Source organism: Corvus kubaryi, unplaced genomic scaffold (assembly GCF_017639235.1).
Source record: "Corvus kubaryi isolate FWS band 111438036 unplaced genomic scaffold, C.kubaryi_AGA036_p1.0 68, whole genome shotgun sequence".
Classification (NCBI taxonomy): Eukaryota; Metazoa; Chordata; class Aves; order Passeriformes; family Corvidae; genus Corvus; species Corvus kubaryi.
The window spans coordinates 10,077,769-10,149,857 of record NW_024582056.1 but is presented as its reverse complement, the minus strand read 5'-3'; positions in this window follow the sequence as shown (position 1 = coordinate 10,149,857).

Here is a 72,089-nt window from a genome sequence, read left to right as displayed (position 1 = left end):
TATTTTTTAAAATTCAGCTAGAAGTTGAAGTAGTTCTGGTTGAACAAAATTGTATTTCTAGAAAAAAATTACTAATATAAATAAAAATACTTTTCCAGAGACACATAAAATAACCTGCTTCTGGCCTAAAGAATTCAGGGTGTAAGAATTTAAAAGCAGTAATTTCATTACATCATAGTATGTTTTCTTCTTGTTGGGGGTCAGTTGACCCCAAATATCTTAACAAAAACATTTATTCTTAAGCTTAAACCACAATATTATCTGTTGTTTCTCAAACAAAGAAGTGCTGAAAATCTACCAGTAAAGTAACGTTCAGAAATATAAATTATGAACTCCTATATAACTTATGGAGAATCTTAAGGAATTTTATCCAACCCCACAAGCTTGTTTCTTCTGAGAGACTATTTAGGTATGCCTCTGACTTCCTAGATACTGACTTACTAAATACCATTTCAAAAGCAGTGAGGATTAGTGCAAGACATCTCCTTCCTTTACAGAGGGTATTTTTTTCCTATTTTTATTGCCACTTACAGAAAGCCAATACAACATGTCACAGCATTACAGTGACAAGGGATCCATAATACTCCTTCCAACTTTATGTGCTTCATTAATCAGCCCCTAAAACAGGATCCATTGAATGCATCTCATAGTTAGATAAATGGACTACCTATTTTATATGCAACCCTAGAAATATGTGATCATCTTTCCTGGATTTTATCTCTTAGCTTTCATTTTGGTCATGCCTACTGTCAATACCCTTCCCTTCCTGAAGCTCCATTTTGTGATACAGTAAGTGGGCTGCTTGCTGCTCGGCACTCAGTTCACAGCATCTTGAAAATTCTCCTGTTGGCTGAGCAAAGACTGGAGAAAGAGGAGGTGAAGTAACACATACATCAGTCCCCAATGTGGACAACACAGACCAGAGTCCTTTCCCTAACACTTTCCCCGATGGCTACAGCTGAACGGTGATGGCAGCAGAATTCATGGTTTTCTTTCCCTATCGCTTGACAGGGAAGAAAACAGGGAAGGTACCTGCAGCACACTGGATCAGGGTTATTGCTTGTCTGTTCTGTGCATTCTCTATTTGATTTTTCTCCCTAGTAGTTTCATCCACAGAAAAATCATACTGCTCATGCCCGCCTTTCTGTATATTACATTCCACGCTCTCATCAAATTTTAAGACTGAAATACATGCTGATTATACCTTGAAACTTAAAGTTCAAGCCCCAAAAGAATAACATAGGTAAAGAGCATTTCAGCAGTCAGTATTAACTTGGACATGTACATCATGTTTCACCTTCCCATCCTTTTCTGTTTCTCCTCCTCTCCTCCAATCCTGAACTGCTTACATGAGCAAAGAGAGCTCAGATATAATTTCTCTCAAACCTCCAATGCACTAGACATTTTTCAAACTTTTAGAGTCTGAATAACAGCTGTGATTTCATCATTTTTAGTGTTCTACATTTGAATTTCACCCAAAAGTGGAAGCAAAAATTACGATTTTTCCAGATACATCTTTGATAACTATCAGCAATGTGTTTGTGCTACATGGGACACAATGATAGACACTGTCCGTATCAGTTGCTTAAAGACTCACATGGGAATATGTTCTGGCAACAGTTCTGTTTCACTCGCCTGCCTAAAATCTATCACTGATCTTTGGAACAAAAAACTCATCTGTATGCATTTTCATGTACATAAAACCTTCATCTCATTACAATGCCGAGATAACTGCATAAGTGAACAGACACACTTCAGACGTGCCAGAGTTCTGCAAAATGCAGATTCATACTACACAAAACGTCAGGACTCAGGTTGGATTCACAACCTTAGAAACTGATGCCACAAAAATAATAATTCATTAACTTGGATCAATTTTGGTAGTAGCAATTAAACCAATCCAAACAAAAAATGATAAAATTTTTGCATATCTGCCTCACAACATGCATAAAGCCAATGCAATGTCTGAGCAAAGCAACTGTAGGACTGACATTCAGCAGAAAATTTTTCATGAAGAGGAACGATCTTAAAACTCTATCTTTCCAGTTTATATAAAGCCAACTGTATTCAATAGGATTCAGGAGCCTGTAGATTGTATGGGGTTTGGATTATAACTTTAGTTCTTCTGGATGCCTGGATACACTGATTCACAGAGAAATTGATTCTATCTGTGAAACGGGTAGAGAAATAAATAATTTTGCCTTTTAACTTTATCTGTACAAGTAAATAAATAAATCCACTGGTTTACGTTACATGTAAACCCCCTGCACAACAGTACTGCGCATGTCATAATTTCTATTGCTTCTGTGATAAAATCCTTTCTTACCTAGAGATACTATGCCCTCATGGGAAACTACAAAGTCACACTTAGCATGCCTGAAATTTCCCTTTTGACAGGAACATGGGAACATAGAGAGACAGGACTATTCTCTGTAACAATCCATGTGGCATCTTGCACCTTCAAAGCATGAAGGACACATCTGATCAGACGTTTTAAGGCTTTTAGGACTGAAGAGAGAAGACAAACAGCAATCAAAGGAGAAACACAAAAATCACTTCCAGACACAGAGTGTCTTGCTTTTTCTGACACTTGTGCTACATTAATGGTGCAGTAAATACAAACTAAATACTTACAGAAAATACCATGGATAGGAAAAGAAATTGTTAATGCTATGGGAAGTTTGAATTAGAAGCTTTACTTACTGAACAAGGCTTACTGAACACTGCTAATTCTAATCCAGTTCATATGTTCAATCTGCTTTTTAGCATCAAGCTACTAAATTATTGTACTTGTCTTCTCACTCTCACTGTTACTGTCTCATCCTCTACCAATTCTTTTACTTTACTCAGTTTGGGAACATGCTCTACTCTTCTTAATTTAGCCCCTATTAACCCTACATCTACCCATGTGTCTGTGTCTCTGCTTCCTTTCATGACTAGGCAGAGCTTTTACATTCTCAAAATCTGTTTCTCTGCTTCTTATTAGTTATCAGCTGAGCAATCTAAACTGTAGTATAGTCAAGCCACTCAACCAAAATTGTTTTTCATGTTTTTAAACTTCCTTATCTGTGTTCAGTCCTCATCTATTTCACATCTTTTTGTGGTTACTGACTGTATGTATTTTCCTGCTATTTTCCATAAACTGCTAGAGCAATGTCCTGGCATGGCTCTTCATTTACTTTGCTGCCTGCCATTTTTGTGGTTGCTTTCCCTACTTGCCACTCATCACATCCTAAGGGACCCAAAAGAAAGTTCTGCTTTCTGCCTGCCAGCAGTAGTTTCAGTGAGATGATTAAAAAGTCATCTATAGGCAGAGAACATGATTTTCTTTCCCTGCTACAATCCCTCTTCATCCAGATCTATCCTGTCCTCTGTGTAGCAGAGCTTGCCAGCATGGCAAAAGCAGAGCACATTCGTGAATATCTTGTCAAGGGGAGGAAACCCTTGGGACTTGGTGTCCCATAGAGCACCCTTCCCAGGCCCTCACTAGACAGCACAATAGCCCCATGTAACCAGTCTGGAGCACGCACTCTTCTCATTGAAGTCACCACCATCAACACTGCTGGGCCTGGCCACAGCTTCCCCCGCCCTCAGCACAAGGACAGACTTCTGAAGACCTCAGGCCACATTTAAGATGGACCATTCAGGTCCCCTGCTGTGCTTGCCCATCCACACTGCTGTACCCGCAACAGGAGAGGGACAGAGGGACAGCCCCTACATTAGTCACACAAGGACTCAGTAGAGACGATTGATTCTCACTGCTGATGTAAATGCAGGGAGCAAAAGAAGTTTGACCTTGACAGTAAACATGTTTCTCTTGGTAGAAACAAAGTGGTATTGAACTAATCCTTTTTCCCAGACTTGCTGCCCTGGGGAGGCAACTCAACCTATGAACACTGCTAGCAAGCCAGCCCAGCCTCTGCCACCACACTAATCATCTCTGCACACTTTCGACCAGATCTACAGACTATATCTGAGGTAAAGCACATTCAGGGAAATCATGAAGACAACAGGCATGCCAGGATCCAGTATGACCCTGGTATCTCAAGGAAAGTGAGGAACTCGCTGTTCTTTGCAGACTTTCAGGATGGTCTAGCAGTAGGAGCAAGTGCTTGATACTGTTCCTTCCATAGCTGAAGTCCTCTCAGATCTCAGTCCTCAGTTTTCTTTGCCCTCTGCCTTAGTGATCTCTTCATCCTATTTTGTTTTGTGCCATCTCAGAGGCAATGTTAACCATTTTACTCCTCATGATACCACTAGATCTGCAGGTTCTTTCAACAGAAATGTTTAAAAATCCCTTGTAATAATTAAATTATTTCTTTCCCCTTCCCCGCTTCCAGATATTTTCTGAAACATCCTTTATACAGGTTTTCCTCATATTTCCATGTCTCAGTCTCTCTTTCTTTGTTCATATTCTTTACTTCTTCCAGGAAACACATACATTAAGAAAATGAAAATAAAGCAATAACCGCATGCTCCCTTTCGGATCTCTGTCCTTATTTACCTTAGCAACATCCCATTATAATGAATGATTCATAGCTTTAAGAACCAGTCAGTGTAAAGCCAGCTTAATTTGGCCCTAAAATGGACAGATAGATAGTGAAGAATAGTTGGAGGACTAACATTTGCAGAGAGAACAGCTGTTTCTGAAAGAACATGTTTCTCCAAGACTTAATTTACTCATGTGAAGTTTCACTGAGTAGGACAAAAAATGCTCAACATGTGTAAAGTACCTGGTTATGTAAGAAGATGAAAGACTTTCTTGAGCCCAAAGAATGTTCAAAGTATCAGCCACTAAATACTTACAGACTTGTACCCACTGAAGTTTCCAAAGTATTTTAGTCTTTCATGTTACTTTAAATGCAGCTTACTGTGGCCATTGAAGATGATGAAAAACTCATTTTGATAAAGAAAACATGAAGTAATTAGCATGATGTAAGACAGTCAAAGCAACACCTTGTAATGTACAACATATACAAAGAAGGTTTTCTCTGTCTTTGAGAAAATAAAACCACCTTGAGAATCTTAATGTAAGAACACAGATTTTTTTTAAATTTATTATTTTATTTCAGCACTTGTCTTAGAAATTAATTCTCATTTTGTTGCTGCATCTTGTAATACCACTTAGGAAATACTTCAATGATTGCTTCAGAAATAGTTGCCACCCCCAGACCATCAAGGATTTTTACTTTGATGTTAGAGTGTTATGATCACACATACAAAATTCATTGTGTTAATTTTGCTTATCAGCGTATGAATACAATGATCTCCTCTCTTGCAAATCAGTAACTTTATTCTACATACATCATTGTTCAATTAAACAATCTTATAGCACAGTGATGAAAAAGGGGGCGTTTTACTTGTCAAAAGAAGAAAATCCAGTTAACAGTGTATGCTTAAGGAAACTCACAGGTGCCACTGTAAAAGAAAATTGTCACCAACATTTGTCTTCTGCATTTAGTTCCCTCATTAATCACAGTTCAACATGCTCTGAAAAATATGCAAAGGCAGACTGAGAAAAGTCTTTAATCTATTCTTTAAGCAATAATTCTAATACAGTTCCAAGTGTTGCCTCTTGGCTTTATGATCGTGCCAGACTGACATTTAGGGTCAACAGATTATTGCCTTTGACACGGACCAGATAAAACTACAGTGTTCAACCGTGGTTTCACACACCATCACCTACAATCTACGGTCTAGTTTTTGCCTTACATGTGAGCTCAGGACACCACAAAACTTAAGGAATGTCCTAACAGTTCAGAACAATGGTTCATCAAGCCCAGTGTTGCCTCTGCAACAGAGCAGTAAGAGATGCTCTTTCTACAATCTATTCCCTCCTCCAGCGTCTAAACTTAATGGATTAGAAATGGTGGACAGTACTAACCTCCCCTGTGATCTTACTGTCCATTTATGAAGCTGCTGCTCATAAATTCAAGCAACTTTCTTAAATCTGCTGATACTATCCATCTCCACTGTTTCCTGTACTAGTAAATGCCAAAAGTTTGTAACCTTCAGCGAAAAATACTTTCTTTTGAGTGCTTGAAATTTATCTACTGCTATTTTTGTCTAGTGTCCTTCAATTCTTGCAATTTGAAATTGATGAGCAACAATTCCAATAACCCTTATGTGTTGCCTTTGTGACAGTTTATTGTTTGGTGACTTCACACCTCAACCTTTGCTCCAAACTGAAGAAGCCTGGATCTTTGTAAGTCCCTCCTCAGTCTGTTTCATTCACTTTATCATTTTAGTTGCCCTGCCCTCTGTTCCTTCTGAAGTGATAGTTTATCCTCCCTCAAGTAAGAAGGCCAAAACTGCACGGTACTCAAGATGAGAGTGCATGAAGATCTTACACAACAGCAAAATGATGCAGTTCCTTTTGTCTTTAAAATCCTTCTTGATGATGGCCAAGATTTTTATATTTTTAAAAACCTCTTTTTTGGCTTCTGCTTCAAAATAAGCTAATGGATTTCAGAGAACTGTGGAGGCAGTCATGACAACTCCAAGTGCTCCTTCCTGAGCTGCAACTGCCAGTTATGAGTATATTAAATATTATGTTCCGAGTGTCCCGACTTCATCAGTAAAGCTTTATTAATAAGCCCCTGCCTTTCCAAATGTGCTCTGTCAATGAAATCTTGGGCTGTGAAGAGTTAAAGCATACTTGTATATTTGAGCTTAGCTTCTATTTATAAACAGCCTCGTACAGCCCTCTGATCCCCGCAGTCCAGGCAATCTTTATGCAGGAAACCTCTCTCACGTCTTTCTAACCTGGCTCCTTGAAGAAGCAAATCTCAGTTACACTATATCTGCACGTGAGAATTTGCCATTCCATTCCCCAGTTACCTTTGAACCTACTAACCAATTTCAAATACATTAAACAGGAGGATAAAAATCTCCAATGCCATTACATCCTTAAGTTCAATGGAACTAGAAAACTGGAAAGAAAAAAGGCCTCCACTAAAGGACAAGTTATAACATGCAGTGATCCTTAGCAAAAATTTTTCACAGGAAGAGATTTTCAGGACCTCAATTGCATAAGAAGTTTCATTTGGTGTTCTTACTCCAGCAGACATCAGAAGATGTAGTCATAAGATACAAATCCTTCAGAGACCAGTCTTCATTAATTCTAACACTCACAGAAGCACATATCAATTCACCTCGGGTAATGACTCACAGGAAGCCACTTAAATTGCTTCATGGCAGGAGAGAAGCCTGGACCAGATGCAGCCTCAGCTGGAGTTGCCAACAGCCCCACTGCTCTAGTCTGAAGATGCTCTAGGATAAAATTTTCTTGTTAATAGTGGAACTAGTGCCCCACAGACCAGGACAGCAGAAGAAAACAAAGAAAAGCATAAGATAACAACTTCTATTTACTTCACCAAATCTATGCTTGTCCACCACAATTGCATCAATTTAGTGGTGGGCAGTCACCTTTGGAAAACAGGATTAGGAGTAGGAAGAAAGAGGTGTATTGTCCCATGTTTTCCACTGAGCAGCCTTGCATTGGGAACTTCATCAGCAAATTGGTCAGAGCTCATCTCCAGCATCAGCAAAACCCTGCCAATGGCTGAGGCAGCAGCCCTCAGCCCATGGTGAGTGATTTGGCTGTGCTGGAAGACCTTCAGGAGAGACAGCATCCTCCCCTTCCCACTCTGTCCCAATCTCAGCAGGGATTGAATATCCAGGTGTTAGAAAGATAAACAACATGTCAGTAGAATTGCCTTGTTAAGGTTTAGGGCTTGACATGCTTCAGTGATCTCAGACCTAGGGGGAGGTTAACAAACCTTGGGAAGAAGGATGTCCACCACTGATAGGGGACACACAGAATGCAGAATTTAAGGGCCACAAAGACATCTGGCGGAACTCCCAAGACAGTGAAGAAACTACCAAAGCCAACTCAGCATCTGTGCTGAAATCAGCTCTGTTTGGGTAAAAGGTAATTCTGGCAGGGCCAGATTGCAACCACCAACTCACAGACCACCAACCCAAGAAACCCAGCGACTCAAAAGAAGAGAAACACTGAGCATGCATATTGACTAGCACAAGAAGCGAGGTAATCATTTAGCCAACAGAAGACAGAATACTAATTAATAAGAGAATTATCTTCAGCGTTAAAGTCAAATACACCTCTAAAAGGACACCCGCTCATACGCACATTTTGATAGGCTGACAACAAGTGTCATAACTTTTCCTTGAGGAGAGCAATTCTTTGCTATTGGTTGTAAGTATAAAAGGTTTGTTGTAAGGATAAAGGGGTTTTTTGGTTTGGGTTTATTGGGGGGGGTTTTTTTGGATTTTTTTTTTTTACTTTTTTTTAATTGCTGTTGATATCCTTGTTTCCTTTTTGTTGATACCTTTGTTTTCCCCCTCTGTCTGATCAAAACACGTTGTTTCTAAACACCTGATATACCATAATGTACAGTAACCTTCTACAGTATCAACGAAAATCAAGTATTTCTGTCACTGAAGGAACTCGTTTTCTTGTACAGTTACTATCAAAAGATTTAGTTGACTTAGACTTATATTTTCAAATTCTTATTACGCCCTTGATAATTTCAATAAGGTTATTAAATTAGCTCTTTATGTACGTACGTAGGCATGTGAGGAGAGGTGACTGGCACCAGATGATGCAATGCAAGTGGGAAAAGAGAGAAGTTATCAAACAGCAATAGTTTTCCTCTTCTTTTTGGCAAACCAATAACTGGGATGATCTGTGTTAGTGACACTATACTAACACTGCACCAACATCATCTGATATTTCAAGCTAAATGAAAAATAGGTATTTAATTTCTGCCTTTAGAAAAATTAACTAGAACACCACAGAATCAATAATTATAATTTTCATTAATTTTATACATTAATCCCTGATGGAGAACAGCATGAACGTTGACTGCATGTGTGTCCTATGACAAGACAGTTGTTGCACATAACAGAACAAGTTACATTTTATTATCCAGATCTGCATCATGTCCTAGCAAGACACTTTTACATTCAAAAACACAGAAAAGGAAGGAACTGCTATTATGGCTTCAGAAAAAAAGCAGTGCAGAACGCATAATCTGTCCCAAAAAGGCAGAGTGATTGATTGCTTATTTTTAAAACAGATAATTTTCATGCAACAATTCAGACAGGTGTCACCAAAAAAAACCCCAAACCACTACATAATTGAAAGAGCAACAGTATTCCCTTGTGGTGGCAGTGGTCTAGGTAGCAGTAGGAATGGGAAGAGAAAGAGACTTGAAAGTGAAAGGCTAAAGATTAAATTAGATTTGTATAACAGCAGCTGAAAATCAACTCAGGACATCATTCACTTGCACAGAGTCTGAAACAGCAGAGGCAAAAAAGATAAATATGGCTCCTGTCAGCTTTAATGGCCTGTTAACAATACGGGGTTTGTGAATTCGGCCTCTTTATTGCTGATGATTTTAGCAGTAGCATTCTACCAGTGAGCTCATTATACAGTCCAAAGTTAACTCCCTCTAACACTTCTCTGGGAGGAAAGATCCAACAGAAACACAAACAGCAGCCAATGTTTTCAGCTACCCTTCACCTAGTATTTTTATGGTGCAGTCAAAAGTTTCAAGACATAGTGGAATCACACCAAAAAGTAAAACTGAATTCCACAGCAGATACACTGATTATGCTTTGCTAAAGACCATAATGTGAACACACAAAGTTGCTGCAGAAATCTCTCAGAGTTGAAGAGCCCAAGGATATTTGCTGTACAGCACAGCCGGGGCCCTCAGCAGAGAGGAATTAACCAAAGCTGAGAATAAAGCTGTGACCCACACAGTTGGTAAATCCCTAATCATAAAGGATGCACAGCAAGACATTATGAATCAATGAGGCAGCACAGGAAAACATTTGCAGTTGGATTTTATAGATGCACTTTGCCTCTTTTTCTCTAAAATAACAAGACAATTATTCTGCACCCAGAATTTAAAATCAGACTTTATCAGGAACAATATTTTACTAGTAATTAGTGCTAGTGGAAATGTGTGACTCTTTTACTTCTGTTCAAAACATCTTTCCTGTTAATAATCTCCAGATTTTTACATCCTTCACTTTTTCAAATTGCTAATACTTTGTTAGGAGGAACCAGGCTAAAGTGGATCTTAGAAATGGCACAAATTTAAAGTCCTGGAAATGCAATCCTTACTCATGCTGTTGACTGTTCATTAAAAGCAACTCTATTAAAATTTGTCACGATCCTTGGGTGAATTCACCAAACACAGAAGAGCAGCTCAGGGACACAGAGGGTATGTTCCACAGTAAAGAGATTACATAAAGCTATCAGTATACTTAGGAACAACCCTGGTACTGAAAAAACTTTCCCTGCAGTCATGTCAACTTAATTCTGCCTTGGAAACACCTGAGGACAAGAAACACACAAGGAATAACACAGGCAGGGTATTGCAGGCTCCCGACTCCGTACTATAATTGCTACAGCCTTTCACAGGATATAATAATGTAAGTTATTTTGAAGTACAAACCATAAGAATTGGAGGAAGCCAGAAAATCTGGTCGTCTTGTCCTGATACCTCCCAAGATCCCACATCTGTATCTCAGCTCAAAAGGCTGTTATCCTGTGAGCCTATTCCAGAATTGTAAGTTAACATGAATCCAAACCATGGATCTAAACATGGATTAATATTTTTGTTCTCTAGTGGTAAACTGAAAATAGAATAGTTCTTCTTGGCTTAGACCAAGTTAAAAAGCAATATAAATGTAAGATTTTACTCATTTTGTTTACAGCAAGATTCTCATGGGAAATAGCATTTCTGATGCTTGTGATATTTTTGTGTGTTTTTATATCATTTCTCAAAGCTCTCTGCATTTCAGCCCAATCTACCTTTATTTTCCCATTTCCTACAAGATCATCAGAAATTGGCTTTATTCTGTTACAGAATGTCTCTTTGACAAGAGATAAGCTGCAAGTGACAAATCAAGAAAAAAAACCCAGAAAGTTTTGCAGAAAGGAAATATGTCGTAAGGCAGCAGGGACAACCTGATGACAACACATCTGTGAGATCATGAAGAGATACCTTTTTGTCTGGTTACATAAAATAGCATTACAGTAAGTTACAACGATTGTAAGAACAGCAACTGTATCAGAGTTAAAAATAAGAGCATGATTGCTTGTGATTCCCCAGCCACAGCAGACAGAAGAGAATTTAAACTTTTAAGTTTACTGTATGTTCTTACTGCTTTTGTGAAATTCTAGGATATTCTTTGAAAAAAAAGGTAGACTTTTGGCAAGTATGCCTCAAGCAGTATCTTCCCCCTGATGGCCTCTGTGGCACTAGTTCTTAGTCTTGAGGATTGACTTCAAGTTTTAGTAAGACTAATCAAGGTGACCTTTATCAGACTCTAGTTTAAATGAAGGTCATTTAAAAAAAAATCTTGTATTGTAAGAAAAGCTGATCAATGCTGACCCTTAATATTCTCGTGCACTGGAATACTAGTTGAATTTACTATTCTGCCTTAGTTGATGAAGTCAGAAGCACTATTTTCTTTGTCTTCCTTTGCTACGTGGATTATTATGCATACACTTAGCTCATAACTGCTGTTTAAAATGCTCACTACATACCTATTTACTTATGGCTGTTCATTGGCTGCACACACAGCAACACAACTTGCAAAATCTTTGTGTTAGGAGCACAGTCATGAGGAATACTTTGTATATGCACTTTCCTGCAGAGCCTTGAGAAACAAATAACCTTTACCCAACTACCTTTCTTTTATATGAGTATTTTCCTTCAGCTCACAAAGTGTATCTTTTTGTTTGCCACCCTGACATCCAAGCTGACTAATGAATGCCTTCATGCCAATAACCAACAAAAACACAGCAAGCTCTCCTTAATCTGCAAGACTGCCACAAACATACGTAAATCTTTCTTAATGAATCCTAATTTGTACTTTTTAATTCTGTTAGAACTTACATGCCATGACCTAAAAATTGCACTTCCCCAAAATAGGACTGGCTTTCTAATTCTGCAAATAAATGAACTAACCTCAAGGCCAAACTGGTGGAGTCAAATGGAAAAAACATCCAAAACCAAAACAACAATAAAATATCCCAACAGAAAACCACCACACATAAACACTGCATACATGGATACATACTTATTTTCCACACATTTTCAGACTTACCTTTCATAAGTCTAAACTAGTGATTCAACCATTTTCTCAAAGACTGACAAGAGCACAATAGCTTTACTCTCTCAGAACAGAGCAGCTGAGAAGGAGAGAGAGTCTTTCAAAGCCTGCTGTATTTTGATGCACACCTCACGGAGCTACAACAGGACCATACAGGAAAGGTACTCGGTAAGCAACTTGTTTAAAACAATTCTAAATTTTTCAATAGGAGGCAGGATAAGAAGTTTTTGAGGGGGGGGTTAAATATTTTCACACTTATCCTCCAAGTTTACCAGCAAGAAAAAGGAAAACAAAATGAAAAAAAAAAAAAAAAAAAAGGAGGAAAGAGGTATCCACATCCAACTAAAAGTTACAAACCTATCTTCTTCTATAAAGGAGACTGAGACAATGAGGAGGGTTGTAGCTTTAGTTTTATGAAGAAAAGTTAATGCAATATCTTATCAGCATAAAAAGTCCTGGGTGTTTCTGGAACAGTTGTACAGTAGTAGTGGTATGTTTCTAATAATGTACTTTTAGTTTTACTAACTGGTCAAATTACATTAAAGTACAGCACAGATAGGCAATATTATTTTAACTCTATCTAAACACAGCTGTAAAGACTTTTTTCTAGCCAAGGTACTTTGATATCTACAATAAATTTATTCATGCAGACCTTTTTGGAGTATCATGCAATAAAGAATGGTTTCCAGCCTTTTTTAACCCGTGACAGCTGTGCTTCAAACCATACACTACATCTTATGAATTAATCACTATTCATACAAAGTTCCAGTTATGGTTCCTAACTTTAAGAAACGGGAAAGTCAGTGTACACATTTTAGGTTTAGTTTTTTTTGGAAGAAGTTTTTGAAGAAAAATACAGTTACTTTGCAAGATTACGAGATTTAGTCACTTTTATCCATTTCCTGGAGCCTATTTGTCTCACTGTGAGGAGAATTAGACCATTAAAAATATTAGATTCACAGGCACAAGTGAGAAAGAAAATAATGGCATTTGATTTACAAAACAGGAGGAACAGACATCTTTGTAATTACAAGGCAGTACTGCCGAAAATAAGTCAATTCTCTCTACAGAGAGAATACAAAAGTGATCTCCAGAAAATATTAGTTAGATGTGGTTAAAGTGAGTCCCCATGAATAGGCTGGTCATTTAGTTGAGTTTGTATCTTGAAATAAACTGCAAAGCACTTTGCTGTTCTAAATGCTTTCAGAAACTACCAAAATCACCAGCTTCCCAAAAGAACTGTTTGAAACATGACTTACATTTTGTTCCTCCTGCCTTCCTCGTATTTTGTTTTACACCTTCTGTCCCTGCCTGTTGCACAGATTCCCACTCAGCTGAACATCCATTTTCCCATGGATTTTCTCCTGGCAGCATTTGGCAGCTCCAGTTTGACTGTTTCAGCAGAAGGTGAAAGCAAATGGCTGCTCAGGCTCCACTGGGGCCAGAGGGAGAGAGTGGGGCATTTACTCTGCCACAGCAGATGGATGCTTTTTCAGTTCAACCTAGGATTTGGCTTACATTTCTCATTTAAAAGTCCAAGATGCTGCTTTGTGCTAAATAGCCAGGGGCAGGGCTGCTCCTGGAGAAATAGAAAACAAGTAGCTGGTCCAGCTGCACCCAGGATGAGGGTGATAGGAGGTCCTGGCCACCAACACAGCACACTACAAATTTCTCTCTCCCTTCTGATGCAGGGCTGCAAATACAAGTTTCTTGATGCTCTCTTTCTAGAGTTACAGTAGTTAAGGTGTTTAGGTTTTTGCTGCACTATAAAAAAGCCATCTGGGAACCATTTAATTTTTCTGACTACACTTGTCAGTAGAAGTGAAAAGGACCTGCTGAAGAAAGTTTTGTGAGATATGAAAGAAAAGCTGAGCTACACGTGTGCAAGTGGTAAGGTTGGGGTAGCTCAGGAACCTTAAAAAACATCTGGAAAACAATTCTTATAAAACAGAAGTGAAAACTGTGTATGTTGTTAACTCTAACAAGCTGACACTTGAAGGGAAAATCTCTTCAGAAGGCCCAAAGATAAACATTCATTCATGTAACCAGAATGTAAAAATGAAACAGAAAACCTGATTATGCAAGTGACATTGACTCTTCAACCCACCCTTAGGAGCATTTTCAGATCATCAGGTCTAATCATAGAATCACAGAATCAAAAATCATAGAATGGTCTGTGTTGGAAGGGACCATTGTAGGTTACGGGCGGGTTCGGTCGGGACGGAGACGGAGAGATCTCTATAGGCAGGTCTTGGGACACATGGGGTTTATTGTAAAAGGCTTGGGTATAGGGGCACTGCTCAGAGGTGTTTGACTCAGCTCTGAGCAGGCCCAAGAAAGCAAGAGAGTAAGTGGGTGAGAGAGAGAGAGAGAGAGAGGGTAAGAGCAAGAGTGGAAGTAAGAGCAAGAGTGGAAGAAGTAGTAAGGAATGAAAGTGTCTGAAGTCCTGGTTACAATACAATAAATCATCTTCTGTACTGAATATTCTAATTGTCACTAACCAATCTAATACAAGATACAAATCCTATAGCATTTACATACAGCCTATAAGAGTTCTTATATTACCATAGAGTGTTACATCTTAACTTCTAAAAACTACTCTTTGGACCCCTTCTGCTGAGCTAGTAGGGTCTGCTCTGACCCTTGGACCTGCCTGCAAGCAGAGGGTATTGTTCCATCAAGAGGGGATTACCTTCAGTCGGCCATACCATTGTTTTCTAGTTGTTCAGTAACTAAGACTTGGTATTTCAAAAGTGGCTTTCATTTCGATGTTGCCTGTAGTTTTCATATTCCCAAAATCTTTTGTCAGGCAATCATATTTATAAGGCTTTCCTGTTTCATCTTCCCCAACAGACCATGAAGATTATCTAGTTCCAGCCCCTTGCCAAGGGCGGGGACACCCTCTTCTACCAGGTTGCTCAAAGCCCCGTTCAACCTGACCTTGAACACTTCCAGGGATGGGGCAGCCACAGCTTCTTTGGGCAGCTTGTGCCAGTACCCCACCACCCTCACAGTAAAGAATTTCTTCCTAATATCTAGTCTCATTCAGTTTGAAGCCATTCCCTCTTGTTCTATCACTATATGCCCTTGTAAAATTCTCTCTCCAGCTTTCATGTAGGTCCTCTTTAGGTACTGGAAGGTGCTATAAGGTGACTCTGGAATTTCTCTTCTCCAGGCTGCACTCTGCTTTTTCCTGATGCCATCTCATATAAATATGTAATGTCAAGCTTCACGTAGAAAACATTTTAATTCATTGAACAGACACGTGGAGGGGTGTGGGTGATATTTTGTAGGTTTTTTGTTTGTTGGTGGTTTTTTTTGTTGTTGGAGGATGGGGTTTAAGAATAAAGTGATTTAGACTCATGAATTGGGGTTCTGACAGATGAACTTTGACAAATTAAGCAGTTTTAATCTATCACCATTCCTAACTCCCCCTGTCATTCTTCTGTAGAGGTTAGCACACCGTAACAGACAGAAATGAATGACTCAATTATTCCAGTTCACAGTGCAGAATATCAGCTTAAGGCGCTAATGAAGGTGTGGTTTGTGCTAAGACATCAGACTATGAACTGAACCTAAAAATGCTGCGCACACATATTTCACCAAGTCTGAAGGGGTGATGGCAAGTTTTGGGATGGCAAACTAGATGCAGCAGCATCTTTATCCACTCAGAAAATGAGAGCAGGACCCCTCAGCCAGATGGGAACACTTCTGAGATGAGCTGGCAACACTTGCATTCTCCAGTTTCCTAACTATCTTCTGTTCATCCCTTTGTTTCTGCTGGCTCACTGGACTGGTTTGTATCTCCTGCAAAAAGCTAAGCAGAAGTCAGATATCCCAAGGCTTTCAGTGGCTGATACAAAACTCTTAAAAATATATATATATAAATTAATCATTGTAAGTCGTTCAGAATTAGATTTTTCTGAGAACGAAACCAGAAATTTACTGCTTAAATCTCTATATCCCTTTTCCTGCTGTCACATTTAGAGATCCTCCATTTTACATAATTTCCAAGTGCATGTTACGACTGAAGGAAGATTATTTCAAGTCTAATCTAACCCTTTCTGATTAATTTCTCCCCAATTTCCTATAAATGTCCCCAGAGAAACTGTAAAGAAAATCAGTAGTTAACAGAGATAAGTTCTACTCGCTTTCAAATTCAGTTACCAAATAGAGAATTCTGATTAAAAAAAAATCTGAGAGGAAATTTAGAAAATAAATTTGTTTGATTTCTATTTTTCATTTCTATACTTATGCATGGCAGTATGTTTAAAAACAGAGATACTGAAATGTGTTAACTTCATAATAAATCAAAACTTATTTTCACCTGAAAATATCCATTGAGCTAAAAAAAAAAAAATTAGTTGGAAAAATCAAATTAAGATGTAAAAGGTGTCAGCAAGCTCCATGGCATTTCATTCTTCCTCAATATAACTTGTCTGATGTAGGTAAGAAGGAGTTTTAACCAATTTTCTGTAAGACGTAGAAAAGTAAATTTAAAACCCCATGGGACTAGAATTTGTTTAATGTTCAAATACTGAATATCATTCTGCTGCCAGTCCTGCTCAGTCCTAGCTAATCTACTTAGTTTTTAATAATTCCTCTATGATGCTGAATTGTCAAAACCTGTAAGTAGTATCCTAAATGACTGCTACTAGCGCATTCAATAAAATAACAGCTCACTTATAATGCACAAAATCTTACAGGTAATAATGTTAACAGCACACAAAAATCACTGATAAAATATACTTTGTGGGTTTATATATGCTACGTAGAATTCATTGAATTTAGCAGGCAAAACCAGGTAAAAATTTTTCCCTATTCTCCCAAGAAACAGTAGATATGAAAACCACGGCTTTGAGAAGGTAAACTACTCTGCATTGATGGACATATAAAGAAAAGTGGAAAAAGTAGTGATGAAATGGCTGGACCATACATTTGAAGTAAAATAGATTTTGTGTTTGGAATCATAGTAGAATTCAACACGCCTTGTAATTCCCTTCTTTCTCTGTACCTCTCATGGAATGAACACTCAGTTAGAAAAGGCAATACTGGAAAGGGTGAAATCTTTAGAGTTGGTTTAGTTGTACCACTATCTCTCAGCTGCAGAGTAGCTTTCCAGGCCTGCCCTCTTTGTTTCCCTTTTCTCTTCTTCCCTTGTACACACACTTCTGTGCCCAGTGCTACTGAAAGCTGAAAGGTCTGCATCTGCTCCCAGATCAAAACCAGTTCCTCATTAAATTATAGCTTTAAACAAAAAGACAAAACACACTAAAAAAGGGAGGGGAGTGATAACTGGGAATATCTGTATTTTCCTCTGCCTTCCTGTCCCTAACATCACCAGAAAATAATAGTTTCCCTGAAGTGTACTTACAAGTCTGAAAAGGAAGAGCTGTGAAGTTTAAGGAGACATCTGAAAAGAAGTCAAATAACAACCACTAAGAGGAGTAAAACATGTTGTTCCATGCACTGAACAAAAGCACAGCTAGTACTTAAGACACAGTAATAAAAACTCATCTTAGGTGCTCATGGAGGGAAGAAAATGATTTTGTACCCAGCTTACTCACTTGGATCAAAGAATCCCCCTGCATCCAGCTCAGACCTTTCCTCAGCCCTTCCTTGGAAGTCTGCTAGCATACACAGACCAACAGATATCTTCATATGTCTCAAGAAGACAGGTTCCAGATCTAGCTAACCTACCTCAGTCTGTGATGTCCTTGTGTACCCCATTCCCTTCCTTCCCAGTCTTCTTTAATCAAGGTTAAGAATTTTAGGGAAGCACATGGGTGCAGGTGATGGACTGTTTCCCACAGTTCCCAATCCTATTCATTCTCGTCATTTTTCATACGTAAATCTGATCAGAAGTGTACTTCTACAAGAGGAGCACCCAGCAGGAGTGATCCACCATCTCTCAGGTGAGTCGTGTTTTGCTTTTGCACCCTAAACTTGCAGATATCTGTCCCCTTTCCACAGCTGTCCTCTACTCATCCTTTAGGTTAAAGGTTTAGCACCTCGTTTTCACTGATCCCCTCATTATGCATTGCTCATAGTAGTTTTAATCTGTGGGTATTGTTCAGACTAGGTTTATTTTTCTCTTCCAGTATTTCACTATTTGTGTATGTGTCATCTAATGTAGGGGTTGCAGTGGTAATTGCTACCCTTCTGTAGAAATACTCAGTAATCACTGCATAAACCTTGCATAACATCCAGAAAGCAGCTTAGAGTTGGCTCCAAGCAGCCTTAATTTACATACCCAAGCATATTTTTGTAAAGCTAAACTAAATGCGTGTTTGTCAGAGAAGTCATACACTCAAAACTACCACGGCCTCAGTCTCTTTTCCACAAAAAAGTTGTCTGTAGAAGGGAGCTGGAACTTACTACCAGGCTGTCAGCTACTGTCAAGCAGAAGCCCTTCTGCCCAGAGAACACACAATAATCCCATTCCCAAACCAAACCTCAAATGAACCTTGGGCAAGATACTGTCCACGTTGCATAACCAGTTATATCCACCAGGACAAAAAGAAAACAAAACATACAAACAAAACCCAAACCCAACACAAAAAGAAATCCAGAAGAAAAAAATATACAACAATTATTTCCCCTAGGATGACTCAGTTCTTTTGCCCATCTATCATCTCAGTAGGTTTTTGGTGATTACTGACATAATACACAGCAAAAAAGAGGCCAAACAGCAAGGCAGAAAAAAATTGCTGATGGAATACAATTGTAAATTATTTAATTTAATTAATCACTTAAAAAATTATGATGATCTAAGTCATCAGAACAGAGCAAGTGGTATTAAGGATCAAACTCTCCATCACAATTAGACAGTACCTCATCATGCCAAATATATTCAGAGAAACTATTTACAAAGGGGATTTAATCAATAGCTGACAATAATAATGCCCACTAGATTGAATAATGTGAATAGCAATATATGCAAACACATGCCTTTGTTTTTTTGGAGAAACAACCTTCTTCAAAAAAAAAAAAATAGTAGGAAAATGACAGTAAATGAGCTATAGTTCCCTCCAGCCAAAATAAATAATAAAAAAAAAGGTTATAAGAGCAGCACAAAAGTGGAACCTTAATTAAAAGCTTCAAAAGCAAATATTAGCCAAATAATAAAAAAAATATGTATATGAAAAAAAAAAATAAGTAGAGAATGTGAAGTGTTACAGCATCACAAGGAAGGAAAAAGCCCATGAAGGGCAACAGTGAGAACAAGAGAATTGAAAGTAAAAGTACACTATGCTCTATAAAACTGAGATGAAAGAAGACAATTTAAAGATGCCTTGTTTTTCACTAGTGTCCTAAATTAACACAGGCTGAAGAAATACTTTCTTGAGTAAATGTGTAGCATAACTTTAAAAAATTATAAAGCTATTCCCAGTGGAAAAAATTGAAGAACACATTTCAGAAAGGTGTTGGTACTGAAATGCTTAATAACAAATCTACTTACTGCAGATTTGTATTTCTGGAGGTAAATTTAAAAAATGTAGGTACATAAAACTGGACTAAAGCAAAACTGAAAGCAACTAGACTCCAGAACTGCGCCTTCTCTGTTTCCCACTCAGTTGACACCTAATCTCAAAGGCATCTAGACACTACGTGCACTTCAGTCGCTGATCTCAAATCCAGGAAGAGTAACTGCATGTCCAGAAGTGTCTCAGGTCTATACAGCAGCCTTTCCCATACCAGCTCTCTTGTTGGCACATCATTCATGCCACAGCTTGAACGAGATTCAGAAACTGGGAATTCTACACTACTCCAGTTTGCTAAGCAATAGCGTGATTATCGTCTCCGAGTATGCCAAAGCAACCACAACTCTGGGAATGCAACTGGAGCTCTCAGCCTTGCTTGAAGATTTTATATTGAATTTTGTGTTAAACAGGCTTCAGAGAAAATACAGAAATTGACCTGGAAGCAAGGACAGAAAGACCATACATTCCCAGCTGAACTCCAATAATAGAATTCATCTCCTAATGCAGGTGTCTGGGTTTCCCCTGCAGTCAAGAAGGGGCTAAGCAGCACAGCCAGAGGGTTCCAGACAGCAACTCACTCATCCTACAGCAGACATGTTGGTCAAATGAATCACTGCTGACTAGCTGACTCCATCACTGACTGTGGCAGAGTTTTGACACCTGACTAAAATCAAAACCCACTTGCTGGCGCCTAAGGTCCTACCTCTACTAGGTAATCTACTGTAGATTAATTGCCCCTTGATTCATTCACTCACATCCAGAAAAGGACCCCTTCCTTGCTGTACACTGGTAGAGACGCAACTGGAGAGGAGAAGTTCCTTATCCAAGACTTGTGTGGCAACAAGTGCACATCAATATAAGATGAGAATTAAAGTTATAATCCCTTTCAACGAGTAATGTAGCAGCGCCAACATTCTCCCTATCCTGAAAAACTATCCCCACCTCTTTATTAGGAAAAGATGCATCAGTTGTTTAAGTCATTTCAGGAATGAAGACAAAGCTGAAATCCTCAGCACCCTGTTCTTGAATTCACTGATAGAATGGTTGAGAAGTGCACTGTACTTGTCCAAAATTAACAGATCTAGAGGCTGTCTGGTTAAAAGTGGCATCTGTACCTGAATCAGCTCTCACTTTGATCTGCAAAATGAAATCCCGAGACATTCCTGAATTTGGTTCTGAAGGAAGGTTAACTAAGAGTACAAACAGTAGCACTGAGCAAGAAGTTCTGGGAGTAGCTTTTTCACACACTTCTAAATAGTCTTCCCTCAAAAAAGCATAAAGTGGTTCCGTGGTTATTTCTAAGGTAAGGAAGATGATGATACAGAGGTTTAGTAGATCCCATGTCTGTACAGGACTCTCATAGTCCAGAGAGAAACCCTGACTTTTTGGAGGAGATGTACAAGTTATTTTAAATGAAGATGATAGAGCTGAGTGATAGATGGGGCTTTTATCTATTCTCTATTTTTATGTCTTTATGTAGTATGTATTATATCAATATTTACTTTTTTCTGTATAAAATAGAAACAGCTCTTCTGTCCTGATTAAAGAACTTTCAATAAAAAATGCTGTCAGAAGTTTCAGAATGAGCCAGTCACATAGCTATGATTGGTTCATAGCAGCAATGCATGCTGAATGCATTAAGGGAGAAACATATTGTCTAGGTGAAGAAAACTGGAAAAATAATCCAGATTGGTAGACATGAATGATCTGTCATCAACGAGCTGTAGAAAGAGGTTGCAGGAAAGGTGAGGGGAAGAAGATAATTGCTTGAAGGATGAGCAGCCAGAGTCCACTGCAACCACAAGCTGGCATTTAAAAACTGCTGACTGAGAAGACAATGCTTTACAGAAAGAATTGTCAGACCATTAGCAAAAGTCCACAACCTTTTATAGAGCAGTTTGACAAGATGCTGGGAGGAAAGAAAACAGACAGGAACTGACACAGAATTTATGGTGTAAGGCTACAAGAGTTAAGAGACGCCAAGGAACGGTCTATCTGAGGTGAGCTGGCAAGAGGGTGTGATACCCCCCTAGTGAGCTTCAGCTTACTCCAATACTAGCATGACATAATTTAGTCCACAAATAGTTACCACTTTGGAAGTTCCCAGAACCTTTACTTGTACCTGTTAACACGGACAAAGGTAAAAGCACACTCTACCAGGCAATCAACATTCTACAGAAAGCGTCAATCCCATGCAGAATCTTCATGGCACAGAACAGCAATCTATTTTGCAACCCAGATGTGAAGTTCCTGTTCCACCCTTTGCTGTTAATGGACAAATTCATCAGCCTTCTTACAGACAACATTGTTACCTTTTCAACTGTATGCATCGTCCTTAATAAATCCTAGTGAAAGAGAAAAATAGGACAGACAGCAAATGAAAAGATGTAAGGCTTTTTTGGCCTTTCTCAACCCAAATTTGTTATAGAAATGCAGTGATCCATCTCTTCAAGCCAGAATATTTTATATTAAAAAAAATCTAGTTCTTTATCTTTATACTATGAACATAGAATACAACATGTGTACGACACTTGCCATGCCACGAAGCAAGGTCATTTGAGGCAAGGGCTACCAAGATTTAAAAGAATGTCATTAATGGCCATCATCAAAACAGAAGAATGGAGTGTATTGTTTAGTGTGACAAATCAGACTCCAGTCCTGTCACCTATAAACAATGTTTTTCATAACTTTCTAGTACATGTTTTTCAGTGATTTCTGCCATTCCGTATGCAGAACATTAATCATATACAGTAAGTTCCTTCCTCCTCATTGCAGTTGTTCAGTCTCTGTCCTGGACTCAAGGTAGCAAATTCTTTCAGCACTCAGAGAGAAAAACAGAGAAAGAAGTGTCCTACAGGAGAAATAAGGATAGATTAATAATTGCTAGAATACAAACAAATAAGCAAACCCAGCCCTATCGACAGTCATCATCAGTCACAGAATGCACTACTTTGACATTTTTAAAATCAGTTACTGGGCTGTAATTCTGAAACTCAGACTAAGTTAAATACATTGATATTAATAAAATATAACAAAGTTTTTATGTAATAGTATTCCTTTGTAGTATGCATTTATTAGCTAAGAATATCTCACATTACACAGTTTTGCACAAGCATGGGATGAAGAATCCTCCCACACACACATTTACTGAGGCAGGATGAACTTATGGAGGAATATTTACTCTGATTCTTGTAGGAATAAAATCACAGTCTAAATCTATCTTTTCCAAGTATTACTAAACTTTATCACTACACAGAATTGCAGTATAAAAAATGATGGACCAGTATCTTTTTAATTTGAAACACTTCATTGTGAATGATAATTACTGATCAGCTTTATGAACAATGCAATGTCACATTCAATGGCCCTCACAGACTCAGCTGGATAATAGATGTTCATATTTTCATGCTGGGCTAAAATAAATGCAAAATTTCACATGACAACACAATAGAAACTGATCCTAGCTTACAGTCTTAAGCTATTAATTTTTTGAAAATGCCAAGGAAGCCTGCCTAGTACATCAAAATAGCTTGCAAAGCACTACCATGTGCTCCCAAGGTTAATAAATTCAAGTTTGGCCACTTATTTTCAAATTCTGAATGGTACTAGAAGGAACTCACTTTTCCGCATTTAGACAAATCTCTTTTTAGAAAGTTCAAAGAAACAGAGACAGCAATTGGTGAAATGAATCCATAATTAAATCAAGACATGAACTGTAAAGATTTTTTATTTTTTTTAAGGATGGAAAGACATTTAACAAATGCTCTTGTAACTTAATGAATATCTTAAAGATATTCCTATCTGATCAAATAATAATAGCTCAGCTATCTTTGTTTGCTGTGTTTAAAGACAGCTGTATATGAGCAAACTTAATGGCTGGACAGCTTTATCTATACTATGCAATTTCTAAAGTAAACAGTTTTATTTCATGCCAGAAATGAGCACATTAAGAGCAGAAGCCACAAATGTTTATGAATAAAATCAACCATGAGTGAAGAGATGTAAAGACAATTATCTTTCTGCTTTGCAGCTTAACCTTTAAAGCAAATGTCCCACCATTGAGAAAAAAACAGACCACTTTTGGGAAACAAGAAATTACCTTCATATATATAATGATATTATCGAGCCGAGCAAGGTTGCCTGCATCTAAGTGAAAAATAGGGGCTTGTGGTGCAAAGCAACAATTTCCAGCAATTACAGAGATGCAGGGTCCACATCCAGCTTCATGAATGCTGTCAGCAGCCAAGCCCTTGCTAGAGCTCCGGGAAGCAGCCTTAGACACAGTTGCATGAATACAGTCCCCAGAAAGCTGCTTTAAAGGACTGAGCAGGACATCAGACTCCTGGAGCATGGGGACACTGAGCAGCTGCTTTGTAGAGAGTGGCCCAGCCTAGGGCCATCACTAAGGGCTGGTAAGACATTTCTGCTGAGCAGCTAATATCCACTGGATTGGGCATTGGAAATGCAACAAAGGTTGGTTGCAGGCTACTGATAAATCCCCATGATCTCACCCAAAATGATCTGAAGAAGCAGGGATTAATTTGGGTGCAGAGGGTATTAAAGAGGGCTGACAGGCTGCAAGGTACCCCCATACTCTAGCCATAGCCCTGCAAGACCTGGAGGTCACATAGGAGTGGTGGGAAGGCTGAGCAGCTGATCCATAAGGGACAACCAGCCAGGAGCCAAGAGCAACTACAGCACAGGCAGGGTCCGCCCTCACTGTGGCACAGATCCCCAGCGGGCAAGCAGAGCAAGGTGGCTGAGAACAGCACGATTCACCAGCAGACCAGCAGTCACCAGACAAGGGTAAGGCAGCAAATCAGGTCTGGTGTCAAGCTGGGAAATCCAAATGACAAATTGGGAGTAGCAGAGGACAGAATTCTGCACAGACACGTGCAGCACAGCTCAGGCATAGAGGAACAGTGGTCGGGGCCGTGAAGGCCCATTAGTGCCCTCAGGGCCCAGACACAGCCCAGGTGCACAGGGAAGCAGACAAATGTCATCTGAAACATTCTACAATCCACAGAACAATAATGTTTCTGGATTGTGGCTCAGTCCTTTTTTTGCTTGGTTGTAAGAGAGTGACCACAATACTCGGAGACACTCTCCCCTCAGCTTCTTAACTCTTCTAATTTATAGATTCTGCTATTTAGCTCCTTGTACAACTACTGTTCCACCATTGCATGTGGCACAGAGATACAGCCTGGACTGAGTTCTTGGAGAACAGAGGAAAAACAACAAACCTGAGTTGGTTCTCAGAATGAACAGACTATGTTCATTTTTCATGAACTTCAGAGACATGCTTAGACTACAAACTATACAGTGCTAAGATAGTATTTTAATTGATATACCTGCTTTTGCTTTGAAAAAATGCATAGTGTATTTAGAGAAAAAAAGAAAATAAATTCAATACAGTATTACAATGACAGTCAGAGATCAAAAATAAATTACAAATAAACAAATAAATTACACGGTTAGGCAAAACAGCCACTATGCACATTGAAAAGTTTTCAAAAGGGTGACATGTCCTGCCACCATTAAGCCACTGATAAATAGCCATTCAAAAAATTCAAGCGTCCTAGATTTTATTTACATGGCAGAGTTTACAGATTACTTGCATAAAATAAATACTTCTATTCACTGTTCCCTGTGTCCTTCTTCCCTCTGACCCAGAAAGTTATAAAGATATGAATGTCTGTTCAAAGGCAGAACAAACCTCTGTGGTTTCTGAACACCCAAGCAGTAAATAATCACATCATACTTAAGAGCACAGAATGGTGAGCAATTGTTATGATAATGGTGGATACCTCTGAAATAAGTGAAATTTGTGCTGTAAGAACAGGTTCTACGCTGATACATGTTTACTCAGACAATTTTTCTACCCCATCCAAACTTTACTTAAATGTTTAATGTGCCCCATCAAAACTCCACTTAAATCTTCAAAATATGTATTAAATAGTAATCATGAATCCTAATGCTCTCATCCACCCAAGTATTCACCTTTTTTCAAGAAAGGTTGAACATAAAAAATTAATTCTCTGATACTTTATATGATTGACAGCTCATTATGACGGAATTCAGTTGAATTTCTAAACAACTAAAGTCTGTGAAAAAGTATTTCAAGAGATGATGAGAAGTCATACAAAATAACACAAAAATAGTTGTCTTTTCCTGACAATTCAGTGTTTTACAGGAGAGACGGGGCTCCCATATGCTAGTTTTTTCTTTCTTTGTTTTAATCTTCCTTATGGAGTTCTGCTATTTGAAACACACAAAAGCATACCAGATTTTTAACTGATAATTGAAGATTCATTGGGCTGGTTCCTACCTCAACAATGCCAGTCTCTAAAAGCATAGAAGATACTTCAAAATGAATTCCATATCATTCAGGTTTGATTGAACTTGATTAATGTGATAACCTGAACTTTAAGAAAGTCAATGCAGGCATGTTAAGCCACAGTTCTCTTCTGAATCTGAAATTAAGATACCAAGTTCCATGGCAAAGGTGGAATGGGAAAGAATAGTTACCATGTTTTCAAGGGAAGAGCATGCGCTACTGGCCAGCTCAGCACAGCAAAGGCACAACCCTGACTGCTCTTTTCCCTTTGTCCTAACTATTAGAAAGGCTGTAATTAAGTCTACATTCTGAAAGAGTAAAACAAAGTAAAAGTTCCCTACACCCTCCTTTCAGGTATCCACAAAGAAGAGCTCTGTTTCAGTCTCACATACCATGATAAAAATATGGGTTTAGAAAAAGAAAAAAAAAAGAAAAATAAAAAGAAGATGTTCTCTAGAGCCTTGTCAACACAAACGTAGTAGAACTAGGGAGTTGGTTTGCATTTCCATATGTAGTCAAGCCGCAGAATGAAGGTGTTACCAAAAGCAAATAACTGTGGAAGTTTTTGCCCAGATTAAAAATGTTGCAGATAACATGAAGATTTGCATTAAAATGTCTGGAAAATATAATTTTATTATCAGCCTATAGCACAAGAAATGCTGAAAGGGGACTAGTGTGACTTTTTCATTGTCTCCTGCACAAGAGATCTGCAAAGAAGGTCTCATGTAAGAGGTTTGTGGGAACCAAAGCAAATCTGTCAAGGTCACAGGTACAAACATTTTAGAAATCTCTGCACTTTTCTTGTGAGCTTTGCCCCTCCTGTCCTTTCTCAGATTTCACCTCAACTCCTCTGTAACTTCAGACTATCTGTTCTGGGATATATGGGTCACCCCAGCAGAAGTCTCTGTGTTAGGTAACCTGACATTGTCTTCAGCATCCAGAGGAGTGTCATACGAGAGGCAGATGGACAAACTGGCTGATTTTTTCACTGTGTTGCCTGAAGAATACAAAGCAGCAAATGCAACCTACAGCTCCTAGTTTGTATTCAAAATATCTACAGCCTGATTTTTCACCAGAAAGATTAGATTAGCTTTCATAGAACAACATAAAAAGAACTTCATTCCTCTGTCATTACAAAAACAAAAACCAAAACAGCCAAAAACCCCAAAACAAACCACAAAAAAAACCAGAAGAGAATTTGACCAGCCTGTTTTCAAAGACATACAGTGAGAAGTAGTTCCAGAGCCCCACTAGGCAAGCATTTCCATGTCTTCAGGGTTCTTATCATCTAATCTGAATTTTCTTTTCTGACATTTAGGCCCATTGGTACCTTTCCCAGACACAGTAAACAGTTTATTTCCTTCTTCATTATTAATAACAGAAAAAGAGTTATAACATGAGTTCATTACTTGAGACAGGAAACTACCGACATATGGTACCAGAAAGGAGGAATTTTTAATAAAACATAAAGAAAAAAATATATCAACCATGATAATTGCTCAGTTTTAGAAGAGGCTATATTAATAGCATAGAAATTCAGCATTAGAGAGAGAAGAAATGGCTCAGCTAAATTAAATATTCTACAGCTGTTCAGTTTGGACAAATTTCATGTAAAAATACTTAAAAACCTGGCTGACGTACAACAATTAAATTACTATCTCTAGGAGCTCATGGAAAAACAAAATATCTAGGGGGAAAAAAACATAGGACATATCTTTACAAAGGGTGTAAGGAAAGATTTGGGGAATTTTTGATTAAGATAAATTCCTAGAAGTCCTAAATTCTAAGTCTTAGAATAAAAAACATTGTAAGTGCAAAGATAGCCCAAAAAGTAAATCACAATTAAGACAGGTTCCTTCTATGAATAAGTCACATGAAATCAAAGTTATGTGCATCTTTAGCAGAATGTTGTGCCCTGTGAATAGTGGAAAGGCAATGGAATTTATAAATTATAAAGATTTTGGCAGGATCTCATGTTGAATTTTCACAAGGCTGTGAGGCAACCAAGATCAAAAGCTGCAAAAGGTGTGAAACTGATAGTCACAGTACTGCTAACAAGGCTAACAAGGCTCCACATTAGTCTGCTCGGTATTGTTGGAGCCTATTGTTACTAAATTCAAAGATGTCAGCAAACTGGGTTGTAGGAATGAATGGACTCGGAAGGATCTTAAGATATCGCTATGCAGTAGTGATTAATACCCAGTGGTACAGTGCAATTCCTGGGATGGCAAACCTCAGTATAAGCATCCTTACTACGCTAATCTTAGAAGCATTTAGAGTGTTACAGGAGTATTAAGTGGAAACTGAAATATAATGAAACAGGCATGTTAGTTTCTGTTTTACACAAACTGCAGTGGAAGGAGGAAAGTACTACAATACAAAACCACACAGGATTTATGTTGCGTTTCAGGCTGTTTCCAAAGTTACAGCGTAAAGCTCTCAAGCTCTGATGTAATATACTGGTCTAATCAACAAAAATGAGGATAAAACAGAAATACAAGGTCACAGCAAGCACTTGGAAATGGATTTAAGTCAGGCTTAAGGATACAACTCATTCTCATTCACCTTCAGAAGTCTACTGAACACAAAATTACATCTGAGACAGGTGCCTAGAGCACCTTTATAGCCAATAAGCAGATGCAGGCACATCAAAGTAGAGTTTATCTCATCCTAGGATACACACCAGACCATGAGTCATACCCTACTGCTGGACTCTTCTCTCCATGAATCATAAGGGAGACTGCACCACTAGCTCTACCCAGGCATCTGAAGTTAAAGAAGTATTGTCTTGTCCTCAGTATTTAGGCAGATGCTCTGAATCATCCATGTTGTTAGAAGAACATCAGAATGGTGACACAGCTCTGGGTTTTTTTTAAATCTAGGTTACTGCAAAACAAATGAACACATCAGGCTGCTGTTTTCAGCCTAGATTTCTGTTGCCAGTTAGGCGGAAACTGGTACAAGGAGGTCATGCAGAGTCGTAAATGTGCCTTAATAACTCTGAGCTCATTTTTTCCAAAGCACACAGCTGATGTCCTGGCCTTCTAAGATTTCTGTGGTTTCTACAATTACAGATGCTGATTTCTGTGCTACTTTAGGAAAAAATCCCATGTTTGATTCCTTTCTCCTACAGTTCACTTCTCTATCAAATGGTTTGGGAGAGAGCAGCATTCTCGTGGCTCTTTTTAAGGTGGTTAGGACTGCTCAAACTCTCCCACCATTGATTTCAGTAGCACTGAAATTTCACTCACACAGGTTTTGGGCATGGATGAATATCAGTGTGATGTTCAGCATTGTACAGAGACGGAGAACTCAAAAAAAGGGAGTCTTCTCCCATAGCTCCTCTCTAATATACATTTTCAGTAGAGACATACTGCTGGATGATTATTGTCACAAATTTGTAAAAAATTATATTAAAATGGGCAATAAAATCACAACAGCACCTTAGGGTGATCAGAATAAAACAACTGCCACCTGTTCTTCAGAAAGTTACCTTCTCATGTTATGCCCATTTGCTACTGATATCCACTTTCTAAATAACTGCTTAATACCGTGTACCCAGAGGTAAACTTAGCTAGTTCTTCCAAGCAGGAGGTTTGTTGCTATTCACCAATACTTTGGTGTTGGTAGGTGAGACAAGACAACACTCTGTATTTCAGGGGTAATTGTATACATATCCCTTTCACTCCATACAAGAGCTACTTCCAATTGTCATTGACTTCAAGACCTCAAAAATCCCCAACAGTGATTTTAGAGAGAAAATTAAACATACCACATCATCATAGTTCAGTCATGTGCTGAAGAACTGATGACAACTGTGGCTGTAAATGTAACACATAAAACATTACCCTTTGATATAAAGGATTATGGAAACCTGAGTGAAATTCAGGGTTACAAGTCAAGCTTCACAAACTTTTGCCTGATTTTAAAGGCAAACTGAGTGACTTCGTAAAGGATCATGAACTTAACCTTACAGACCGTACATACAACAACATAGTAAGTTATATGACAGCAAGTAGAATGCAGTACAGAAGCCCTTGAAACATCCAGGATTGGGTTTCTGAGAATGAGAAGGTAAGGCTGTGCAATACTGGGGCCATAGTTCCAGCTCTGACTACTTTATATTTCTTCTTTGGCAGCAGATGTTTTGACCTTCATGGGAGGCTTTACTCCTAGACAATTTCTCTTTGATTTAATTTTTTCCCTCATTTTTCTAAAGATACATATTTTTATGAATGTTTCAACCTTAGATTTATTATTTTCCTCACAATGGCCCATTCTTCTCAGAGGCATGAATTTCTGAAAATCAGATAAAACCCCAATATCCATACTTCCTGCACTTAGGGAAAGAAAAATCTAGCCATGTCACCAGATACTACTAATGCACTATGTCAGCAGAATACATGAAAAAGGCATGATTTTGAGTGCCTGGAGGAAATGGTCCCAAAGGACAAATAAATGGTTTCTTCCCCTCTTTTCTGAAGATAAGTAGAGACATGATTACAACTTATAATCCCTGGAAAGCATAGGTACTGGGCTGCTAATTTCCCAAGGCATTATCACTCATATCCTTGGCATAGTGGCAGAAATAAAGAGCTCTGCTGTGGGTTAAATATTTGGGGTTCAGTGCCATGCTGCTAATACAGTCCAAAAATCCCCTGAAGCACAACATATACCCACATGAGGAATTGGTTTATTTTTAAATTGTCCCCAATACGGTGCTGCTTTCTTGCCTTAATTATCACACCTAGTTTTCAAAGACTACAATAAAGAACTTGAAGTAATCCTGAAATTGCTCCACACACAAAATTCAGTCTTCGCAAAGAAAGATTCCAAGACTCCCAGGAAAATGGAGGTCACATAACAGTCCTCCAGATATTAATCCGACAGAGAAGAAAAAGTTTGCCTGTGTATGCAGACAAAAGACTGTTTACCATCAATTGTCCCCTCTTTCAAAGCACAAAATGGAAATTGAAAAATAGGTTTCTGCACCTAATGACCAATATCTAAGAGAATATGTTATGCCACACTTGCCCAATTCTTTCTCATTTAGCATTCCATACCTGTTGTAATACAAAATAGCCACCTGAAGTAACTAGACCTTCCTATATTGGAGGTTATTGTTTTTCTAAAGGTGCTCTGCTCTAAGAATGAGTAGGTAAAAAAAAGTAGAAGAAAGTAAATGCAGATAAATATTGAAAAGATTATACCATACCAGTACCACCTAATCAACATATACACTTTCAATTATAACGATACAGCTTTAATTTGGATCCACCTTTGCACATATCCATGCATAAATATTTTTTCTCTTTTCAGTACTTCTCAGAACTCAATTCAAGTTAGCAGAACTCAATTCAAGTGACTAAACTTATCCATAAACTTATCCATAATGGTAATAAACTGTTAGTAATTTAGAAATAAGATAAAATAATATTATTTGCTTCCGAAGCTGAGATCCCTTACAGAATCCCTCCCAATTTTCACATTCAGTAATTTCCTTCATCATGAAATAAAGAGCTTTGAGAATACCGGAAGGGAGAAAATCACAGGTATTTTCACACAGATTCCGTCTCTGATACTGTTCCAATTTCCCTTTGTATTACAGACATTTTTACCTCCATAGTAAAGTAACTTCATGGTGGGAAGGGGAGAGAAGCATTCTTCCATTACTTTAAAGTTCAAGATGGACTTTTAAAAGCTGTATTACTTCATGGAATTCCAAAACTGGCAAATATTTTCTACTTTCCTCACTGCTTAGTATAATAAAACAGTATAATAAAAAATACACATAAATTAATTAAGTCTTTTGGTAAAAATGCCTGCGGCAATTTTTAAGAAAGACAAGTTCAACAAAAATGAGATGGTAAAAATTAAGTGCAATCACAGCTTCAATATCCCTGCCAGATATCTAACCTCAAATCTGTTTCAATCTTAAATGCTTAGAAACTTTTGAGAAAGTATTTTAGCCTTTTTCTCAAGAACAAAGTGAGGGTAGCTCATTCTTTTATTTAAGCCTCAAGCACCTGTTATATTAGGTACTGGAATAATAAACTTCATCTAGATATATTGCAAGAATACAGATCTGGATTCAGCCACAGCTCTGGATAGATCAGCTTAAACATGACAATGTCACAGAGCCAGGTTCAATAACCTGGCTCAAGAACTGGGATTTGATTAGATTATGGTTAGGCTTTAGTCCAAAGCCTGCAAGAAGGAGCCTTTGACTGAGTAGTCAAAATTAAGTAGAATCTGTATTCCTAATTCACTGTTCATCTTCATCTTCCAGGGAAAAATAAATAAAAACAAAAGCAAACAAATAGACAAACAAAAGTTCTCTTACAGTCTTTGGAAAAAAAAAGAAAAAAAACAAACCTGTAGGAGAAAAAGAAAGAAAGAAAATATTATTAGGATAAAACTGACAAAACCAAGTTTGAATCTTTTATTATTTAAGTTGAAGAATTGCTAACAAATGCATATGATAGAGTGACTGCAGTTGCACTGGCCAGTTAAAAAATGCAAATCTCTTCCAATAGCAACTAAACACATTCTGTGAAGCACTCAGTTTCAGGAGCATTTCTCTGAATACATTTTGCAGAGGAAAGGGAAAGTAGAAATTTCTAGACATTGCCAACAAAATTACTGGCATTTCCTTTCTTTCCTTTAAGCTTTCAGTGCCTTGGGTTTTTAGCTTCACATCTCTTACTGGTGATGCTTTGACATGCTGCTGGTGAAATAATTCAAACCTAAGCTTGAAGAAAACTTAAAGCCTATTTCAGGAGTACATGAATAAATATGCTGATTAAAGAAAGATAAATTCTATCATTTCCTTCATTATTATGGATTTCTGCAACAAAAAGGAAAAAGAAAGGAGCAATCAGGGACTGATTTTAAAATACAGCACCCTCTGACATATGACTAAGCATCTCTTTTCTGCTGCTCGAATCTTGGGTATAGGAAGAAACTCAGAAAAATTCCCTGTGATCTTTCAAGCTCATTGTTGCCAGCAGCAATTTTTCCTACTCTTATCAAAACTTACTGTTAAATTAGTGTCATGGTGCTGGCCAGGACATGTTTAATTTTTGCAGTAGGCAGGAGGGGGCATGGCCAGGACCTTGAGGTTATTTTATACTGCATAATGCCATTGCCAAGGACGTAGGGAAGAGAGTCTCTTCTGGGGAGAAGGGGCTCCTTCTGGTCGAGTAAGCATGATAGAGAGAGAAGTGGGGTGTAAGGATCTGTTAAACCATTGCTTTTCCTATTTCACAGGTTCCCACTCTTCCCTCCCTGGCCTTGGCCCCTCCCTCGGTTTCTCCCTATTGGTTCCCATATCCCAAGCCAACCCAGGGACTGCCCCTGGGCCCCTGACAAAACCATCCCACACCCAGACCAAGCTGTCTTTCTACCTCTGAACATGGGGGGGACAAGATGTGATTAAAGCCATCTCAAACCCTCACGAGAGACCCTTCTCTGCCTTCTTTACCACCACTGCGTTGTAACGCTGCCGGCTGCCGGATCGCAGGGCTGTCCCAAATGGACTCCGGGATGCGACTGATTGCATGGCCCGAGGAAACCCTCGTTGAGCTCTCAGGGAGCAGCAGCCTGCTAGGCAGAGTCCAGTGGTTACAACAGTGGGGTAAACTCAATCCTGAGAATTCTGAATGTGAATCCACTCACCTCTCCCTTGGACAATTTTGTTATTAATATTTTTGCTGTTACTGTTTGTTTTCTTATCTCGTTGCTGTTTCCAGTAAATTGTTCTTATCTCAACCCATGATCTTTGCCTTTTGTGCCTTCGATTCTCCTCTCCAACCCAGCACAGGGGGGAGAGGGAGAGGGGGAGTGAGTGTGGTTTGGAGAGTCTTAGTGGGAGCACTAAATTGGGGAATGCCATTCCTAAACCATCACAATTAGTCACATAAGCAATGCAATTGACACGACCTCTGTGAAGTGACATCTGTTGCAAGACAGAGCCTGCCTGCCCCACACATCGCTTCAGCATCAAGGGCAGAATGCTTGTGCTGCAAAGTGTTAATGTTCCCTCCTTCCTTCTGAAAGACAGCATGGTGAGAAACACAGTCAAGCTCTGGGAGGTGAAATGAGTCATACAGTGCCTGCTGCTTTCTGCCTTTGTTACAGTGAGATAAAGGTCAGCAATATTAAGGTTTAACTTACACCATAAACAGGCTCAAACACATTCTATTGTCACCCTTTTATTTTTTCTTTTCTTGGTTATAATATCATCCTTCTTGTTAGAGCAGAAATTCTTACGTCAGTCCTGATAAGAAAACAAACAGGAAACCAACTCCCAGAAAAGTCTGGAAGAATTAAAAAGCTCACAGATAATTTTTTAATGTCATCTTACCTCAAACAAAGGTGGCCCTGGATCTCAGGAAAATATTAGGGAAAAAAAATAAACCGAGCATAAAATACTGTCAAAAACCAGTTGATTATCAAATATATCAAACTATTAAGTGAAACACCAATCTTTCCAAAGCTTTTTCATGTTTTTATGTGACATATTTATCACTTCTAATAATGTCAGTACACCCCATCTCCTCAAAAGTGACCAGTGAGACAGCATTCAATGTACATCTGCACTCAGTTAACAGCTTAAATGAGAAATTGCTTACTCATGTCTGCCTCAGAAAACTGAATGAAGGATCTTCCTCAGGGCATGATCAGCGATTCCTCATTGATGGGCAAGGAGTTCCAGGTCCCTAACAAATGCTATGTCTGTCTATGTGGGTATTTGCTTCCACAAGATGAGGCTGAGGCGTCTTCTTTAGTGCTCTAGAAATGCTCAGAAAATAAATCTTCAAACTAGTGTTGTTCATCCAACAAAAAAATATAAACTAGCAGTTCCTGTGCATGCTTGGAGAGAAGTCCAAAGGTCAAGGAACTTGAGTAGAGTCTTGAGGGCAGGATAGAGTGTCTGCATAAATGTGACAGCAGTACTGCAACTAACACTATGTATGATGTGCGAATTTCCTGTTTTCAGTGGAGGATTTCTCCTTCAAACAAGGCCAAAAATTAAAAGAAGGGGAAAAAAAGCAAAAAATAAGAGAGAAAGTGAGAATAATTCATCTTTCTAGTGAAACTCCAGGATGGTCTAGAGCTGGCTGAAGGCCGAAAACACTTTTCAGTAAACAGAATCACACCAGTCATGGTCAATGCTGTAAGTATTGCCAAGGAGAATCTATATCAAATGACTGGGGGCAAAGTGTGAAATAGAACAGGAGAACCAGCTACTCAGATGACAGGGACAGACTGGAGCAGAGGTGGTATTTCCCTGATGGTCTGAGATCCCATGCTGTGGAACAGAAGGATGACGTCACCTCAGCAAGGACCAGTGAAAGACAGACCAGGAGTAGGTTCAGCCAGTATTGGTAGAAAAGCCTTTGTCAGGGTTGCTCTTGGCAGCACAAGGAACACAGAGAGGAATGGGATTTCCCCCAGGTATGGTAATGTTTGCCTCAGCCTGGCAGCCTGAAGCCACAGAAGGTGGGGAAGCACAAGTCAGACTCTGAATCTTACAATCTCCTGTAGATGCCAGAGAGGCTGAAATGTCCCTGGGTCACCGTACAGTTTTAAAAGTCTATCTTTAGTGACACAAAACTACTTACTAAGTATGCTTAAACCATCTTGATCCTAGAATTAGGATTCTAGATATGAAATGCAGATGCAGCAAGTATCTGCAAGGGACGGTATCCTTTGCTGTTTGCCTGAATTTACACCCCTGTTCTCACTGCTTACAGTTCTTCCAGACTGACACTATCTGCAAGGAGGCCAAATATTTTTGACATTGATACACCATTGTTTGAGTCATACATAAGAGAAGCTCTCATGCCTGCAATTCACCCTTTGTCTCCAGGGCCTATTCAGCTTTTCATAAGAATCACACATGCTATGTTAATAAAGTTCGGAAATTCCATACTCGACATTTTTTTTCTAAATTACTTCCCCACTGCTCACATGGCTGCTTGCTTTGGTCAGTTTGGGAAGTTCATGCAATCACAGCCACTAAATGAATGATGCTGTCAGAGTGTAATGTGGACAGAAAGCCCTCCAACTTTCAATTCTTACTCAATAACCTACAAGTACTTTCTTCTTATCTTCCAACTTGACAAATTGGGGGAAAAAAGAGTGAGTGAAGATCCCAAGTACACAGAAAATTTTAAGATCGTTCTGTGAAGCCAAAGCAAAGCACAGCATGCATGCTCATTTAGTTTCCAAGTAGCATGTTTTCCTAGAAACACAGAATAATACAGGCTTGAGATATCTAAAACACTTGCTCAAAGCAGGTCTCATCAGATGAGGTTGCTCAGGCTGTGACCCACCAAGCCCTGAAAACAGTGGAGATTCTACAGTCTTCCAGGCAACCTGTTCCTGCATGTAATAACATTCATGGTAAACAATACCATTAATGGTAAACAACTATATCTAATTAGTTTCCCATTTTTCAGCTTTTGTCTTTTGCATATCATCCTACCATTGCACACCACTAAGAGGACTCTGGCTCCATCTTCTCTATATTTTCCAGTTAGTCAGTTGAAGGAATAGGAAGATCTCTCCCAAACCTTCCCTTACCTAGTCATCTCCTCATATTTCATGTGTTCCACTTCCCAGGCAATCCTGATGGCCCTTCAATGGACTCATTCCCATACGTCAATCCTTTATTTTGGGAAACCCAAAAATTGACACCATACTCCAGATACAGTCTCACGAGTGTCAAGAGGTGAAAGATCACTTCCCTGGAACTGTTGGATATATTCATGCTGATACAACCCAGGAAGTGATTGGTCTTTGGTGCTTTGATTGAATGGAATTTTTTTCTTAAATTAGTTTTATTTCTGTTCTAAATAGATTCCAATTCTATTTCTAAATCTTTAGTTCACTGAAACTTAAAATAATACTTTCAAAGTCTCTGCACAGGGGTTGTCAGTGTTTTAAATACAGTCAGGAGGAATTGGTGCAATTTCTGCACATACTTACACCTGAGTCTTTGTTTATAACCGAGAGTTGTGCTAGTTTTACCAGCATGATTCTACATCTTACTCTTTGGACACAAATCAGCTTAAGAGCATTTCAGCAATTAAACTGAAGGTATTTTCAAGCCACTGCCACTAGACTGACTTCTTACCTTAGGGCAAATGAGAGTTAAGTTCCAAGAGGTGCTGAGTAGAAATTACGCTGACAGCAATAAATGCAGTGCACACTGGTAGCAATCCCCCACCACTCCGGACCCATACAATAAACCCTGTTGTGGAAGTGCAAAGACTTTTCGAACTAGTGATACTTTTCAAATTAGTAGGGCATTGCCAGATAATGGCTTAAATAATGACTTACTTTTTCACACAAAAAGGCATCGTACTCATTTACTTCTTTAAGAATAGTAGACATGAAGATCTGTCACATAGAAGGAAATTACGCTTTTTTCTGAAACCACTTTAATAAAAACAAAGACATTAAAGTTTTATACTGAGCATTCTAAAATGCTGAAGTATTAATTCACGGTAATAACTCCTATAAGCATTACTGAATTATGCATTTTAAATTACAATTTTCAAAAAATGGCAGTGGGTATATTATAAAACTGAAAATAAATTTCACAAAACCTATTCTAAGTATTTTCTATGCAATGATTTGTGTGAATTATTTAACATTTTCATTAACATTGTCTGGAAATGTACAAGTTTATCTGACTCCTATCTTGAGATCCTTGAAATGTTAAAGGACCTAGTTCTGCAAGTTTTCCTGCATAGGCTGGCCACTAAATGGACACATACACATTTCTAGAACTCAGGATATTCAGTACTGAAACTACAAACTGGTGCTGAATGTTAACACCATTTGAATTGCACTGTATTTACATTATGCACTGTATGTTTATTTTTCCATACTACATTAAAGAAAAACACAAACTCATAAGCTTTTGCCTGGTTTTCATACTTTTTCAGAAGCATATAAAATTTAGGCTTAGAAACGGAGACAGAATTCTATCAAAGGAAGGTGTTCCTCTAAAAATTCAAGTATATCATGTGCCCAGTTAAGAAAGAGAAAAGAATAGCATTTCTTAGTGCAGCATCTGTTTTGAAAGAGATATGGCAGAACAAATAATTAAATCAGAAGTATTCAAGCACCAATTAACATTTGACTTGAACTTCAAGTAAAGATTTAAACTACATCTTATGTTATCAGGACCATCCAGACCATCTCTAATACATGAGGGAGTGAGACACAGACAGATGATAACAGCCATTGAAAATTAAGGCTGCTTAATTGTTTACATCAAGTAGAAGGCAGTTGATGGTAAAATTTCCACAGGAATTTTTGACCTAGATATGCAGAGGGGAACTAGGTGCCTCAGTGAGCCATACTAGATGCTGAAACATTCTTAGATAGATCCTTTTTTACTGGTGAGCTTTGCTGATATCTAAAACCTCTATGCACATATGCCTCTATCAGTTAAAATTCAGATCAGTTAGCAGCCAGTAATGAGTGCTGCTGATTATGCTCACAAATTACTTCAGTTTGCTACTCTAAAACCCATACACTGACTGGGAAAATAAACAAAGCTCAGGTTTTCCTGTCCCAAGTGAATCTGCCTATAAACCCAGTACATCCATTTCTCTTTTTCCAACATTAAACTTTCCAGTTGCTGCCACTTCTCCTTTTCAGCAGCTCCCAAATAAATGGACTGAATTGAGCCTTTCTAATTAACACAAGTGAATAAACCCCAAATATGGGATTTTATTGCATTAGCTTAAGATATGCATATAATTTTTATTCACAGGGCTACAAAAATTTCCATCTGGCAAAAACCAGCTAAAATGAGGGAGAGTAAGAAGTGTTCACCTTTGCTACAACTCAGCAGACATGAACAATGCAAAGCATTTTGTATGGATTTCTCAAAGGATATATCAAGAACTATCTTCGGCATGCTGAAGATTATGAGTAAGGCTTAATTTGGGGTATTAATAGCTATCCTGACAATTTCATCTCTGCAAATCTTATTACTGTTACAGGAAAAAAAAAAACTCTATATCCATTTTGCTGAGGCATTAGCCTAGAGTTTCATGTGGTGAGAGGTGTTTCTTGCTTAGAATTTGAATTAATTTGCACGGTACGTATTTTGGGAAAAAAAAAAAAAAAGAAGAAGAAAAAAAAAGAGAGCACACTGGTTTCCAGCTTTTTTATGAGAGAAAAGAAATAAAGATTCTTTTAAGCTTTGCCTTTACTTTTGCACTCATATGTTACAGGTACCTGCAATTATGTGGGGGCACATTCAGTATTACCACTTAAATATTTAACTTCATAATATGCCTATCTACACAGGATGTCTAAATGAGGAATCTTGTACTCACAGTATGTCATTACACAAAATCTCACTCGAAATAATTCTGCCCACAAATCTGTAGCTGTAGAGATGGAGAATAGGAATATTTCTAAATGAAACTCCATGTCAATGTCAACAGTTTTCTACTCATTAGTGATTGCTTATTACATGATTTCATATCTTATGGTAGTCCAGTTAAAAGTCATAATCTCAAACCACAAATGCTTGATGTTACAAAGATAGGGGACACAGATATAAATCTGTAGAAAAACCTGTGAAACCATGAAATAAAATTACATATTTTCCAGAGAAAATGCCTGTGACCCACTAGTATTACAAAGAAAACAAAATGAAGTGCAAAGGACCTACCAAAAAAACCTTTGAAGATGTTACAATGCATTGACTCAGTGAAGTAGTACAGGCTTATACTACAAAAGACCCTCACACCCTAGTTGGTAAGAAGCTCAAACTCACCCAAATCAGGTGCACTAACATCATTGATTAGCATAATGTGGAGAAAGAAAGTGTCAAAAATCATACTGAAGCTATTTTTTAAATTATTAGATCAATAAAATTAATGTTTATTATTTCTTTCAAAGTTGATTACTACAAGGAAAAAAAAATCCTTCCGTATTTATATGCAAATATGTTTTTAATATAATGCCTAAATAAGAAAAATTATGTTACTATTCTCGCACAGTAATTCTACACAAAAACTCAAGTTAAAATATGAATAGAATCCTGTCATTTACATTTTGTACTCAAAAGGCACAACAATATTTATTCTTAGCTAGAAGTCACTGTAAGTGCAGTCATTGCAAGACTTAATACTACGACAATTGTTCAACTAGCAGAACAGAATAGCAGCAGGAGTAGTGTTACTACCTGAAGTACAACAGAAAGCAGGGCCGAGAGAAACAGTCAGTGTAAACATATGTCTCAGCTATTATTCACTCATATGTAATTCCAACAATGCACTGCTTTCTGTGCAAGACATTCCAGAATAAGTACAAAACTAATATTCTCACTAATAATGTGGAGCGCAGGCAGATCCTGTTTTTGTTCACTAGCTATGCAAATTTGCCTATTGTAACATCACAGAATGCCAGAAAATTATGGAGAAAGGAAGGAAAATAACTGATGCCAACCATGCAGCATATAACAGAGCAAATAGTAGAAATTCATTTTGTCTAACTGCAGGATGGCAGCATTGTGATTGACACCATTTAGTTGGTTGCTTAGCACTCAGGTCAGCAGACTGAAATTGCAGTGAGAAGACAAGACTAGGCATTTTACCATATGACCACAGTGCTTCTATTTCTGTTGCATTTCTTCATTGGAGAGAAGATGTAACTTCAAGGTTAGACCTTTCTATAAATATGTTGGTATGAATAAATTTGTACCTTTGATTCAAATCAATAAATCCTTCTAACTCTTTCCATGGTTCTAGAAAAACCAAAGCTTCTAAAACTTTGCAGATTATTTCTTGAAATACAAGGATGAGATTCAGGCCAACAGGTTGGGAGGTTTTTTGTTGGTTTGTTTTGTTTTTTCCTAATGGTTAACAAAACCACAAAGAGACAAGAGACTAAATCAATGGTAGACACTAACATGTCCTCAGTAGAGAATTTGAATTGAGGGAACTAAAATCCAGGTTAATTCAAGACAGAAAAAGACCAGCTGTCAATATACCAGCTGCAAAGAGACAGATGTCGCAAGAACACAAGTTCTTTGCCATAGATGAAGCTCCAAGACACAACCTGAGGAAGGGCTATGTCAGAAATAGAAAGAAAAAATAATAAAATAAAACATTCAAGATAAAGGTAACTCCATCTTCTTCAAACAGACAAAAAAGCCCCAAGTCAGAGGTGATGGAAGAAGAAATTGGTTTCAGGCTTAGATGCTTAAGATAGATGCTAGCCATTTCCAAGACCAAAGCAACTTTCTTCCTAGCAAGCATAAATAACAGGAAAGAGAAGCTCTTTTCTTTTTAGTGGGACAGAACATGCAGTTTCATGTAAATAGCACTTCCTTCAGATTCTTTCTTAAATTCCAGTCTCAACAAGTGCTAGGTGAGCTACACTTACCCCTATCACTACTGTCTTAAGATGGCTCTTGACAGCGACCTTGACAGTCCATGGTAGGTTAAAATCAGACAAACCTATACCTGACAAACTTTCTTAAAGCAGGAAAGGTTCATATGAAATTCAGTGTTTTTATTCAAATCTTTATTTTCTCATCATTTCCTGGTTTTGAGGGACCTATTGTAGCTCCTGAGAAAACTGAATGAGTAGTAAGATCCTCTCTGACAGCTTCCCAAGGACACATTTTCCCCACATACTCTTAGTACAAAACGTACCAAGGGTTTCGTCCATCTCTGACTCAAGTGGACTCAAAGGACACCATAAAGATTTAATTCAAAATTAATACGTGTCCCAGCTTTAATTCTGTAGTCTAGTCAGGTGGAAAACCTAGAGCAAAGTTGCAATACAACAGTTCTAACTCTATCACAAATTACAGTCACTAGACATTTTTCTCAATGTCTATATGTAATCATAAAAATTTTAAGACATTTTGGTGATGTATGACACTGATTAGGAATAAAAAACATATCACAGAGTCCTGAAAACCAGAGATCTTTGCAGATTATAGAAAAACAAGTCTTACATTCATTTAAGCTTTATAATGCAGTTTTATGATGTCCTAATTACATTATTTACTAACTTTGAAACAACTTTGATTTTTTCAGCCTTTCTTTCAAACTTTTCTTAAACTTTCCAGTCACTACTAATGGGGCTATTGAAGAAATGGAGAAAGCAGCCCAGGCACCCATCCAGGGAGAGAGTACCAGTGGAGAAACTTCCAGTCTGGAATGGGGACTGAAAGGAGGACATGTACTTCTCTCACTGTTTTAGAAATACAAAAATGACACGTGAGACAAAAAAATGTAGTCAGTGTCCTATCAGAAAGCATCGGAGGCCCATATCTGCCTTCTCCACACTCCTACAATTGCGAATGAATGCATTTAAGCAAAGACAAAATTGCAAAACTCCCCTGAAGACTATCCAGAAGCTGTAGCCCTAGGATTTTTTCCAGGCCCTGTCAAGGTATGTACATACTATGTTGTTCAAATTCCTTGATGCAGTCCATATTTCATAAAATAAGTTACTTACCAACAACTAGAACTCTTCAAAACATTTACATATACATGCTCCATTTATGAGCAAACTGCAGTTCCTAGGATGTAATTTTCATTTTTCTTCCAGTGACTGCCCACATCCATGTCCACACAGATAATAGTTTAAAAGAACTCCAGGCTCAGGTATCAGGATTTTGATGTCCTTCATTGAGGCACTAACTGAAGCATCATCCTACCAAGTCATGTCCATAGTGAATATCTCTACAGAAATGCAGATCTTTAAAGACTGGGATTCAGCTCCAAAGATGTACTAAGTAAATGCTGTGATAGAAGAAATTTTTCAGTGAGGTCCCAGACAGAGCTTGAGCTCTAATGGAGCATTTTGTCAAGGTGCAAATTGATTTGGCTGTGTGAAAATGGATTTTCCTTTGGATTTGTAGATATTAATACAAACAGAACTTCCCAAGTCTAGGAGTAAGCACTGTAAACATAATAAGAAAGAGTTCTCTTAAAACCAAAGTTGCAAGGTGTGACTTCACCCTTACAGGAATTAAATTTAGCCTTGAATATTGTCTTTAGGTGGCAACAGGCAAAAGAGAAGCAAAGACATAGGCTTGGCGTCAGAAATACATCTGAGATGCACTATTGACACCATCTGATCCAAGAATCTGAAAGTCTAACCATTTCTTCTCTGTGTTTATCAGAGGGGTTCCCTGTCCCAGGTTACTCATTTCAGATCCCCATTTTGCCAAAGGATGTTCTCCTGCACCTGAAGAAAAGCAGCAATCCTGTACCAGTTTCTTATCATTGAACATAACAGTATTGTCACCATAAAACATGACAACCTCAGAAGCAGATCCAAAATGTTCTACAGGCTCTGAAACTGCATATTCATGTTGGGTTTTCATTCCCCTCAGAACCAGTGTCATCCTTCTGGCTGCTGAAATAGTTCACAAAAAAACAGAAGGCCTGTGGGGGTCTGGCACATCAAATCAGGACTGTGGGAGATGCTGAAAAGGGCACTGATGCTTACTGATGCTGGCTTGAGCTATTCAAAAATCTGGAGTGTATCATTGTGAGAACTGATGTGTTTGATAGAGATGATGCCTGCCTGAAGAATGGGTGGTTCTTTGCCAAATTCAGCAAAGAATCTGAAGGCACAGTAACCCTGAGACATCATAAAAGTACACTCCATCTTGAAACATAGTGGGGATAGAGCAGTGACTAAATTATAAACCGCCTTGTAGAGGTAGTTTAAGGAAACTTAAATATCAAAAAAACATGTGAATGTGGCTCTTGGGGATAAGGTTAAATGTTGAACATGACAGTGCTGGGTTAACCATTGGACTCAATTAATTTAGAGGCCTTTTCCAACCTTAACAATTCTACGACTCTATGATTCCATCATCTCCACTGAGACAGACATACAGAACTGGAACACAAATCTGTTAAGGTTGTAGTTCCAACTGGAGCCACACTAACACTCAGAGGCAGAATAGTGTTATTTAGTGTTATGTGTTATTTAGGCTGTACATGCAGAATGCTGTACAACTGGAAAGAGATGCTTCCTATGCCCTCCAAAGCTACCTTTCCTGCATTCGTCACACAATAAAAGATTGCCTACAAATAATACATGGAAGATCATCTAGTGCAGTACAAGAACCTAGGAAGACAGTTTCCTTCTTTCTGGCTTAATTTAACACAGTCTAGCATACTTTGTAATAATTCTTTTCACCCAGACCTGATGTTCTGTAAGGAGAAGACAAAGAAAGCCTATTACAATCCCCAGCATACTTGCTGTTTTGCCTCAAGGATTAGACCACTTTACAAAAGTTTACTTAGCTAATCTATTAAAATCTGTCAATACCTGTTGAACCTCAAAGATTAACTTTCTACCACAGGAGGAATAATACTATTGCATGAGGCTTACACTTCATTTTTTTTGTCATGGGCATTCTGTGGGAGTCATGAAGTACTTGTCCTGTCAAATGAAGGTATTAAAAAAATGAAATTCTGGGAAATGACCCGCAGATTTAGCAGTCATCTGCCTGCAGTGATAATGGTAGTCTGCAGTGTTAAGAACTTACAGATTTTAAAAAAGTATTTTCTCTCAAAACAGTGGTATTGCTAAAAACAAAGTTCACCTAAGTGCACATAGAGAGGAAGAAAATGTTGCTTTAGGTTTTAGCAATGGCAGAGCTATAAAATAAGTTATATCTGTATGCACTACAGAATGAAAATAATTCACAAACAATCCCCTTCACAATGATAACCAACCACCAAATGTCAAACAAAAGGCTGGAAATCTTTATTGAATCAGATGCTTGTCAGTCTTCTGACAAATGTGTCAGCTATGGGCATTTTAGTCAGCAATTTCAGTAACAACCAAATGGCCTTTTGTACACTGCACATGAAGACAGACTTGAATTGGCACAGAAAATAATAAATCCCAGGCTTTTGAACCTTTAATTCTCACTCTTTTTTGGACATGTTGGAAGAGATAAATGGGAGCTTTACTGATCTTCTTCCTCACATCGATCCAGAATGTAATTTTATTCAAAAATTTTATAAATTGCGTGCCTCATTTAAAAATCTGGAATCAAATGTTGCCTTCCAATGTAGGTCATCAGCACAATTCTCAGACAACTTCAAGACAGCAGGCAGTAGGCACAGCATAACAATGCTCACAAATAACTACCCAATGGCAAAGACATGCACACTGTATCAAAACCTAGTGTGAGGGGTGGGTTGGAAGTGTTCAGACCCAGAATGCTCTGAAGCTAGGTGCTTCATAAATATATTGCTTTGGGCAAGGCATATGTATCAGCTGTATTTCTGTGGATAAAACCCTGCTAATCACAGTCTGCTTAAAAAAAATCCCCACAACAACAACAAACCCCCACAAGTCACCTTTTCTCTCCAAAGAACCACAAGGGATGGAGTCAGAGGAGGAACAAATTCAAACCAAATGAATAGTCTGTTTATCAGCAGTAATTCTGCCAATTTATTGAAATTATGTCAAGTTTACTCCAGATTCACATTGCAGCTCTGATGAAAATATGGATGTACAGAACTCAGCCAAGAAAAAGGTGCCAGAAATCTTATTTTCTAAAGTAAATTTTGGCACTTTTGATAACCCTGATTCCTGACATTCATGTGTCCAGGAAACAAAAGAGGTGGAGAAAAATGGACCATTTCAAACATGTATGCCAATTATGATTATCCAGAAGTACCCCTCTACTGACAGGCCAGCTGGCTGCTGTTTCATTACTCAACACCTAAACTACTACTTCATATGATCAGTGTTTTAAAGGGAGAGCAAATAAATCTCTTGGGAGCGCTAACATAATGCTGGCAGTTCTTAGCAAGACTTATTAAAAAACAAAAGCTTCCAAAAAAAAAAATCTGGGAACACAGAGATTACATACTGCTCAGGTTTATTTCCAGATGGCCCAGAAAGGATCAACTTGCAAGTCCAAAAGAGACTTGGTTCAAGAACTCCTGCTGTCACTACCGTCAAACAGTGCGCTTGTGATAAATTGTCTTAAGAGTTTCATAAAGACTGCTATTTCTTACATTGCAGAGAGGAACTCTGCATTACATTATCTTTTCCCTGAATCTCTTAGAAATACTGAATGTACATTTAAAATGACTGAGAAAAGAAAGAGAACTTATGAGTTTTTAAAAGTATATATCTGCTAAAAAAAAAAAAAAGAAAAAATAGTAGTAATAGTAGTTACTGTAAAACCTGCCTGTTGACAAATTTGAGTCCTGTAATTCAATTTGTTCAGGTAACACTAGAGTAGTAGTATTAAATCAGAAACCTAACTGCACTTTTTTTATTTTTTTACAGAATTTGGTGTCTCAAATTGTTTTTCTTCTTGTTTTCTAAAATAAATTTTGCAGCTTACATACAGTAAACTGATAGTAGTTGTAAAATTCCATTAGGGCAGAAATATATTGATTTGCTTTCAGGACACTGAAGCTGAGACAGGAATGCATAGATGTCCGCTGTAAGTCTTGCTATCAAAACTACTTTCCTTCAGAATGTCCACCAATTATAATTAGAATAAATAGCATATAAATAGAATTTAATGCCATTGTGAAAGACTTACAAATAGAGTTGCTTTCCTCTTAACACAGATGAAAAATTCAATAGATGAACAGCTAAACCTGAGTATCAAGACATAAAAGCCTTAAAAAATCCCACAACAAACTGTCCTGAAAAATAAAAATAGTATTTCAAATTACTCTCATATCCCTTTTCCCCTTCACAGCATCAGACCTTCTAGAAAGGAAGATTTTCAGACACCAAAGCTAAGCCAATATTAAATTTGTAAGTAATAGAAGACTCCCAAGATTAAGAAGCCCCCAACAACAGCTTATAATTATCATTCTTTAAATATTATGAAAGAGGCAAGCTGAACAGAGAAAAAATAAAAAAAATTGTGAGAGGAGGAGAGAATTTATTCAGGCTGCTCATCAATGTACAAACACTAATTGATGAAAGCAGTGTACTGATAGCCATGCATTTCAATGCATGCTTCTAAACAGCCATTTATTCTTATAGTTACTTATGAACTTCATCAGAGCCTGACTTCAAATGCCATGTTAAATGCTGTATTTCAAATGCAAAACCAGAAATGTAAACAGTGGCCCAATAAAGATGCTGATTTATAGGAACTCATCATGGCCATGATTACTTCCAAAAAATCTACAAATTCAGATGCATGAGGAATAATTTAAGATGGATAATAAATGAGCTTAAAAGCCCATTTAAAAAAAAAAAAAAAAAAAACAAAACCAAAACAACTTCCTCAGGATTGGATTTTTTAGCTACCTATTTTGCCTATTTTGAAAAGAGACTGTGGGAGTTAAAATAAACACTGAGTCAAAATAATCAGGGACAGTGGAGAAAGATTCTGAGGGTGAAGAGGCAATATGACATTTTTTGACCAAGCACACATCACAGGAAAAACAGGAAACACATTAGTCAATTCAGGAAAAATGTGGAAGAGATTAAGAGAATCCATTGAAGGCCTGGAAATACCATTCTGATCCTGGGAAGTGACATCTGGTTTACAGACAGCTCTGAAAAATGTAATTCTTACATTAAGTCATCCAAATGTTTCAGTCTATGAGTGAGTACAAATATGAAATACCTGAGCTGACCTTTTTTCTGCACTGCAACCTGTCTCATCTGTCACTTGAATGTGAATATAATGTATGTAGCACACATGAATTATTTCTTTGAATAGTTTACTATCATTTTCATTTGGATTACTATGATGCTGATGACACTTCATAAATTTCAATGATTCTTTCTCCAGACCTAGGGGTTTGATCACAGTTTTTACTCTTTGTGTTGCAAAACACAAAAGATAGAAACACTGTCTATGCCTGTTCTGCAGAGAGATGCAACGGAGTGTAATGTTGTGGTTTGTGCCATAACTCAGCAGGTTGAGAGTTTACTGTTTTGAAATAGTTATCCATATACCCACATCACCTAGAGCTGTTACCTGATCTTTTTCTGCCTTTTTCCTTCAAAACAGCAAGGAAGTCCTAGAACATTTCTGAACTGCTACAAGCCTTAACATTCAGTCAGCGAGTGCAATAAAATATACACACAAAACATCCTTCTTTTCCCTTCATGCATCTTCAGTTTCTCTGATACACACTTAGAGCAGGATAAAGGACATGCTCTTCACATTAACACATTCAGAAGTACTCCCAAGAACAAATGGTGTTATCACAGATGTGCAATGTATCATCTGATGGGTTACTGCAGAATGACCTGTTTTGTGATGAAGAATTAGGTGATACCACCCATTCATCTGGAAGTTTTCAGTATAGTTTCTGTTTGCAGTTTTCCTTAGCCATCATTTTGATGAATTCAACCTGGGAAAAGGCTAATACAGAGAAACTACCCAAGATTTTTCAAGAAATGGTGAATAGAAGTTTGAACAAAATGAATCACTTTTAACAAGTGGAAAGCTTCAAGAAGTAATTTGACATTTTAAGAAAAGGTAGAATCAAACCAAGACAAGACCTTTCATGTCACCCTAGACAATCCTACTCTTACAAGAAGAGGTGCAAAGCCCAAAGGTGGTATGTGTAACAGCTGAAGCAGGCATGCCAAGGTGTGGGCAGGCTGGAGGTTCAGAAATCAGCAGTGATCATATGGATCTGAGATGCAATGACTTTGCACTCCCTAATGCCAACCAAAACCAGCCACCACTGCAGGCATCTGATATTACCATCAATTCTTTGATGACTACTCTTCACAATTAAAAATAATTAATTATAACATGATGCCACTCTGACAGGCATGATAGAAAGGGAACAAAATGAAACCTTTTCCTCTGATGGTGAAGGCCTTATGGTGGGAAATAAACAGAAACAAGTCAGAAAACATAGTGAAACAGATGTGTTTGCAGTGATCTCTGAAGTCAAACAGCAGAACCTGCCCCAATACTTTAGATTTCCATGCCATCCAAGCAAATAAAGCTATTCATGAGGGAGTCTTTTAGTTTTGCTGAGGTGTGCCTGAGAATATGAAGAGCAATTTCAGTTAAAAGGAGAAACTCATTGTATTTTGTGTACTTACAGATTTTATTCAGGAATATTCTTAGTAAAGGGATTTGACTGCAATTTCTATAGTTAGAGGGAGTCTTTGAAGCCACTACACAATACTGTGAGGTAGATAATCAAGTAAGATTATGATTATGTACTATTTATTCTGCAATCTAAAAACAATATGATTTCTTTAAAGAGGTCTAAATGACAAGCTGTAAAAAAATGCAAAAATTTGATTAAACACAAAAAAAAGTGTTCAAGATCACAAATCAGGGTTTAAAAATTATTAAAACAGAGGACATGGAGCTGTGAAGACCAGTCCTGATTAAATACTATCTTTAACACTCAATTAGACAGGAAAGTCTTTTGCTCAGGCAGGAAAATAGTATTTCAATATGGGCTGCCAAGACGCCTCCTTCATTTGTCCTTCGTGAAAAGACTACCCCTTAGCTTCCCATTTGGATTTCTCTCCTATTCTTTGGACACTATTCCTTAAAACTAGGGTGCTTTTCTTAATGGTTATGCAGGTCAGGGATCTTCTGTCAACATTCTGATAAGGAGTTCACTTACACCAGTCATGCACACATATTTATCCTTAGATTGCAACAAGCATTGGTTTCTGATGAGTAGAAGTGGACTTGCAGAATGAAGATCACAGGAACTAGAGGATCTATTGATTTTGTTGCCCACCTAATTTAAAAGAGGGCATGTAAAAAAAACAAACAGAGATTTGAGCTTCTTGTTCTCCTGTTTTCAGGTACGAAATGAATAAAGGTCATACACACATGTTAGAAAAGATGTGCTCTTTGGACAAACATGATACCAGTAATGTCAATGTTGATGATTATCCATGTTTAAAGGACTTTATGGAGGGCATGAGAACACTCACTGCAATTAAATGAAATGGATGAGAAACCTATGCTTTTAAAAAGGCTTTTATAACACATAGAGCAAGTAATAAACAAGTTGCAATAAGACCAAAAAATCAGACTTATTTCTACTATAAAAAAAGAACAGAAAACTCAAAAAAGCCTTCCAGCCCCTCAGAAGACTAGTAGAAGGAATTGGAAGGAGAAGATCATCTTTCCTATTTTAAGTTTTAATTAATGTCCTTCTCATAAGACAAACAAAGAAGCTACATTACTTATCATGTTGAAGGATATTCTTCTAAAAATAGACACATCTTTTTCCCTAAAAACTTACAGCCAAACTAAGGAGCAACACAGAACTTACCTGATAAGAGTTTGAAGACCAAATATATCTGTGTTTGCTTACATATATTTATAGACACTTTACTTTAGTGTCCACCTGTTCAGAATAAGGTTAAGGGCACAAAGTTATGACTACTCACTCTATCCTCTGACAGGTTTCAGCATTACAGCTTGCAGGCAGTAGAGGACTAGATACTGATGAGATAGAAGATGAAAAAATATCTGTCAGGCACTGTTTTATGCAAAAGTTGTATTTTATCATAATTTCCACATACACTCTAGACTGTAGATGCCTGTAAGAGTACTGCTGTCTTTGCATCAGATACAGTGTGCATACAGTGTGCAGATACAGTGTGCTATCCTTTCTTCAGATACAGTGTGAATCTGCTAAAAGATCTACGCTTCACATATAAAATCCAGGGGAATCAGTTCATATTTAGTTTTCTGTTGATTTATAATACTAGGCTTTCAACCACAAGTTAAATGCAGTAATCCTTGGAAACACACTGTGAGAAGGAGGGTGCCTACACTGAGCTTAATGCTCAGGTCTGTGAAGGGATTAACCAGAGAGGTGCTGGGTCCCAGTGACTCCAGCAATGCAACAGACACAGATCACTAAAAAATCTCACAGGGAGAGTACAGGTCCCTGCAGTGAAATTCAGAGAAGTGCTAGCACCCTGGGCTAAGCACCCAAGTCAAGGCTACAAGGAAATACATGCTTCTACTTTGAACACATACCTGAAAAATTTGATCCTGGGTGTACTCTTTAAAAATAGAGGGGGGGAAAAAAGTCAAAAAAAAAATCTGGCAGCTTGGACAGCAAGGATAATTTTTTTTTTAAATCACATTCAGAGCACCTATATCTAAGTGGATCTCTATCTATTTTGTCCCTCTCAAAGGTGACTCACAGATTACACATGCAGAGAGAGAGATGAGCTTGGGATCCCTCCCACAGGTATTCCCAGTGAAAAGATCTTCGGCAATGCTTACATATAGATATATTCCCAGTGTGGACATATTTATAAAGAAAAATGGAATTTTGCATTCTCTCTAGAACAGGGAAGAAGAGAGTAGTATGTCTAGTATTGATGACCTTTTTTAACTACAAAGAGACTTCCTGAAAAAAAAACCTAAGACTGATTAGACAAAAGACTAAACTGTGTGTGTTCATTTACATATGCACACATATGTATGTGTGTGTGTGTGCATGTGTGTGTGTGCATGTGCATCCATATTCATTTTTCCCCTATATGCTAGGGGAAAATAAATGCAATAAAGAAAATCTCAGTTTTAACGTTACTCAGAACACATTTTTCTCTATGCCCATGGCAGAGAGTAAAATAAGTAACCACAGCAAGCAGGAGTCTGGCTGGGTATTAGAAAAACAATAAGAATATTCAGGCACAAAAATCTGTGGCAGAATCACTAGTACTGGAGACAACCTAGAACAGATCAGCTGATCATGTTAGCTTAAAACAGACGGCTGAAATCCACTTAGAGGGGGAAACAATCTATTAGGGAAGGAGAGTGAATTATTTGGCCTCCTGAGGTGTGTTCTAGCCCTATCTTTTTATTGATTATGAAGGAAACACAATGCTGAAGGAGAGCCTTGCTACAAGAAACATTAGGAACACTTTGTTTCTGTGACTGATTCCTAGTTTTTGTGCAGTGGTAGACTTCAGAAGTGAGGTTGTATGAATGAAAAATGTTGGTTTAGCTAACCTGGAGACCTCTTCTTGTGACAATTTGTCAAACATACACAAAACTTGTAGCAGGAACTGGAAAAACCTAGTCATGTGATCAGATAGCCTTAAATAACTTGTGTGTCCACAAACAGTGACCAAGTGTGCCTATGTCTGCTTGGAATGTTGGCACAGCACGTAATATAAGTCCCTACTCTCCACAATTCAAGCAGTTATGAAACCAAAATCAGATCCATTGGCTAAGCCACAGAATCCTCCCTAATGCCACCATACATGATGAACAAAGTGTCTCCATTTTGAAATGTACCCCAGGGAAAGTCTCCTGGATGTTGTAAGCATTGACAAATCTAGTCTAGTCACATTTTCAGTTTTTCAGCCCTACTACGGGAAATTTATTTGCCCCTGAAATCACCATTTGGTTTCTGGGTACATTATAAGTGCCTTCAACTAGGCACAAAGTATAAAGTGTTCTAAGATTATTAGATATATTTTTATAAAGCAATGTTGATGTTATTCACATTGTAGAACAAAAAAGTGCAATTCATTTTTGCAGAAATATATCCCTTTCATTAGCTGGCAATCTGACTGCCCTAAACACACTTGATCTGAAATTATTGTCTTTTCTCTTGAAGCCTGTCAGAGATCAAGAGATATTTATGGATGATTTCCAACACCTACTCAAAGAAAGTTATTTTATACAATGTTTCTGCTTTAGCTGGAAGAAGGGACACCCATCTTGTCTAAAGCAGATTGTGCCACTTTTCTCTATGCTCCTCTGTGCATTGATGAGGAAGTTTTGCTGAAGTCCAGCCTTAGGACATCTCTTTCCTCCACGGCAAAATGACATGTCTAACTCAGGGCCATGAAAATAAATGAGTGCAATATCTAATCTGTTTGAGCTTCCTCCTGCATGGATAAGGGATTGGTTATGCTGATTAACATGAAGTGTCCTTAGACCCAGATTTTGTAGTAAGCCTTCTTTGAAAAAAATTCACTTTATTCCCATTGGACAAAACAAGATACTATATTTTATTGGGGAAATTCGTAGAAGAATCTGTTTTCACTCTGGTTTTTTCTTCAGTTTTTATGTCATATCTTCATTGTAAAAAATCTCTTCTCAACCCCATTTGTCTTCTGATATCAGTGGCTATCCATTTTTCCAAAGCTGACTTGTTTTGACAACCTAACTGCAAATTCCTTCAGTTGTATTTGTGGGAACTAGTAAAACCTAGTTCTCAATGGTCATTTAAGATTACTGCTTTTCTAAATAATCTAGGAAAGTGGGAAGTAAATTTCCTTATGTCTAATATGGCTTGGTTTTTTTGCACAGGGAGAGATTTCAAGATCCTAATCTCTTTCGATTTCTTTTTAAATATTTACAAGTAAAATGAAGGAAAGATATGATTAAACAATGAATCAACAACATCTTTAAGGCATCTGAAACTTTCTCTTAGCTCCAGTCTTATGCACAGAATACGAAAACTTTAAATTAATTCAGTTCCTTGCCTCCACGTTGTATCCAAAGTAAGGACAAATATCTATAAGGATAAGTACTACCATACCCAGCTCAAGCCTGTTTTATGTTTTTACCCAGTCACAGCTTATACTTTATAATGAAATGCAGTACAACATTAATGATACATATTCTAATAAGACCTGGAGAAGTGGTAAGCAAAATTGCCTGTGACCTGCTGCAGGGTTAGAACAAAATCTAATTAATTGCTTATTGAAACTGTTCATGTTGGTTATGCATAAACAACCAGGATTTGCATATACATTCATTTTTCAGGTTTAATTTAAGCCAACAATGACTCTCACCAGAGTATACAAAAATATAAAAGCTATATAAGGTTAGATAGCAAATAGGATAACTATGGTACATTTCTGGATTCACTTACTGGTAAAACAACCAAATAGAAACAAGAAACCTGTCATAGAGTATTTGCAAGTTGCTAATTTAGACACAAGTTTTATTGGCCATTGCTCCAGCAGTAGAAGCTATCTGTAATTAATAATGCCTAAAACATACTGAGAAAATGAAAATTAATTTAATAATGAGAATTTCCCTAGCAGCTTTACATTGTTTTATCCAATAAGTCAAAAAAAGTGCAAATAACACTTTAAAAAGTGAGACAAGGTAGATCAGGACTTGATCTGCAAAAGTAAAATAACTAGAGGAATGAGTGAAAAAGTAGGTAAAATATAAAAAGAAAGACCATGAAGCAGCTCTAACTTAACAAAAAAATGTGAAGTTAGTCTACCTAATAAAGACCAGGTGATGCAGCATTTTTGTATAGATTTGGAGTTTTTTACTTGTTTAAATATTAACAAAGTAGAATAATACAACTTTCATAGCAGTCATCAACACCTTCTTCATTTGGTAGGAAAGAATAAAAATATTGCAGGAACAAACCACTGAACTTTTTTAGTTCCAAACATTATTGCATTTTAATAGGCAGTCAAAATATGAAAGGCAGTTACATGAGCACTTATCATTTATACTGGTTTAGGCATTGTAATTTTTATATTCTGGATCCATATAATTAGGTAAGGAGTTGTAAAATATAATCCCATGCTCTGTGGCAGTGTGATTAGGATTAAGTACACAAACACCTTTTGCATGTTTAAGTGTTAATTATTTCTAATTACAAATCAATTAATGCATTTCTATTTTGTCTTTCAAAAGAAAGGACATAAAAACTGTCTTTTTCTATTAAATCAATATTCTATAAAATCTTTTTAATGCTTATGTATAAAAAATGTTTTGCCCATTTTTCTTATTAATATCTGTTTACATAAAGAGCCGTAGTGCACCTAAAAATACCACTCAGGAGAAAAATGTAAGATTATAAATGACGCACCATGCCCTACTACTCAGACAGTAGCATCACATATTTTCATGTAGTGGTTGCTTAGAATATTAGTAACACTTTGCAAATCACAGCTTCTAACAACAGTCAGCAACTGGCAGGCACTGTCAAAAAAAAAAAAAAATACAAATTGACAGCTATCAGAGCAGCAGATGTGCAGTTCAAAATCTCTGATTTCCTCCAGCTGTATTTTAAGGGGAGAAGACTGTTGAGAAAGAAGCAACATGAAAAGCTTCTCTCCCCAAGCACTAAGCAGACAATCCGGTTCCTTTTGAATACTCTGCAGCACAGTACATACAGTCTCAGCCAAAGCTGCAGCACTGCTATCATCTATGATACCAGTGTCCCTGTTTAGGCATGTCAGAGCAGTGGCACTCTGAAATCTCTTGCACATGATAACCACAATGTACACAAACTGCTTCTGTGTGCCTGAAAGAGCACCTGTACTGTTTTCTGTTAGTTTGTCTCTCAATGCTTCTTAACGCCAATGAACAAATAGAAAATTTAGCAATAGGCTAGAAGAACTTGGAGTTTGATGTAAAAACAAGGTTCAACAACCTGTAAGAGCCTCCAGAACTATTGTCTTTTATAACAGTTTGCAATCCCCAACACCTTAACATTCACTGAGAGGGTTATTTATTTATTTATTTTTCTCACTATAATCGTACAATTGATGAGTGTTGTATTGCCTTACAGTAGTAAAATGAAAACTTTATTACTTTTCCTATGTTTTGATATCAAAGCTTGGCACAGCAGAATTTACTAGTGGTGGAGTCATTCTTGATCACGACCCCACTGCCAGAGATAAAATTCACAAGCAATTTCCATTCCTCTTCCAGTTTTGCCCACTTCAGCTCATCTGCATGGCAAGCATCTTAACATTTTCTGATGAGTATAGCTTCCTTATGAAAACAAAACCTTGCAATTTGTTACATGTAAGGGCTGTGAAATTCTGCTGACCACATTTATCCTTCTCTGCAATATTTTAAGACAGTTTGGAACAGGAGCACCATCATGAAACACATGCCTTAAATTAACATGGCTGAGACACAAGAAGTTTCAAAACTCATTTACATGTACTGAACTGGTGCATGCCTACAAACAACATTTGACAGGCTTGGCAGAGCTTTGCCTGTGCTCTCTTTCCAGTCTCTCTCGCTATCTGTTATCTTCTGTGATATCTGATGCAGGCTATTGTATAAAATCAAAGGGCTACAAATATGGCATACAAAATATCTGAAAGCAAGCAACTTACTTGCTTTTAAAGTAGGCTGTGCTATTTTGTTTAAAGAGAAAGCCCTTACAAATCAATCTTCTCTTCCTCTGCATGGGAAATAGACATGGTTTTTTCCTTAACCGTGTCAGACACCGAAGCTACAGACATTCTATTAATTTCTTATTTAGGTTTCACTGATAGGCCCAAGAAGATTCGAAAAAACAGAAGAAATGTTCTATGTAGATAGAGATTCAATTGCCAGTATTTCCTGGTCTGGATTTTCTTTACAATGGAGCACATAGCTCCTGCATCTTCTCTAAGACCATGATTTGGATAAACAGCAGAGTTTCAGTGATTATTCAGTCAAAGGAAAGGCTACTCACAGCTTATTAGGATAAAACAAAGGGCAAAGGGCACCTAGCCTCTATTTTTTGCTTCTATGTAGAATGGAGACACTCCCAATTCCAGCACATCCATTTAACAATGTGAATTACATTATGTGAGTAACACATTTCAGCAATACAATCATTCCATCCTTACTGAGGGGAAAAAATAATTTAAAAAAAGAGAGATGACACATCAGACAGTAGTTAAAATATCCATCTAAACCAGGTTAGGGCATACCAGTGGAACAGCACAGTCTGTTTTCAGCTTCTGCATTACACAGGTCATAGGGTCTGGCTGTGACATGTCTTTTGGAACAGTAAGTCTCAACTAAAAGACTTTATATGTGACTTTGACACAGGAGAAGATGAGTGGTGGGGAGAAAAAAAGAATTTCAAAAATTGTGAAAAAAATGGAAAAGGGATTTGCCAAAGGACCAGAGGAGCAGAAGGTGAAACAGGCAAAAGGAGAGAAGGTTATACACCAGGAAATTGTAGGTGGATGAGGAAGGAGCATCAGCCAAAACAAAGCACTGAGAGCTGGTGAAGGATAGATACAGGTGGCATTTATTCCTTGATACAGTGCAAGAACATCTCCAACATGCTGAAGGAGTTCTCAGCTCAAGAACCTCATGCTGCATGTAAGGCACTTCATGGTGGGCTGGCATATTTCTTGGTTAGACCATTATGGCTGTTCCAAAGGGCCTCCAGTGTCTGAGGATTAATTTCCTCAGAAAGATACCTAGTTCACGTGCATCATGAGCACCCTGAAAACTAAGATCTCTGTGAATGTATTTTACTGCTTGATAACAGGCTGGTAATGTATACACAGCCTCAGAGAACAAGATCAATATTCATCTGTTGTCTGCTTAAAATGCTGACACCTTAGCACAGAAGAAAACCAATGTAAATTTTTGGAGGGGCACATATTGATGCACTCCCTAAACAATTAACCCCAATGTGATATTTAATGGCAGTAAGTTTCTTAATTGTACAAGAAATTGCTATAGTCTTCTAATCATGGGTGGATACAGGAAGATCTCTCTTCATACATTAGTTAAGGGGACTCAACCACAACAACCCTAAATTATGTAAATATAGGTATTATCTCAGGAAACATTTGAAGCCTAATTGGAAGGTTTAAATTACTTCAGTAGTGAGGCTGAAAATCACTCAAGCATGCTAAATAAAAAACTCTTCACTCACTGAACTGAGATTCATGCTATTGTTAAGGCAGAACTATGAGTTGGATGTTGGCACCAAGTCATTCAAAATTTTAATATGAAAAATCCTTAAATGCAAATATGAGAAATGCAGGAAATTCTTCCTTCAAGGGAAGTGTTTAAGGCTGTATGATAAAGTATAGGCACTGGTTCATTTTCCAACAATTTCCAAAACTGAATATCTTGTCCTCAAAATATCCTCAGATACTTGCAAAGCCCAAACCAGTAAACTCCAATTGCAAAATTTAAACATGGTCATAGCCAGGGCCCGGAATGAAGGTCTGGCAGAAATTCCATGCTCCTGACATATTTCAGAACATCAGTTTGCCAGTCTAACAAGTTTGTTCACCTGGATTCAAAAGACCAGTGAAGGGAATTAGAAAATATCACATTAAGAATACACTTCAGCTTTTATATTGTGTTTGCAAGAAAAGGATGGAGATTCATAGTCAAGGTATTTGTGTTAGAGAGCGACAATTACAGTGAGCTCCCGAGATCTCACATAGCAATAAATAATACACCTAAATGAGGAAATCCTGGAGGTAAAGTGATACTGTCATAGCAACTGACTGCCAGAAAAACTGACCTGTCTTTTGCAGCGACAGCTGCCCAAAACTGAAGAGAAACTCCAAGATACACCAGGCATATGTCTCTCATGCCCCTGAACAGCCAGAGACATGCAAAGATGAATAAACACAGTAGCATTTTTGACAATAGCCTAAATGCTGTTAAACACTTCTGCTGCATGAAGTACAAATAGCTGAATAAAACACAAACCATTTTAATTTTGACTCTAGACAACAAGCTTCAGAGCACACACTGTGCACAAACTACAATTCCTAATGCTTTACAGCTGGCAGTGAAATGATCATTTGCAATAGCCACAATTACAGAACTATTCACTCATTAGGCAGAGTCATTGTCAGACAGTTATGAGGAAGCCCTTCCTTTAGCGGCAGGGATTTTTAAAAGTCTGGAGAGCTGACAACTCTCCTGTTTCCATAGATTGTTCGGGAGCTCCACAAAATTTGGAGCTCATGAGCCCAAAAACAAGCCTCTGAGGAAGCCACCTGGAGATTCTCCAATTTATTTCCTTTCCCAGAGAAACACTCCTGCATGCAGAATTCCCATGGAGCTGTATCTTGTTCCTGAGCCACTACATCACACTCATGGAGGTGAATCCCGGACAATAAAGATATAAGACAAAACAAACCAACCTGTCTCTCTGAAGATGTTTTAATTTTTTTTTTTTTCTTGGAAGGCAAAATATGAGTTTTAAAGCCTCATTAGACACAGGAAGACTTGAGTCTGAGCTTTTCATGTTCTAGAATGGAGATTTGCACTCTTGATTAGAATAATGTTGCTGTTACCACCTCCCATCCCTAGTAGTGCACATCAGTTCCTGATTTTTTTCCTGAAACCCCTGCACAAAGCCAGCTATCAAATGTAGGTATGCAACATTCACTTTCACATATGACATTGACATATGCAACAGATACTAAAGCACATTAAAACTGCTTCTATAAAACCTGATTTTCCTTTCCAGCATAATACCAAAACCACTGCTTTTTTCTTCAGTTACTATCAGTTTCTTTCACTTTGTTGAACTCTGCCACATGTGGAAAGATAAATTATGTATTGATTTTTTCCTCTGTTTAATAGCCTCATGAACAAAGAGGTAGCAGTGTTGAAAATGGTGCTTCTGGGAGAGAAGGGACATCACCTGCAGAGCATTTTGAATCACAGCTCTCTTTTGGGTGTTTTTTCTTGAAGTTAACAGACTTATCACCACAGCAGCACACTTTCAGAAAGTGCATTCTGCTGATTGCTCCTCAAATTGGAGCAAAGGAGAGCCATATGCATCTATCGGTATAGTTCTTCTGCCAACAGTACAGCAAAACTAATGGTCCTTTTCTGCCTCTGTCCCACTCCCTTTGCTCCTTCATATATTTTATGACAGCGCACCATTCTCAGTGTTGTTGCTTTGTGGCTACTCCCATACCTGGTATCTTTTATGTGCTATAAAAACTATTCTCCTAGTAGAACTGCCCCAAGAAATGCATCACTGGCAATTTCAGCCTTACGTGAGCAATCACTTCACCATAATTCACTGTGCCATGCACAATTATAACTACAACAGGTTACTTCTTTACTGAACACTACAAATCTGTCAGCTATTAGTGGCAGAGTTTTCAACAAGCAGCAGTCAAACAATATTTCATTTCTCTCCTCTTCAAGCACCTTTCATGATGGTGAGTTAATGTAGCTAAGTTAACTAACACCATGAGAGTAGTTCCCTCAAGGTATTTTGTTATTTTTTATTTGAAGTCCCCAGTCAGAATAGAGATCAATAATGCTGGAGGGTGTGCAAAAAACCACAAACTGTTTATTAAGACATGCTACCACTAAAGAGGCACCACAGATTTTTAGGCTCTACTTCAAAAATGTACTAACAATGTCAATCATCATTTGGTTGGTCCAAAAATTAAATAGTAACAACTATTCCAGCAGGAGCACTCCATTTCTTATCAACATTCAGATTTTTCCTTCTTGTTGAAACATAAAAAACTCCAAATGTTTCACAAAGCATTATTTCAGCTATCTGGATTTCTGAACAAAACTAGCAGCAAGACAAAGACCTTAATAGAAAGGGTAAAAAACTTTTGCTAAAACCAATATAGATACTCAGTTTTTGAGAAAACAGCACAGTACATCAGAATTTTATCTCACTGACAACATTCTACATATCATGTTTGAATATTTTTTTAAGTAAAATGTGTGGCTACATAAAAGAAAGAATTTCTGTCCAAAACAAAAATATTCCCATCCAAATATAAAAATTAATGGCCACCCCCTCAAAAAAAGTCAAAAAACCTTCCCAGAGGCAGAAGCAAAGTTAGGTGACCGACCTCAATGAGTTTTTCCATCTCTATTTAGTGTTTGAGGGTTTTTTTTTAAGTTTTGAATGTCTGAATTTTTCAAAATATTTTATTTAGGTAACTTCCAATAAAAGTCATGTAAGAAAAATCCACAGCAAGATTCAAAGTTCTAGTTGAGGAGGACAAGCATTCCCATTTTGCTCATTAGCTCCATTTTTAATTGGAGGTACGTGGATTCTTTTCTCGATCCTCTCTGAAGAGGTGCCTGCTACCTCTCTCATTCCTCCAGAAGAACCCTAAGCAATGGGCTTAGTCTTTCCCACTCACCATATGTGAAGGCTGTTCAAGGGGTCAGTGACAAAGCAACCTCCAGGAGTACCAGGGGTACTGCATTACTGGTATAATGCATTGCTGCTGTAATGCAGAGAGCGTTACATCCAGAATGTCCTAGCCCTGGAGGCATGGATACCAATCCAACTGGTCAGAGGGCCAAACTGACACTCCATGTTTCAGACATCTCTTATTGCCCCTCTCTGCAGGCTACTGGCCTCTCCTCGACCTCCTGTTTCTGGCATGGAGTGCTATATTACCCTTGCTTTTATTACAAGTAAACAAAATAAACAATCTGTTTAAGGTTGCAAAAAATCCTTTCAACCACCAAACCATTTTCTTGATTTCTCATTCAGCTTTTATTTATTTTTTCATGTGCTTGTTTTCCCATTTCACTTCACTGCACTGGGTTCTAAACGCTGCTTCAGCAGCTTACTTGGGCAAAATATAGACACACACAATTCTACCTGACAGCCTTCTAGGGAAGAGATTGCAGTCCATTTCTCACAGTTCCTCAAACTCATTCCTCTCTTCCTTAAAGCTCAGTCTCTGTCCCATAGAAGAGTTTATGACTCTGCTGGAGACTTTACAAACTGGGCAGCCCCCATCGCTTGAGCTCATCACAAGCAAGAGCAAACAACACCCACTGCAAAGCTCTGTATGTGTCACCACAACCTCACTCGCTTGTTTCTCCAAAGAGCTCATTTGAGGATTTCCTTATCACTTACAAGAAACTTGTCTATAATGTGTGGGAGATTCTGCCTTAGGCACTAGTGGACTTTGAACACATAAAATATTCTGCCCATCCTAAAAAAAAAAAAATAGGATGATTGTGTCCTGAGCTAAACTAGAGCCTGTGCTCTGCGCTCTACACAGAACAGAGCCAGCTATCATTGTGCATAAAGCAACTTCAGAAGCAAGGCCGGATATTTTATCTTTGTGAAACCATGGCTACTGGTAACAAAGACATAGTTAAAGTCTAAAGCCAAGACATAACATGGAAGAAAATGGTGTGTCCAGTGGTGTGTTGGTGTAGAAAAAAAGAGGCCAAACACATCTTCCTTTCAGCTCCTGCTCCAAAACTTCTGTGCTCATTACCCACCAATGGTCACTGGCTTTCAATGGAAGGTGTAGTAACTAGCATATGTCTTCAAATTTAAAGGTTTAAGACATCTAATTTCTATGCAGTCAAGAGCTGTTCCCTTCTCCCTGCTTTAATTGTGTGGATTTTTTTCAAAATGAGATTGTAAGGCCAGTGACACGGGCTCTTGTCCTTCTGGAGAAAGCCGGATTTAAGGTCACCCTATGGCACATTAGGATTCTCCCCCTGAGGAGAAGATGTCTGTCACAGGAGAGGATTCTTTGTTACAGAAAGCAGAGATGAACCAGAGCCCTCAAATGCCGATTCTGCTCTAAACTCTGGATCTATGGTAACATGTGGGAAAGGATTTGTGGTCTGCATCAAACTGTTTGAAAATTCAAGAGTTGCTATTCTAATCTGTCATTTTTCACCCTACATGTCCACTCACCCTGCATATTTCTAAGGGTCTAAATTACTGTGACAATGCTCAAAATGCAAGGTTGGCCTTCATTTAATCAATATTATGTGTATTAAAGTGTTGTGGTACTGAACTCTTTATTTTAACAGTCATCAACATGACAGTTGATGCCTGTGTCGTGATGGGTTTTTTCTTCTATTTGTGCAAAAAAGGCTGTTTTATAAGTACAGCAAAAATGGAGAAAAGATAGGGAAACACATAGGCTGACAAATCCCTGAACGCGGAGATTTATCTATAAAAAAAAAAACCCCAAACCAAAACCAACCCAGTAAAGTATTTGCGTCTTGCTCTTCTTCCTGAAGATACAAAGGAAGATGTTATCGTACTTGTACTGGCAAATGTAAAACTGTAAAGAACGTCCACTGATGAGTTTAGGGAAATGTTCTGCACTATTTTTAATGTTGAAAAGTACTTTGCTCCACAAATATTTGAGTGAATGGCAAGGTATATCCAGTATGTAAAAGCAACATATCTAAGGGTCATGGAATTAGCCACTAGGAAAACTATGACACGTTAGAACACAGTAGTACAAACGCAATTTTGGTTAGGTTATATAAGTGTAGACCCTACCACAATTCATGTGAACCACAGCTAGAAGGCTGAAAGCAAATCTATCAGCACTTTGTTCTTCTCCACTTTTAGAGATCCCATATCCAGTTCAGTAATTTAGTTTAAGTATCACTGAAAAATGATGGACATTTGTTATGACACAGTTTAAAATTATGAGATTCCAAGAGACTCACTACATCCATCACCATGTTAAAAAAATCATTTCACAGAGTTTCTCGTTGACCAATTACCTGTGTGTTTCATGTGCAACATGATTTTACCTATTAGGGAACTACTGAGTGAGAGGTCAACGCCAACACAAAACAAACAATCCTACAGCATTAAAGCCTAGTTTACTTTCATTTCTGTTAAGGTTTATAATTGTTTCACCGGGTAAGCTGGGGATTTTCTGCTCCCTACACCTGCCCCACCTCCTCAGCACTTTTCAATACCTTTTAAATCCAAGAAAATTATAAGACTTAATGCAACAGTAAAGGCAAACATTTCAATATGCAGAGGTCAAGATAATATAAGGTTATTGTTCCCAGAGCAATATTGATTTTACCACACTGAACGCACTTAACAAATAATTGTATGCACGTATTACTATGGCAACAATGTTACACAAATCACTCAGCATAATCAAGCAATTACTACTATGGTAACCTTTATATTTTTTATTTACCTGACATTTTGTATCTATGTGGTTTAATTGCTGTATTAAAATAATTTAAATTTCCTCTGCTTTATGTTACAGTTTTACAATATACTGGGGCTTACTCCAATACACTCGACTATTTGCACTACCAAATATGGAGAATTTGGGATGTTTTTACTAGAGAAGGTAAACTTTAGGAGATTTCACAAGTTTTCAGTGACAAGTGACTTGAAACGGAGAGTGAATTACCAATGAAAATTTGGGGTGTTTCTGTCAAAATTTGTAGAAACAGTTTCAGAAACTCTTCTGAAATTTTTAAAAAGTTCAGAATATGTTCCAAATTACAGCATTAAAAGCACCTCAAAGCTGAAAAGACATATAAGGAATTCAAATTTCCATTTAATCATCAAGAGTCAGATACTTCAGTGTAAAAAAAGGATACAAAATGCTACCAGTTCAGGCAAATTAAGTAACTAATCTTTCAAAGAACTACTATACAGAATTGGCATCCCAGAAGCCCAGATTCAAGTATTTACAAAAAGCTCTGAAAAACAACAAAAATCACCATCAGCAAACCAAATACAAGCCCAGTTATATATCCTCAAAACTAAAATCATATAAATGGGATGTTCCTGATAACAAAGCACAAATTTGTAAAATGTTCATTGTCTTACAGAAAGGAAAGAAGAAGGAATTATCATCTGTGGAAATCCAGTGAATAAGTCCATAATACTTACAAATACCCACTTCATTGATGAGGCTGTCCCACTTATAGTTCTTCAGTGCTGGTGCTATGGATGGCTTCTAACTTTTTAAGAATCTACTAAATGTTTTGCTGAGAAACAAAGGCCAAGCCTTCAGTGAAGTAAGATGACTTAGATACCTTCACAGCTGATGTAAGCTGACCCATTTTACTTCTCTCCACACCTGTTTTCTGTCTCAACTGCTGATGCAGTAGCTCATATCCACTAAAAGCTCATATCCAATAAAAGATCTGATGAAATCAAGCACAAGAGAATGCAACAGCACTTTCCCTCCCTGACACCACTTGTGGCTTTCTGGAGATGTCTGAAAGATGGGCATTTCTCTCTCCTCCCACTTCAGAGTCACAATAGCAATAAATTCTGATCTACAAATACAGAATGGAATTGTGATTTTACAACATATTCCAGATATCAAAAATGCAGCTGTCCCCCAGCCTGTTGGTGACCTGTTCATACTAGAGGCCATTTTTTTTTTTGTAGTTTGTGAGCCACAAAATCATCTGGAAAGCCAAACATCTGAAAGTCATCTGCTCGCAGAGAGCACTGCTAGGCATTCCCCTAGAGGTAATATTAATCCTGCTTCAGGGTATGGATCTTTCTAATCCCAAAATCTAAAAGCTATGGAAGTAAACCAGGTATCCCTAAATAAAAGGAATATAAAAGCGCCGGAACTATGCATGAATTGAATGTAGGACAAATTACACTGGAGTTAATATTTTAATTCAAACTGTGGTATTTTACTTTCTTCCAAAGCTCAGGTTTTACTCTCTTCCCTGATAAATCCTGTTGGTCTGTCTTCTCTTCCTCTATTTCACCTGCTGAGGACTTTTGAATTAAGGAAATATTAAATGAGCATCTTTCCAGAGCTAGACTGCATTACTTCAGTTTGGCAGAGAGATTTCTTTACCAAGAGTCTAGCATTGAAAGACATTTCTGCATTTTTAAGGCCTGAAAACCTATAGCTAGCCTGACCTATGATGATTGCAGAGGAATTTTGATCCACATCTATTTAACAGCATGTCTGAATTAGTGAAATCAGTCAATGAAGAAGGGAACACTAACACTAAAATTTATATGTTTTTTCCCAGAAGTTCTAAAACATAAACTCAATTAAAAAACCATTTCTCAACAATTTACTGCAAAACAAAATATACATGTTACTAAAAAAAAAAAAAAAGTGTTTCAATTTAAATTACTAATGATTATGGATCAGACCAAGAATACCTTAATTAAATCCATCTGCACATACCATTTAACTCAAAAGTTTAATAAGATGTGCTGGGTCTGGCTGGGATGGATTTAATTGTCTTCATAGAAGCCTGTATGGTGGTGTGTTTTGAATTTGGAAATTTGTGATTAAAAGCTAAAACAGCATTGATAACACACCAGTGTTTTGGCTATCACTGAGCATTGCTTGTACATCAAGGGGTTTTTAGTGGGGTTTTTTCTTTCCTTCTTCTCACTCTGCTCCTGCAGACAAGTAGGCTGGGGGCGTGAAAGAGACTGGGAGCGAGCATAGCCAAGACAGCTGACCCAAACTTATCAGAGGGATACTTCAAACCATATAACCATGTGCACAACAGTAAAAACTCAGCAAGAGGACGAAGGGAGAACCTTTGGGGCTATAGTATTTATCCTCCCCCGGAATTGTTAGGCATGATGTAGCCTTGCTTTCTGGGAAGCCACTAAACCTCTGCCTGGTGATGAGGAATAGTAGGTGAACACCTTATTTTGGTTTGCTTCTGCTTGCAGCTTTGTCTCACCTATTAAACTGTCTTTACCTTGAGTTATCTCACTTTTGTCCCTCTGACTCTTTATCCCCCCCACCCCTAGCTGGGCTTAATGAGAGAGTGACTGGTGGAGGCTTAGCCTCCAGATGGGGTCAACCTACCACATAAGAAAAAATAAATCGTATAAATAGACTTCATTTTATTTCAAAGCAGACATACGGGATTATAGATCCCAGTTTTAGATTGGAAATGTTATCTTGATCAAGTTATCTGAGATGGAAAATAGCAGAGAACCTGTCCAGCCAGATAGGAAGAAAAAACAGACTTTTAGCGTCATTCATCAAATTCATCAGGTCTGATAAAGGCTCAAGAAGACATTATCTGCTTCCAGGAAACCCTAATCATTAAAAAAATTAATTAGTAACAGGCAGAAAACTAGAATTAAGTGCAGAGGAAAAAGGTTTCCCTGAACATTAACATACTGATAAGGAAGAGGAGAAAACTCAGAGGAAACAGTGTAAGAACAACATGTAAACAATTCTCTGTTAAAATCTCTCCTCTTTCTGGCTGGCAGAAACCTTTTTTTAGAAAAAGGCTATGGCCACAGCTGGAGGGCTTTAGGAAGAAAACTTTGTTGCATGAGCGCCTAATTGATTAATGCTAAACAGCCACAGTATATCTATTACTTCTGCTGCTGAAGCTTTGCTCTCTATTGAAAAACACTTAACACTCTGTTGCCAGCAGAAATCAGTCCGGTACCTCAGAACTATTTACTCGCAGTTTATTGTTATTTAAAAAACCCTGAAACAAATAAAACAACAAATCCTGAGCACTCAACAACTTGTATTTATACGTAGGCTGAGGCCTTTGTTCGTAGCTGATGCATGTGCATCATACCTTCAGCCATATCTTCATTCAGATCTAAGCTACAAAATGGATAGTGCAGTGAGAGCACAGACCCTACCTCCCGGTACTTTGCAGAGAGAAATATTTATAATAACTTCCGCCCCAATAATGAGGAAGTTATCAGGCTTCTGAACTTCGTCATTTCAATATCTAAATTTATAAGGGGTGGGAAAGGAGCCCAGAAGGCCTGTCAAGCACAGGGGAAGAGGAAGAAGGAAGAGTCTCAAAAAATGTTGCATTGTTTGCTAAGATTAACAGATCATAACAAATAAAAATGGAAAAAGCACTGGAGATATTTTTTACAATCCTCATATTGAAGTCTGGCTCTGATCCACTGCACTGCGTACAGTGAATAAAGATATTAAAAATGTGCATAATTTCGAGCATTTCGTGAAAAATTAGTACTGGCTTCCTAGGAGCCACCCACTTCAGTGTTGTTCTCCATGAATTTTGCTACATCTAACTGTTCTAAAACAAATGAATCAAGACATGCTCTTGGGTGTTCCGCAGCTTCTCCACTAATTAATTCAGACCTTTCTTCACTTGCATTTGAAAGAGAATATGAAGGTAAAAGTAGGGTTTGGGGACTTTCGTCTCAACAGCTTGTCTCATTATGCAGCTGAGTGTGATTTAACCCATGCATGTAGTCAGCAAGCAGAACAAAACTGCTGAGCACCCACCAATACTGCAGAAATCAATAGAAACTTCAGTGACATTGTGACTTTGAGACACAGGTCATCCTTCTTCAGAAGTCTAGTCACAGGTAGAAGGGCCTACTCTGTAGCTGTGTAAAAGATTTCTTTGCTGGTGGGTTTCTTCTGTTTTATATCCAGAAGGCAGAATCAGGCACACAGTACCAAACAGGCCAAGTCCCAGGGCAGGGCAAGAAGGAAAAGAGAAAACCTCTGTCTCAAGATGAATGGAGTTCAGAAGAATCATAAACCCATTTGCACACACAGGCAGCAAATCCACGGGTGGCAGTTATTCTATGAGCAACACATCAATTAACAATGCAAATTAACAGGCCCAGCAGAGATTCTCAATGAAAAAAATCCTTCTGTTATCTAGCTTGGATGAGGATGGAGTGTTTGGCATTCAAGAATGGTGCAATGGAGATATCCTACAAGGCTTGTCCTTACTCCATCCGCTGTTAAGCACTGCCATCAGAAGGGCATGAGACATGCATGATAGTCATAGTACAGGGGTCACAAGCAGTTTCAAAGCCAAAAAGGCCAGTCTGTACAGCCCATCTGCCTTCATCATTACTGCCAGAGGTTGAGATGTCTCTGTATTACTGAGATGAGTACTAAAAAGGCAGTATGATAGCTGACCTGTTTAAGGGAAAGCCCTTGCTTACCGTACAAGGACTGTGGTTAACACTGCAAAATATGTGACATCATCAAAGTGAAGAAGTCAAGACGGAGGTCTAAGATCTGAAGGCATTAAATGCTGCTTTTCAGCAAGTTCTCCCAGGTTTGGATTCCATCCCTTTCCCAGCACAGGGCTAAACTGAGAAGCAGGAACACAAAATGCAGTAGATCCGCTACGTGACACAAACAGCTAGCATATGCCTCGCATGGTAGAAAGTACCTGTCAAACAAAACTGAAAGGTATTTTCAGCAATGTCTTCAAAACACTCTGTTGAGACAGAAGATGCAGAACCCAGTAATAAGTTTTTTCAGAAAAGCTGGAATCCATTGCTTTTAGAGGAAAGTCGGAGTGGATCCCCAAAAGACCCCCTAGAAAGACAACTTGTGGCAGGAAGCAGCAAAAGAACAGTGGTTGCCCATGGGTCTGTGTGTGTCCATCCCACCACCCCAGTCATGAGCAGGGCAGCTGCAGGGCATCAGGGAACCCTGGGCACTGGGCACCTCCCTGGGGATGGAACAACAATGAGCTGGGATGTGGGCCCAGCTTGGTGGGGCCCATTACTGGGCAGAGCAGGACAAGGAAGGGCTGTAGTGAGCTGGGCACCAGGCTCTGCTGGGGCATTGTTAAGGCAGGGCTGGGTAAGGACACTCAAGGCTGCTGGCACCCCTAGGACCACCACAACTTGCACATCACCATCAGCAAGGACTGTAAACAAAGAGCGCATTGCAGTTTTTGGTTTAAATTTTCCAAGTTTCACAGCTACCTAATAAAATTTTACTTGCTACTTGTAAACCCTGTAACACCTCGTTACAGGTCCTCACATTTATTTGTTTTTCTAGTAGAAGAAGTGCACCAATTTACAGTGGCTTCAGTGAAAGGCAAGGTCTCGTTGGAGACTAGAAGCAGAAAAATAGCTGTAAGGCTGAACAAGGAGTATGTGGGCTGCTGAACGAGACAGGTGATTTAGCAACAGCAGGCACAAATAATCCCAGTGTATTTAATGTCATCTGTCTCAGTCTTCACTAAGGTCTACCATACCTCTGTGATTAGTGAAAGGGGTCATGAAGATCGACCAGCAGTCCATTAGGACTCAGGGATTAACTGAGAGAATTCAACCCACACAAGCTCATGGGATCCAACAGGCTGTATCCTTGCAAGGCTTTATCTTTGAAAGCTCATAGATATCCAGTGGTCCCGCATGACTGGAGGAGGACAAATGTTGTATCAATCTTTGAAAAAGACAAAAGGTAAACCAAGGGAACTTAAAGTCTCACTTTGATCTCTGGAAAAAAATCACAAAGCACAGTGTCATGGGTTAGCATAGCTACGGAAGTGATTTTCTTGAAAAGAGGTGCTTACAGCTTCCTCTATGACCTAACAGAACCTATCAACTGGCTAGTTTGAATATTGACAACTTTTTAAGACACTTTTAAAAAGCTTGACACACCTCTGTGGTCGACATTTAAGAATGGACAAACCCCAGGACAGCTCTCTCTTGCTTCTGGCCTTGGGACAGGTAATGGAGCAGAGCCCATGCAGCCCAGCAGAGCCGGGACACAGCCATCCTGGAGCCGTGCAGCCCTGTTCCATCCGTACCCCCCCCCCCCACATCCCTGTTACGTGCAGACGGCGCAGCCTGGCTCTACACCCCCCCTCCAGTGTGGCCGAAGATTCAGCTGAAGCTGTCTGGCAAAGATGATGTGACCAACAGTGATAAGCGAATTCCAGCTGCAAGGCCCGAGTGAGATTAACCCTTTTAGTGCTGTAAGTTTTCTCCAGAACAGATGAAGCCTGCAGACATTAATCCTCTTCCGAGTCTGAGGAAGAGGGAAGGTGAAGAAAACACCATAGAGACACCAAAGTCAGTAAAGAAGGAAGAGCTGAAACCCTGAGGGAGGAGAAAGAGGAGATGCTTAGAAGCTGAAATTCTGTTGTAAAGATATGGTGGTGATGGACTATGATATATCAGAGTACCTGTTGTACTTTCATGAAAGCATGGGGGGTTGGAGCGTTCAAACTGTACTTGTAAGCAGAAGTACCTGCGCTGAAATAAGCAAATGCTGAAATTTGATGAGAAGTTTGAACAGGGAGAGGTGGAAGTGACGAGGACTCTTGCTCCAAATCGGAAGGAGAAGACCTCTGTTCCTAGAGATGCTCCCAGAGATAGTCCTAGAGATGAAGAGGATTCCCTTTTGCTCCCAGGGAAGGGGGAGGGCCTCTATTCCTAGAGATGAAGATGCTCCCAGAGATGGGTAAAGAGAACTTATGTTTCTGAACAGCTCAACCTTAAAATGGTACCCCATTAGCTGAAGATTAGACCCTCAAAAGCAGTTGTGGGGAAAGCTGCAAGTTGGGAGAAGGGACTCTCACATGCGAGCAGAGAACCAACCCGGGCGGCTGGCTCGTTGTGAGACTGAAGCCATGAGAGAACTTCTTGTGGAGATGTCTCCATAGCATGAGCAAGAGAGACTCCTCTCCCTAAGTGAACTGAACAAGGTTACTATAGAGGTGGTGAACTGACTGAAAATCTCAAGGGTTGTCTTTTTACGTTGTCAGTGGGCGAAGAGATAAAGGTGGGGGGAGGAGAAGTGTTCTGAAGATTTAATCTGACTTTTTTTTTCCTTCCTTTAGGTCTGTTAATAAACTTCTTTATATTCTTTTAAGTTTTGTGCCTGCTTTGCTTTCTCCTAATTCTTATCTCACAGAAGGTAAATAAGTAAGTAATGAGTATTTTGGACCAAACCACTACACTCTAATTGGTGTTTCTGCCTGGGATACGAACTGAACCCACTACACACAATCAGCACAGTCAATCTAAGTGTAGATGACCATCTACTTAGCGTGGATTGTCATCTAGGATAAAATTACTAGATTTGTGGATAAAGGAAGAGCAGTGGATGTCATTTACTTTCATCTTTAGAGATATGTTTGACTCTCACAATATTCTTATATGCAACTTATGATATTATGATCTGTATTGGTAGGCAATTAGATATGAGAAAACCTGCTTGAATTATCAGTCTCAGAAGACAGTAAATAGCCCATCCTACTGTATCTGGAGGCTAGCAATGAGTGGGGCACCACAGAGATCTATCTTGGGACCTGTCCTTTCTAATATACGTATTAGTGACTTGGAGGTAAGTGGTCGCACACACTTTCATCAAGTTTGCACATGCATCAAATTAGGAGAAACACCTGATATGATTAAGAGCAGGACTTTCTTAAAAGGGATCTAGACAGACTAGAGGAGTGGGCCAGCAGGAAATTTATAAATTTCAAAAATGAAAAATTCAAAGTCCTGCACCTGGGAAAAAATAAGCCTTTGCACGAAGGCAGGCACGGGAGTGACAGGCTGAGAAACAGCTGTACTGAAAAGGACCCTGGGCAGACAGCCAGAAGTATATCCTGGCAGCAAAAAAAAGTCATAGCATCCTAGGTTGTATTATCATAGCTAGTATAAAAGCACCTCATAGACCACATCTCAAATACTGCAGCCAATTTTCCCCTCTCAATACAGACATTGATGAACTGGAGCAGGTTCAGCAGAGTTCAGTGGAGAGCTACTTAGACAGTCAGAGGTCTGGAGAATTCACCCTTTTATTAGAAACTGAGCTAGTTTGACTTGCTCAGCCTGGAGACAAGGCTTCAGAGGAACCTAGCTGCAGCCTTCTAATATCTACATGGAGGTCACAGAGACGATGGAGAC